Raw genomic sequence first — 72089 nt, forward strand, 5'->3', positions numbered from 1 at the left:
GGGGGTAGAAGTGGGTCCTGTTAGGAGCTGAAAGAGAAAGGGCAAAGAACCATGAAGACAAATGTCAGTGACACCATAGCCAGCACCCAATTTTGAGTGGAAGGAGTCATGGAAAGCTTCCAGAACTCATAGCTGGATTGCATTCTCAGATCCAGCTCCTCATCAGCAAGGAGATTTAGTGATCAGCCTCCTTTTTACCTCCAGTCAGCCCATATGACCTTGACTAATTCCCCAGGAAGTGTGAGCTGCAAAGTCTCTGGTTGCTGAAAAGCTCACACCCCCACGGAGGGAGATTGGATGATCTTAGCCTTTTGAAATTACCTGCTGCAGCTCTTGGCTCAATTCTGTTTCATTTGCACTATCTCTGGTGTCCTGACATTTCCCATTCACAGTTGCTCTCACCGGCCTCATTTCCTACCTCTTTGAAAAGGTCTTTATGATCACCTCCGAATCAAATATAAAAATGCCAAATTATACTTATCCTGATGTGGCTCAATCACCTGAAGGTTTGAATAGGTGGATTTTGGTGGTTTTTCTCACATTCAGTTTTCAGAAGAGAAATCATTTTGCTTTGTAGAATCATTTGAAACTGTTTTGCTCTGCATAGACCCACAAAGTCACAAAAATATGTCTTTGTCATCCCTTCCTACCTATGTCAGAATCATAACTGAGGTGCTTCCAGCTTCACTGATCTAGAACCTAAGTTTTCTAGAGCCAAATTTCCATGGCTACTAAATTTCTGAACTCACTGGTGATGTCTTTGACATTGGTATAGCTGGAATAGTTCTAACAGGGAGGTTCTCTGGTTGGGTAACTTGCTTCTGCTTGCTGTAGGAGTGACTTCTTTTCCCTGCCTTTCCTCTTAGCTTTTCTGCTCCAAATCTCTAAGTATGAGGCTTGGAATTTGTACCTGGCACAGATATTCTTAGCTGTGCCCAAGGGCCCAAGCCTAATAGGTTCTTCCCAACTTCAATGACTTCTTTCACTTTTGTGGATTCCTCTAACTTCTAATTGTTGTTCTCTTCTATATCTTAATGTGCCCTTCTTCTGCTGAAACTGCCTTCAGCCTGCTCCTGGAATTATCTATTCCCTTTTCAACTCTGTTCATAGGCAGGCTGCTAAGTGATTCCTCCCCATACCTAAGCTTGGCTGGGAGCTCCTTTGTAAATGCCACCCTCCCAAAGCCAAGGCTGAAGAATAGGATGTTCAAATATCCCCCAGGGGATTGCAGGAACAGAGGAAGCTCCAGTGCTTGATGGAGCCTACAGGGAAGGTTGAATGAAGTTCTGTTAGTCCCTAAAGGAAGGCAGGTTGTGGCACTGGGTGCTGGGTTGAGAAATAATTGTAGTGTCACCTTCTTGGTGTTTACATGCTTGCTAATAAGCTGGCAAGCTGGCATTATAGGCTCCACTCTGCCACACAGCTCCTGCTTCTAGAAGGTCTTCTAGCAGCCAAAGTTATCTGCAGCTTGCACTCCAGAAAGAATGCCCCCGTGCTGATGTCAGGCCACACAAACGTGCCTTTGTATGCATTAGCCATGATTTTTTTAAAGATAACATAAATTTGACTTTTGAGCAATTGAGGGATAGTGGAGCATACAGTAAAATAATCAGGCGGTAGAGTCAGACTTAACTGGGCTCAAACTCTGACTCAGACACTTACCAAATATATGTGTGACCTTGGACAAATTAATTTTCTAAAAATCCCAATTTCCTCATCAGTGAAATGTGAATTCAAATAGGAAGTTATTTAAAGAGTTGGGTGGATTAAAGGTTAACATTTAATTTTTTAAAAAACCCTTAAAACATGGTGACGTGCACCTGTAGTCCCAGCTACTCAGGAGGCTGAGGCAGAGGAATCACTTGAACCCGGGAGGCGGAGGTTGCAGCGAGCCAAGATGGTGCCACTGCACTCCAGCCTGGTGACAGAGCAAGACTAAAACAAAACAAACAAACAAACAAACAAAACCATAAAACAGAATTAATACCTTAAAAAAGCACTTATTTTATGCCAGGCTCTACTTTGGTTCTATACTTCCATTAACCCCAAGGAGTCATTGCTATTATAACCTCCATTCTACAGATGAGGAAAGAGACACACAGAGATTAAGGAATTGGTCCAACATCCAGAAACATCCTGAGACCCTGGCAAACTCAAGGGACTTGTGGGGGTGGGGTTGCTCTGCTCCATGCCTTAGGCCCTCCCATCCCTGAGGGGCAGTGGGACCCCTGGGGGCCTTGGTCTTCATGTGTCTCCAATACTCTATTTACCCCACTTCACTGGGGTGACCAGCTACCCAAGAAGCTTAAAGACGTGCACCTATGGGGTTGCCCCAGTGTCCTCAGTTGGGCCCAGACCCAAGAGGGTGTCCCATCAAGCAGATCATGCCTGCCGGCCGGCAGAGCATCCTTTCATGAGATTGAGTGAGGCACTAGAATGGTGCTGACACCATGATTTTAAGGTAACTCAAATTTCTGTGTAGAGATGAGACCCTGTAAAAATATTTTCCCAGGGCCACACACCCTAAGGCGGCCCCCACAAGGTCCCCCTGCCAAGAAACCATAAGCCGGGACTGGAACCGTGCTCTCCATATGCAGAACGGTCTCTCGGCAATCACACGAATGCGGTGAAGTTATTATTAGATTTTAAATGCCCTGGGGAGTTTGAGCTAAAAGAAATCCCATGGTAAAGCAAGTTTGCAAAACAAAATGTGACTTGGCCTCTGTTTTTAAGTCTCAACTCCAGTTTTGCAAAAGGAAGCCCATTTGTAACTGGTGAGGGATGAGAGCCGCTGGTTGAGGCTGATTGCTTCACAGCTCATCTGGCTTTGCAGAGAGGAGAAAGGCAGACGTTCTACAATAAAGAATGTGGCTGGTCTTTGACTAGGCTCCTGGGTGGGAATTTCTAAACCCTCGGAATGTTCTGAGTGATAGGACTGTCTTTGGTACTCATGGTGGGCCCCTAAGGCCAGGCCTGAGTTTATGCTGGTGAGGTGAGGTGACTATGCCCTTGACAGTTTCAGGATAGGGATTTTCCAGGCCAGAAACGCCAATCATATGCTTAGAGGGGTTGGGGGAGTGGGGAAGGCTGCAGATGAGATCAATCATGTGGCCTGTATTTCAATCATGTGTGGGTGGCCTGGAAACCCCAGGGCTTGTGGCTGGGGTCTGAAGGGTAGGGAGTTTTTTTGGGGCCTGTGCTTTCAACCAGGAAAGTCTGCACCAACTCTGGTAGTTGGTGTCAGAATTGCACTGTAGCAGGAAATGGGAAGCCCTGTCCTGTGAAGCTATGCCCCAGCAGGGAAGGGGTAAAAAGGGCAATGGAACAGCCTGGCATCACATTGTGTGTTTCAGGACCCTCTGTCTCCATCTGTACCTTCCCAAGCCTTGTCCTTTATCCTCCACCTAACACCTCTCCCCTGCCACAGCTGAGAGGCCATGTCTGAAACACACGCTGTCCTCTTAGAAACCTTCAAGTGTCTTCCTTACTTATATCCTGTTATTATCTGCTGACATGTGGAGAAGAGAAATTAGGCAGATTAACTTGATCACCATGATATATCCCATGCCTGAATATAGACTCTCTTCCAAGGACCTCAGATAGTTGACAAATGTGTCCTGAAGACATTTGAAGCACAATGAAGTCTTTTTCTCATGAGGTTGGATCAAGTAGGACTCTGTCTACTTGACTGTTTTGTCATTAGAGGCACAGGATGAAGTAGAAATAGTATCAAAGTGGAGATAAATGCCCTGAGTCTCGGTCATCTCAGGGACTGTGCTCTCCCAGGAAAATGGGGCAGGCAGGGCGGGATCAGGCTGGTTGTCAGTCCTCATCTAATTGCCCAGGGTGCAAAACAAACCTTCAAGCCCAGTGGGGAGATGAATAGAGTGTGAAGTTGGAATTGGAGGAGAAACCCCGTCAAATAGCTGAAGGAAGACTCCGATCTGACAGACACACCACCAAGGCCCCTCCTTGGTGCCCACGACAGCACATGATGTGAGATCTTACCATTCAGAGATTCTTGCATATGGCCCAACAGCACTCTCATTGTCTGGGAGGGCAGGGACAGGGTGGAGAGGGGCTTCAGCACATCCTACTGGGAGAGCCTGGGGGTGACCAAATCTCACAAGAAGGGCCTCATGCTGGACTCTGCAGCTCACAAGTCACTTTGTTAACTACTGCGCCATTTGCAATGCTAACAACCTGACACCTCAAACTTACCTGTTTCTTTAAATTTAAAAATTTTTTTTTTTAGAGATGAGGTCTTGCTCTGTCACCCAGGCTGGAGTGCAGTGGTGCGATCATGGCACATTGCAGCTTCAACCTCCTGGGCTCAAGTGATCATCCCACCTCAGCCTCCCAAGTAGCTAGCTAGCACCACAGGCACACACCACCATGCCAAGCTAGTTTTTTTTTTTTTTTTTTTTTTTTTTTTTTTTCACAGAGATGGAGTTTCACTGTGTTGCCCAAGCTGGTCTCAAAGTCCTGGCCTAAAGTGACCCTCCGGCATCTCCCTCCCAAAATGCTGAGATTAGAGGCATAAGCCACTGCACCTGGCCCCAAACTTACCTATTGATTTTAATCAGCTGAAGACATTTGGATGTCTGCAATGTAGGACAGCATACAGAAGTACATCTAAGGAACCAAGCCACAATGATGTCTCTTGCTCTGCATGGAGAAGGAGAGAAGTGATCAAGTGGGGAAACCTAGTATCTCCTTCACCTACCTCCTCCTCTGTCAACACCCTCCTTTCTTGGCTACTTACTGTTATAGCTTACTATTATAACTATTCTTTTCTCCACACTGTTTTCCAATAAACACGCACATCAGAGAGTTGCAGTCTTTGAATGCTCCACTCTGTACCTGTATTTCCCAACACAGATGGAGCCAATCAATGTTTAGTGACTCAGGTTTTGCTTTAGTCCTATCAATTAAGATTTACAACGAGCAAATTTCATTAAAATGTCACCACATCCCCAAATTTAGGCCAAATGGACACAATCCCAATGCTCTTATCCTACAAATCTAAGCCTTTTGTGGGAGCAAACATGTATGTCAGCAGAAATTAAGGAAAAGCAAGAGATGGATGGCAGCTGCTGGAGAGCACATGAATGTCATTTCCAAGTGCCCAGGATTGCCATTGGCCATATCGATTGGATAATGACAAGGAGAGCTGGTTCAATTCCAAAAAGAGAAACCATGCGAGGAGGCAAGAGGCAAAAGGAGTACTTAATTTTTATGAACCTGTTGGCGGGTGCTCCATATTAATATTTCATTTGTCAGTCTTGTCTTATTTTTTATTTTAAACTCAAAATGAAGAGCAATGCCTAGCTCCTGACTGTAATCTCAGTAGGAGTGTGTGGTGTGTCCACATCCTGCCCCATGCCCCAGACCATTGTAGTTAATGACCACACATACAGGAATTGTGGAACAGTCTTCTGGTTTTGTCAAACAGTTACAAGTTGAATTTTGGGAATATGTAATCATTTCAAGGATTTTTTTTTTAAATCATCCTACTGCTAAATAGCAGCCCTCTTATTCTCAGCCAACAGCATGTGGAGGGGGTCTAACTTAGGGGCCATAAATAAATCTGGATAATAACCCTGCGTAAAGCAATCTTATTCTTTCCCCCTCTAAGCTTCCACATCACCCCCAGCTTCTCTGCTGAGCTTATGATTTGGTTGCTAGGTCAGCCAGAAGGTAAATGGTTTCCTGCGTGGGTGAGATACAGTGGTTGCAAAATGCATATCTTGCCTCAACTCAGCAAATGGTGCCCCAGCTGTCAGGGGCACGCAGCATATTGGAGGCTGTGATTCAGGAAGGAGTACAAGGTGAATTGTATTGTCAAGCACAGTAGTAAATGGCTGAAGCTGCCCAGCAGCTCCTTCCCTAACCTGTTTTCTTTTTAAAATGAATCTATTCCATTGGCAGGCACTAAACTGAGGTGTCCTCACAAAATCATGGAGTCTTAAGTTGAAAGGAAGCATTTGGACCAGCCCCTACTCTTTAGAGATGAGGAGTTTGATGTCCAGAGTATGAACTGCAGTGGTTTTTGTTTTTGTTTTGGGGGTGGGGAACGAAGTGAAGAGGATCCTAATCTGGACAATGAAATAGTGCTAACACTTTCCAAGAAAATGGCTAACTGAATCATGAATGCAAAATAAAAACAGTTTTTATAGTGCATGAGGGGAAAAGATTTAAACCTGACAGTCCTAACCTCTGAGGAAATGCATGATATAGAAATAACTTGGACCAGTTCCCTGACAATGCCAATGATCCTACTCCAGTCATAAAGCAATGTGTGTGTCCGGGTTAGGGAAAGTGTTTGATGGCTCCCACTCTACCTAGAAGCTTTTACCCTTAGTTTATCTTGAATCATTAGTTCATGCAATCTTTAATTCATTCAATGAACATATTATAATAATTACCTACTGTGTGATATGATCTGGGAGGGAAATGGCAAGTAAAGCATTTTATCTACCTTCAGAATCTTTCAGACAGGCAAATAATATTTTTTTCAATATGAAGGACTCAAACAAATGTATTACAGCAAGGCAGTTTTACCTACAAGGCACTCTGTGCCTTCCACAGATAGCCCAGTTTCTACTTCCATGTTTGGTAAGAGCCAGCAGCCATCAAAGTCACATAAAATTATTATAATTGGTAGACATTTATTTTCAGACATTAAATGATAGGAAGTAGTAGTAAGGATTTGTCATGTAGCATTTTATGTCTGCAAAGTGCTTTATGGTCATATTTTACAGCTTATTCTACATAATAGTCATGTGTGAGATGGGCCGGAACAGGCTCTATTTTAGAGTGAGGAAGTGACAGCAGTCCTATGTATATCAGTGTCCTCTTTAAATACTATTTGCCTTGGGGTTTTAATAAAGATGATCACATTTTTTTTATTTCTTAGAATTTGCATTCTGCATGTTTATGTTTAGTTTATCCAGTCTTTTTATAAGGGTTCAGAGTCCAAACTCAGATTCTGAATAGTGCAGGCCATATCTGAGTGCAACTGCCAAGATGAGCCATGGCAGACATGACCCAACCCTTTTAGCCTCTGTCATTATCAATAGCTGTTACCACCATTCCACTGGAATTCCATTTCCCCACTTATCCTCCAAGGTCAGAGAAAGGATCCCTCTGGTTTCCACCTGCCTTTCCTTCCAAGAAAGTGATCTTTGTGGTGGCCCTTATTTGCCTCTCTCCACCCACCGTTTCTGTCCAAGTTTCTTGGGAATTGTAGCCATAATGGAACCACCATAGACTAGCTTCAGCAAAGAATGATCAACACTTCCTTACTTCTTTCTTCTGACAACCTACAGCTGCAGTGGAATTTGAGGGAGGCAGGAGTGAAGATATTGTAAAATCTCACTCTTTTGTTTCCTCTTTCCATTCCTTCAAGGGAGTATCCTGGGTCACTGTAGTCACCCTGGGAATAAATTTGTGGTCCAAAAGGACTGGCCTCTGTCCATGAGAAGCACAATCTCATAGGGAACCCAGAAAGGCCAATGGGCAATTGCCAGTCACAGCTTCTGGTGCTATGACAGTGCTAGGGTTTGTGGAGCAGAAGGGATAGACGCCTGCCTCAGGTCTGGGGGCTCAAGAAGGGCTTCCCAGAGGAAGTAGCCTCAGGACTTTGGACTTAGATTGGAAATGCTGGTGCATCTTTTGCTTCAGAGAGACTTTGAGTCTAGGAGCCAAGGAAGGCCAAGGGGGTGGCCCAGGGGAAATAGAATGGACAGTAGGCTGCTTGACATTGCCTTTAAGCTCTAGACAAGAAAGGAAGGGAGGGAGGGAAGAAGGCTTCCTTTTGCCTTGCCATAACTCAAGCATAAGTCTCCCTTCAAAAACCATTCTAGTTAATGACCACTCAGCATATTCAAGGACAAGAGGTGCCTTTGGGTCACTCCTGCATTATGACTCTTGACATACGACAAGCAGTTGGGCAAGGCTCAGACCCAGCCAAAACATCTTCTCTCACAAAGCCAAAAAGGACTGCATGAGCTTTTTTAAAAATCACTACTGACAAATCCCACAACCAGTCTCAGTGCTGAAAGGTGAATGAACTCAGGAATGGGAGACAGGAAACAGCTTTTGATTTAATGTAGTGTGTGGTCTTAGCCACTCATTTGACTGACTTGGGCCTTATTGCCTCATTTAATTTATAGGATTAATAATACCTGCCCTACTTACTCAACAAGTTTGTTGGGAGGATAAGATCACATAATAAATATGAAAGGTTTAAGGCATATAAAAATAAAGCCCATGACTGTGTCCAGTGTTGTTTCAATGTGTTCATGGGCTTCTGCTTTGGAGTTAGGTATTCCTCTCATCCACCACTGAATAACTGGGCTGTCTTGTCTTTTACCCTCAACTGTCGGGCATTGATCCCCCTGCCTGCATTCACCATCCCATAACACTTGGTCAAAATCTGCTAGTCATATGGCCATGGCTGAGTCATTCCAAGCACTGAATCATGTCATCACTTAGCATCTTCAAAGTATTCATATGGCCCTTTCACTTTAAGACCTATAAGCCCATATTCCCCAAGTCTATTCTGAGTCCAACACCAGTGGAGTGTGCCCCCTACAGTGGCTCAAAGAGGAAGCCTTTATCTCTGGACACCATAGTCCTGGGTTTGTCCACTGTGTCTAACAGCAGTCTCCCAACCTGAGCATGTCTTTCTTATTCCTGAAGATGATCTCCTGGTGCACCTACCACAAGTGCTTGGGGCTGCTTCAGCAAGAATGATGGAAGCATTACCCCACTTCTGCTACACTCTCTTGTCTGTCCTTGGGGAGGGTTATGCCAACTGGCTCATTAACATAATCAGTATAGTTTTGACTGAGCCCTGACCAGCTAGGCTCACTGCCTAGCTCATAGCAAGTACTCAGCAGGTGCTTGTCAAATAAACAATTAGATCTCATCATGGGCTGAGTTGTGTCCTCCCAACACAATGTTGAAGTCCTAACCTCCAGTACCTCAGAATATAGTTGTATTTGGAGATAAGGTCTTTGTATTAGTCCGTTCTCACATTGCTATAGAGAACTACCTGAGACTGGGTACTTACGAAACAAAGAGATTTAATTGAGTCACAGTTCAGCAGGCTGCACAGAAAGCATGGCTAGGGAGGCCTCAGGAAATGTAAAGTCATGGTAGAAGGCAAAGGGGAACTAGGCATATCTTCCCATGGCAGAGCAGGAGAAAGAGAAACAGAGAGAGAGAGAGAGAAAAGAGGGGAGGTGCTATACACTTTCAAACAATCATATCTCATGAGAATTCTATCACAAGATAGCACTAGGGGGATGGTGCTAAACCATTAGAAACCACCCCCATGATCCAATCACCTCCCACCAGGCCCCACCTCCAACACTGGGAATTACAATTCAATATGAGATTTGGGAGATGACACAAAACCAAACCATATCAGTCTTTAAAGAGTTAAGTTAAAATAAGCTCTTTAGAGTGGACCCTAATTTAATATGACTGGTGTTCTTATAAAAAGAGGAGATTTGGTCACAGACATGGTTGCATGCAGAATAAAGACCTTTCAAGGACACACTGAGAAGGCAGCCAGCCATCTGTAAGACAAGGAGAGAGTCCTCTGCAGAAACTAGTCTTGCAGACTCCTTGATCTTGGACTTCTAGCCACTGGAACTGTGAGTAAATACATTTTCTTTTGTTGAAGCCACCCAGTCTGTGGAATTTTGTTGTGCCAGCCATTGCAAATTAATACAGATCTGTTCAAGAACACATAAAAATACTAATCATCATCCAGGCACAGTGGCTCATGCCTGTAATCCCAGCACTTTGGGAGGCCGAGGTGGGTGGATCACCTGAGGTCACGAGTTGGAGACCAGCCTGGACAACATGGTGAAGCCCCATCTCTACTAAAAATACAAAAAGTTAGCTGAGCCTGGTGGCAGGTGCCTGCAATCCCAGCTACTTGGGAGGCTGAGGCAGGAGAATCACTTGAATCTGGGAGGTGGAGGTTGCAGTGAGCCAAGATCGCACCACTGCACTCCAGCCTAGGTGACAGAGTAAGACTCCATCTCAACAACAACAACAACAACAACAACAACTATATATATATATATATATATATAAAATCATGCCACAGACCAGCAGTCAGTTGCAATCTGGAAGTTGCAGTCTTAACCAGTAAGTAAATGTTGTGACCATCATAGTGGCGACTCTAGTGGAAAGCGTTTTTGGCTCCATCATCATTTCTTGGACAGCCAGAAGCCCTTGGAGATAGATGACCACCAGTGTAGAAAACATAAGCCTTCATAACAGGGAGGCAGCGACTGCTCTCTGGGTGTTTACGGGATCTCTCTGTGTTAGATTAGAAGATATTATTTCTCCATTTTATGGAAAGGTGATTTGGATTCTGCAATGAATCTGTAGTAAATTTAGAATTGAATCACAGCTGGCATATTTTCCAACCACAATGTGCCCTAGCTGACCTTTGCTTCCTCTCCTTCCTCATCTGTACTTGCTTTTCGACAGATGGCAAACCCTAAAGGACATACAGAAGTACAGTCTATAGATACTGGAAAGTGGGGGAAATTTTGAAGAGTAAATCAATATTTAACAATAGAAAAAACCTGCAAAAGCATCTTTACCTAGGTAGCCTTGGCAGCTGGGACAAAAACTAAAAGCTCAGCTCATTAATTATACCATGTCTCTCCTTACAGCTCTGAAGCTGAATTAAAGAGAAGTAAAACCATAATGAGCAGCCAAGAGGATGTCCCCAGGGGTCCGGATGACAGAATGAAGCACGCATATTGGGGAGATGATCAGAACAGGCACCTGGGCCCCTGTGGGGTCAAGGGCTCTGCTCTCCCCTACATGGGAGCTCTGCAGGCTGTTCTCCCCCCTGCACAGGGAGCTTGTGTTTGCAACCTGTCTCCCTCCTGGGCCTGCCCAACGCTGTCTTGACCAACAGTCTCCATCAGCAGGATCCTTTTTGTTCTCTCTTTCTTCTTCCATTTATCCACAAGCCTTGCTGAGAGCCCACATTATGCGCAGCTGCCAAGAGTCCAAACCCCATCCTCCAAGGTTGGTGGTGCAGGAGAATTACCGTGTGGGTAAAGGAGACTGGACTCCGTGGGTCCTGCTCTTGTCCCTGGAGACTCAGCTTCCCCAGTGGCTCCTCTCCCTGATTCTGATTGCCATCTCCAGCCTTGACGTCCCTATTTCTGGGGTCCTTCCATCTATGTTTACAGGCACTGCAGTCTGAAAACAGCTCCCAGAGTGACCCTAACTCAGATCATGGTGCCCTCTTGTCCAAAATCTTTTCAGTGTTTTCCCAAATCACTCAGGAGCTTACAAGACCCTACCAAGACTGGCTCCCCTGTTCTCGGCTGGTCTCATCTTCTCTGATTCTCTCTCTTCTATCTCGGGTACTAACACACTGGCAGCCTTTCTGAGCTGGATGCTGCCTTACATCCCTTGGATACTCCGAGCATGCCCTGACTTGGGCCTTCTGCACTTGCTATTCACTGCCTGCAATGTCATTGGCCAGTCAGCCACACGACCCACTCCCTCACTTCCTTTGGGTCTTTGCTCAAGCTCACATTCTCAGTGAGGCCTTTTCTGACCTCCAGTGTTTAAAATCTCACCCCTTATCACAGACAGCCCCAATCCGCTTCCCTACTTTATTTTCCCCATTATTCTCCTTACCATCTGACATACCACATATTTATTTCTTCTTTGCCTCCCCCTACTAGAAGGTAAGCTCCAAGAGGGTGGGAGTTTTTCTGCTTTGTTGCACTGTCACCAGCACCCAGAACAGCACCCAGAGCATCGTGTGTGCCATTTGTTGAATGAATATGCTCAAAGTACAGCTAGTGAATTGGAAAATGAACCCGTGATGAGGAGTAATTATGAAAAAAGATTGATGTGTTCTTTCCTAAGTGACTCATTTGTTCTTTAAAGATGGTCATGTGCTGCATAATGACATTTTGGTCAATAACAGACTGCAGATATGATGGTGGTTCCATAAGATTATAATGTGGTATTTTTACTGTATTTTTTCTATGTTTAGCTTCACAAATGCTTACCATTGTGTTACAATTGCCTACAGTATTCAGTACAGTCACAGGCTGTATGGGTTTGTAGTCTAGGAGCAATAAGCTATACCATAGAGCCTACGTGTGTCGTAGGCCATACCATCTAGGTTTGTGTAAGTGCACTCCATGATGTTTGCACAACATCACCTAATGATGCATTTCTCTGAGGCAATGCATGACTGTATCCAAAGCTGAAAACGAGTTTGCTGCCCTCCCCCTTCCAGGAATGGATAATTCCTACAGTACCTGTATTAGGCCCACCCTGTTCACCTCATTCTTCTTCCTCGGTTCTGATGACAAATGGTTTCCAACTCACAGCTGTGGACCTATGAAACACTTGCATGGCTTTCTGTAAGGCTGGGCAAGTCAGTGAAGGTGAAATGTAAAGCCCACTCCCTACAAAGGACTAGTATTCACTCACCTTTCTCACCCCCAGTTACTGATATAGTTTAACAAATAGCTATGATTATCTCTGCAGAAAAGGGTTTTTAGAAAATTACATTGTTTGTTTTTATTATTGTTGCAAAAAAAGAGATAAAATCTTGGCATCTTTGAATTTACACTGCTTAAGGTTACCAAACAGAATGGGCAGTAGAATCTTATTTTTACGGTGTTTATATGTATAAATGTACATGTATATATATGTATAAAGATTAAAGAATATAACAATAGGCTAATATTTGGGTATGATGAAAATAATATAATTTTTATTCAACTGTTTTTTCCATAATAAGTGTATGTTATGTATATGAGATGAAGAACACCAATCTTTCTTCTTTTTTTTAAAAAAAAAGAATGGCTGGGTGCAGTGGCTCATGCCTGTAATCCCAGCACTTTGGGAGGCCGAGGAGGGTGGATCACCTGAGGTCGGGAGTTCGAGACCAGCCTGACCAACATGGAGAAACCCTGTCTCTACCAAAAATGCAAAATTAGCTGGGTGTGGTGGCACATGTGCCTAATCCCAGCTACTCGGGAGGTTGAGACAGGACAATCGCTTGAACCCGGGAGGCAGAGATTGTGGTGAGCTGAGATTGCGCCATTGCACTCCAGCCTGGGCAACAAAAGCGAAACTCCATCTCAATAAATAAATAAATAAAAAGAAAAAAGAAAACGCCCTTGTTTCAATTGGGCACATACTAAAGGTCGGTTTTCTAGTATAGGAAAACAAGAAAATGATCCTTTTGAATGTGACTGTTATTTTTACTTTGTGATTTCAGCTTTTACATTGGACTCAATAAACTAAAAAAAGGCAAACTGAAATCGTAGTACGAGGCTCTCATGTTTCCACTTACAATGAACATGAGCCAAGGCCTGAGGGCTAAGTGGGCCTGATTGACTCATGATACCAGGTTGCTGCATCACTTCCTTGAGAAATTGTTCCTGGCTTCAAAACTAGCTGTGGAATCTTAGAAATCTTGTGATATTGGATCACATGCCTGGGCACAGCCACATTTTCTTCCATGGCTTCCTCTCCTTCCTCCTCTGGAGCAGATATCTATGTTTGCATCTGCCCTTCTTCCTGCTCCTTCTTCTAACATGACGCAGGATGCTCTTTAAGCCATATCCGCTTCTCCAAACCAGTGATTGAGCTCTTGAGTGCCAGGGCACAGCAGTCTCCTTCATCCATTGTATACTCTTTAGTGTTGTGACTTTTGTCTAAAAGGTCTTTGCTTTTCTTTGCCTTGCTCTCTGTGTTTGCGGCACTGGCTTAGGTGATTACTGATGGAGTTGACCATGGAGATCATAATGTGCAGGGACCAGCTCTTTGATAGGTGGGTGCCTCCCTGGTTCCCTGAGCTGACTGTCCTTAGCACTGGGAAGACAGATTCTTCTTTTTGGGGGTTGCCTCAATCCTTGTGGAACACATCTTTCAGCATATGAAATTTCTGCTTGTTGTAATTTTTTTTTTTTTTGAGACAGAGTCTCACTCTGTTGCCCAGGCTTGAATGCAGTGGCACGATATCTGCTCACTACAACCTCCGCCTCCAAGATTCAAGCAATTCTTCTGCCTCAGCCTCCTGAGTAGCTACGACTACAGGCGTGTGCCACCACGCCCAGCTAATTTTTGTATTTTTAGTAGAGATGGGTTTTCACCGTGTTGGCCAGGCTGGTCTTGAACTCCCGACCTCAGGTGATCCACCCACCTCAGCCTCCCAAAGTGCTGGGATTATAGGCATGAGCCACCATGCCTGGCCTGCTTGTTATGATTTACAGAACATAAACTCACTTTTTTTGGTGCCCAGGACCCATGACTATCTGGTCCCTACCTATCTTTCAAAACAAATCTACCATGAATACTCCATATGAGCAAGGTGCTTCTCATCATGACAAATACACCTTGTGCATTGTATCTCTGTGCTTGTGCCCAAGACTGGAACCTCCTCCAAAATCTACCCTCTCAATTTGAATCCCATTGATCCTTCAAGTCCTCACTCAGATGTAATTTATTCTGCGATTTCCTGTGACCATTCCAACTCATGGTGACCTTTCCCACTCAGGCAGAAATTCTCACATAATTTGCATATATCCAAAAATAAAAAAGTGATGATCTCACTCACACTGCCAGGTAAGAAGAGATAAACCCACATGTCTCACAGTCTGCTTTCTATGCCCCCCCAAAATATGACAAAATCAGGACTGTAATCTAGGCATAGATGTTATCTACATGACAGAACCATAGGGACTGTGTTATTGGCATCTGTACCAGACATTTGGTAGACAACAGAGCCAATCTGAAGAAAAACTGCTTCCCACCTTCCCCCACATTAGTCAGAGAGCAGCCTTGGAGGAGACATTAACAGAAACTCTTACTAGAAAAAGTAAGAGTTGATAATCATATAAATTTATATCAACCATCTCTTATAAGGAAGATATGAGAGGGGAATTCCAAGAGTAAGCCAATGGAGGGAATTCACCCACCCTGTTCATGGGGAAAACCAAACATATTTAGCCAAGGAAAGGATTCTGCAACTAAGAAGTAGAATATAACCCTCAAAAGAGACATCAAGATGATAACCTGTGGAAAAGATTCACTGCAGGAAAACAGAACTGAAATTTTAAAAAGATGTTTCTGAAACCCATATGACCACACTGGTTTTCCCAGACAATTGATGCAATTATATAAGAAGGAACCTCCCATTTTTCCTGGGCATGAATGTCTGGCCTTGGGCTCTTCTCCCTGTGGGTTTTTGGAAAGGACAGAGGAGTTATCTGTTCCACATACAGAATTTCAATGAATGCCCTGTTTTCAGCCCCACTGTTACTCCACCCTCTGAGACATCTGCCTTCTCCTAGTCTAGGGGTTCTCTGGGCCATCCCTGACACAAAGTGCAGGCTGCAGCTGCCTCCTCTTGTCCATCCTCCAGGGATTTGTTGCAATTTCACGTTCTTTGAATTCCCTTTCTGTTATCCGAATTGCTGTGGCCTCTAACTTTTCTAGTGCTTTACCATCAGCAATGCCCCAGTGAAGAGAACATCACAAATGAAAATAGATGTATGTCTTCTGTCTGTCAGTTTCTTCTGGAAGGCTCTCAAAGTTTTAAAGAGATCAATTTTTTCCAAGTTAATTTAAAATGTAATTAATGATGTTTCAATGCCATTACAAATGAGGTATTTTGTCTGGGTGCAGTAGCTCATACCTGTCATCCTGGCACTTTGGGAGGCAAAGGATGGTAGATCACTTGAGCCCAGGAGTTTGAGATTAGCCTGGGCAACATGGCAAAACCCTGTCTCTACAAAAAATACAAAAAAAAATTAGCCAGCCATGGTGGCATGCACCTGTGGTCCAAGCTACTAGGGAGGCTGAGGCAGGAGAATTGCTTGAACCTGGGAGGTCGAGGCTACAAGTGACCCATGATTGCACCACTGCACCCTAGCCTGGGCAGCAGAGCAAAATGTTGTCTCAAAAAAGGGGGGTGGATATTTTAACAAAATGATTTAAAAGTGTATTTAGAAGATCATACAGAAGACCAAACAAGAAATTCTGAAAGACAAGAATTGTGAGAGAATGGGCTCCTAAGGTCAGATATTAGAACACGTTATTTGGCTGCAAAAAATAAAACACAATGATTTTAGCAAACTGGCAGATGAGTGGAACAGAAAAGAAAAACAAAAACACATGCCTAAGTCTATGCAATAATTTAACATGTGATTAAGATGCTATTTCAAACTGGCTGGAGGAAAAATTAAGAATGATGACGGCAAACTGGGTGAATCACTTGGAATGAAGACAAAGCCAAATTTTACTCTATGTATCATACTCTAAATTGCAAATAGACTAAAGAGTTACATGTTTGAGAGAGAATGAGAAACAATAACAGAACAAGATATAAATGTAAATTCAAACAGCTAATCTTGCTGTGGCAAAGTTATTGCTAACATAAAAGGGGAGAGGAATCCCATAGAAAAAACTTGATAGTACTGATTACATAAAAATTTAAAAACATCTGTAAGCTTAAAAAATTTTAAAGATATAGACAAATCAGGTAAAATATTTGCAATACACATGACACACAAAGGACTATAGTATTAGTATATACAGACCTTTTAGAATTGTTAAGAAAACTGTGAAACTCCAGAAGAACACGGGGCTAAACACATGAAAACACAATTTACAAAAGAAGAAATAGAGATGATCCATAAACAAGAAAATAGTTCAACTTCTCTAGGAAGCAAAAAGACAAAAATTAAAATGAGATATTATTTTTAGCTACCAAATTGTCAAATGAAAATGTCCAAGGTTAAAGCAAGTGGGTGTCCTCATTCATCGTTGGTGTGTGTGTAAATTCCTACAGCATTTTGAACAGAATTTGGCCATGTGTATTTTTATTATTATTATTATTATTACTATTATTATTTTTTGAGATGGTGTCTCACTCTGTTGCACAGGCTGGAGTGCAGTGGCACCGTCATAGCCCTCTGAAGCCTGGAACTCCTGGCCTCAAGCAATTTTCCCAACTCCACCTCCCAAAGTGCTGGAATTATAGGCATGAGCCACTGCATCCAACTATTTTTTAAAACCCTATATTACATTTATATTTTTCAGACCATTAAATCAACATCTAGGAAATTCTCCTGGAGAAATACTTATTGATGTGCATAAAAATGTATTTACAAAGATACATACTTCAGTATTATTTGTAATAGCCAATGGTTTCAATCAACATAATTCCTAAAAAAGATTTGTTAAATTAATTATTGTGCATCCAAATGATGGAATACTTCCTATCCATAAGATAGATTTAAATAATATTTAGTGACTTTGGGAAATGTTACAACTATAGTAGGTGAAAAGGCACATTTAAATGTGTATAATATAATCTCAGCTTTGCAAAAAGAAATTTAAACACATACACATTTCTTTTAAAAGCTACACCAAATGTTAATGGTGATTATTGGTGGTGGGATATGGGTGATTTGAATTTTCTTTCTTACATTTTTATATATTTTCCAAATTTCTCACAACAAACATAAGTCATCTTTATAAACAGAAAACACATTTTTTTAAAAAATATGATTTTCTTGACTAGATTTTAAGTTTCTCAAGGGCATTTTATACAACTGAACACATCATCCACAGCTTTGCAACTTCCTTCCAGGGTTTGGGCCCAGCCTGTTTTATATGTAGTTTTTTTAAATGCCGTAGATAATACAGAAATATTTATCTGATTAACAAACTTCCTTTTTGGGTTTTTTGTTGTTGTTGTTTTTCCAAAAGCATATGTGAAATATTTTAAAATATTGAATCATCATCTAATACCTGTTTTTCATGTGGGCATCTGATAAATACTGCTGTCTGCCCTGGTGAGAGCAGAGAAGAAACCCACTACCTGAAAGGGTTAATTTGGGGCAGTTAAGGACACCTGTTCCAAGTCTGCCATGGGCCTTCATTTCCAGGCCTCCAGGCTCACCAGCTCAGCAGTGGATATATACACAAAGGCAGGGCCAATGCAAATAAGAAATTCCCGGTCCACAAATAAACATTTCTTGAGCAACCCAAACAATGAAATGGATGACAGCCTTTTCTACCCGAACTTTTCTCTAATTACGTTTTTATTGACTTTTCAGAGGAAGTGAAAAAGGCTAACATATAATTGACTAAAAGAAATAGAGGTAATAAACCAAGCCAGAAAAAGACTTGAGGAAATGTGTATCTAAGGTAAAATACCTCCAATATGAAAATCTGTGCCATGATGTTGAAGTTACAAAATTGCCTACACATGCTGCTTTGGTTGTGAGAGAGTTCGGTGCAGTGCTGTGACAGAGTGCTATGTTAAGGTCTAGCCTCTTTCCAAGTCTGAATATCCTCTGTATTTGAATTCTAAATTTCAAAAGCACTGAATTTCAAATGCTCTGAATTTCGACTTGTACATGAAAGAACTTTGGATCAGGAGCCGGGTGTGTATGTAGATCTTAACAAGGCATTTAACAAGTTGTCTCATGATAACCTACTAGCCAAAAAGATTAATTATGAATGATTATACATACACAAATAGAGACATATATATATACACATACATATATATACACATACTCTATATATATATATAGAGAGAGAGAGAGAGTATGTGTGTGTATATATATATATAGATATATATAGATAGATAGATAGATAGATATATATACACCATACACGCACACACACACACACACATATTTTTCAAATGGTGAGTAGATCATTTTTCAAATGATCAGGTAGAGGCCAACCTGGAGTGAAGTGATTCATAATGTACCATTGTATTTTCAACATAATTATTAGTATAGCATGAATCAGCTATTCTAAGAAGCTAATCAGAAAACTATGAGCACGAATCTGGGGAGGAAGGGAATGAGCTTCACTTTATGCATGCCTTGCAACCTAATATTTAGGTAGTCTTGCCTCTCGATCCTCTCACCCCAATGCCTTGAGTAATCAGCCAGTGTTATTGAAGGAAGAGTATCCTTCAGTTGCTAGGGAAGAAAAAGGTTAAGAATTGCTGACATTGACAAAAACAGAAAAGGCAAGCTCATCCAATCTATGAGCAAATTATAGCTACTATTTTGATGACAGAATCATGTTTTAAACTCCTCTTGACAGGTTGAAGTGAAAAGATGAATGTAACAAGAAGATATTTAATAGGAATACATGTTAGACCCTGCCCTTGGGCCCAAAGAGCAATTGCACAAACACAGCAGGAGGTGGACCTGGCTAAATGGTGGTTTTTGTGAAAAGTTCTGAGGGAGTTCAGGTACCACCATGGGTGCCAACCAGAAATTCGGTCCTAAGCTCTATTTACAGACTTACAGAATTTAGAATGAAGAGACTGTCTACTCTCTTAGCATAATGCCTTCCATGTTCGTCCAGGTTCTCACAAATGATAGAAGTTCCTTCTTTGTTAAGGCTGAATAGTTGTTCCATTTTGAATATATACCATACTTTCTTTATCCATTCATCTGCAGATGGACACTTAGGTTGATTTCATATCTTAGTTCTTGTGAACAGTGCCACAACGAGCCTGAGAGGGCAAATATTTCTTCAACACACTAATTTCAGTTCCTTTGGATATACACCTAGAATTGGGATTGTTGGATCATATAACAGTTCTATTTTTAGTTTTTTGAGGAACCTCCATACTCTTTTCCATACTAGCTGTACTAATCTACGTTCTCACCAGCAGTTTACAAAGGTTCTCTTTTCTCCACACCCTCACCAACGTTTGTTATTTTTCATATTTTTGAAAACAGCCACTCTAACAGGTGTAAGGTGACATCTCGTTGTGGTATTAACTTGCCTTTGCCTGATGATTTGTGATACTAAGCATTTTTTATATGTCTGTTGGCTATTTGTATGTCTTCATCTGAGGAATGTCTGCTCAGGTCCTTGGCTCATTTTTTAATCAGGTTATTTATTTTCTTGCTATTGAGTTTCTCACGTTTTGGGTAGCTGGCTCCTTATCTATGAATGGTTTGCAAATATTTCTCCCAATTTACGGTTCGTCTCTTCATTCTATTTTCTTTGCTGTATAGAAGCTTTTTAGTTCGATGCAATCCCATGTGTCTATTTTTACTTATGTTGCCTGTGTTTTTCGAGTCATAGCCAAGGAGTCAATGCACAGATCAATGTCGTGGACCATTTCCCCTGTTTTCTTCTTGTAGTTTTACAGTTTCAGGTCTTATGTTTATGTTTTCCATCAATTTTGAGTTCGTTGTTGTATATGCTATGATATGAAAGTCCAATTTTGTTCTTCTGCATGTGGATATTCAGTTGACCCAACAGCACTTACTGAAGAGACTATCCTTTCCCCATTGTGTGTTCCTGGCATCTTTGTCAAAAATCAATTGGCCATAAATGCATGAGTTTATTTCTGGGCTCTCTATTTTGTTACATAGGCCTATGTGTCTGTGCATATCAGTATCATGCTGTTTTGATTACTGTAACTTTGTAATATATTTTAAGATCAGGTAATGTGGTTCCTCCAGCTTTGTTCTTTTAGCTCAGAATGTCTTTGGCTATTCAGTCTTTTGTGGTTCCATACTAATTTTAAGATGTTTTGTTGCTGTTCTGTGAGAAATGTCATTGGAATTTTAAAAGGGATTGCATTAAATCTGTAAATTGCTTTGGGAAGTGTGGACATTTTGACAATATTAATTATTGCAGTCTATGAACCCAGAATATCTTTCCACTTATTTATGTCTTCAATTTCTTTCATCAATGTTTTATCATTTTCAATATACAGGTCTTTCAACTCCTTGGTTAAATTTACTCCTAAGTATTTTTTTGGTGCTATTGTAAAAGGAATTGTTTTCCTAATTTCTTCTTCAGATAGTTCATTGATAGGTTATAGAAATTAAACCGATTTTTGCTAAGGGACTTTAAGATTAGCTCCTGTATTCTGTGCCAGGGAGGCTTTGGGATTCACAAGGGGGACTGAAGCCTTATAAACATAGTAATGGATTAGTGCTTGCTGAAGGAAAAATTTCTAGATTAGCTGGAGGAGAGCATATAGGCTGGGAATCCAGGTGGGAAGAAAATTAATTGCTCAGTTCTCACACTGTAATGCTATCAGTTACCTTCTGAAGACATCTATTCTCTCTGCACAGACCTATCAAAAAATTCCATCACCCAATTCCTGAATGATCCAAATGCTTCTCAGCCAGCTCACAGACTGCTAACCCTCTCCTTCTCCATATCAAGGGGAAAAAGTACTATGTGAATGATCTGCTTCAGGCCCAGATGAACAGCAGAGATAAACCCAGACTCATTTTAAACAGGAGGCAGGAGCATTCACAGACAGATAGCAGCCAGACACAGGAGCAGTGTGTGCGTGTGCCTGTTTGCGTGTGCACGCATGGGTGCGTGTGTATACGAAAATGCCTTTGGCAGAGATCAAGACGGTTTAGGAGTTTCTAAAAGAATATGCCAAGCCATTTACTGTGATCTGTGCTGCTCTCCTAACAGCTGCTAGAACCAGGTAACCTCCCAACCTTGGGCTTCCTCACTACCCAGAACCATCTTTTCGTTGAGTGGCAGGGAATAATTACAGAGATAACAGGCAGCATGCTGTTCTAAGTCACTAAAAGAGGAAGACTGTGTCTACATTGATCTGTAGTGATGTCAACTATAAAAGGATCCATCTGATGAGAGCCAACCCCATCTCTCCCAGCACACACCTGGGGGCCCATGCATGTCTTGGAGGCAGCATGGTGGCCTGCAGAGACCTTGGGCTTAGTAGTTTAACAGACCCAGCTCTGTGACTGATGTAAAGTAGGCATTGTAACATCCATCTCAGAGGGCTGCTGTATACATGAGATAACATTTACACTGCCTACCACATAGTAGGCACTCCATTTTCCCTCCAGGGTGGGGACAGATGTCTAAGATCCTACAGGCCCACAGTATATTCCCATTTTTTAAAATAATTTCTCTTTAGGAAACATAGGCTTTGAACCTGGGAAAATTTAGTTTTCTGGCCATCTGAACTTCTCCCAAATTTAAGTGAATCACCTTTTGTCTCCTGGGATGTAATAATAGGAAGCAAATGAACTGATTGCCTTGTACGTGTTTGGTTGCTGGTATTATTTTATGCATTTTCATATGCATTATTTTATTTAGACTCATGGGTCCCAGAAATCCATATGGATTTTCCTCAACTATGCATTTTTCTTTCCTCATTGAAATCAGACTTCATTCTATGTTAATCTTGGGGGAAGAATTGTTGATGTATTTATTCGCTTACTTGCTCTAAAGATGCTCATTGAGCAAAAATGGCTAAGGTGCACCATATATTTATAGAATAATATACAAATAAAGGTTGTGCAGCCACCACATAATATCCACTTACAATGTGCCATGCACATATACGGGACCAGTTAGGTCCCACCACAAACCTGCAAACTAGCTCTTACTCTGCCTTCACCAATACACACATTTTACAGCTGACTTTCCCCCTGTCACCCAGATAGTTCTTTCACAGCCTCTCCATTGGAAGCAGGTGCATGCATTTGTGTTTGTGCTGTCTTTGAAATGCAGGTTTTTCTGCTTATGTAAGCTGATGCCAGAACACACAGCTTCAAGCAAAATACCATTGTGGTTCTGCTCAACAAGGCCAAGGTGAATTAAACAGCATTCAGTTTGCTCAGACAGAAGCAAAAAAAGATTAGAACAGGATTTTTGTATGCAGAGGAGAAAACGTGCAACTTCAATAATGAACCCCAATGAGCAAATTTGGGCCGACGATTAAACTCCCATTCAAAATAACACATTTCTCATGATAATAGAAAAGCATCTCCTCTTAGGTTTCCTGCAGAGCAAACCAGCTATGCAATGAGAACATCTGAGTTCTTTGAAAATATCAAGGGCAACTCTGAAATTAACAAAGTCAACTTCAAAATATTCACTTGCCTGAAAAGGTTGATGTCAGAAAGGTATTTATTTATTTATTTAGATATGGAAACTTAATTATGTTGCCTAGAATAGATTCAAGCTCCTGGGCTCAAGCAATCTTTCAGCCTCAGCCACTTGAGTAGCTGGGATTATATACATGGACCATTGTGCCCAGCGAGATAGATATTTTACCTGTACCTCTCATTGATATGGATGGAACAGGTGCAGGCATATTTATTCAGGAAAGAAATACAGGCTATAGAACTAAACAGGAATCCTGAGGCCTCTAAATGGATGATGAGTGCCTGTCTGCTCCATGGATGGCCAAGAATGTTGAAAATTTATGAGACCCAGAAGGTCGTACCTTAGGACTTGTCTGGAACATTTGACTCTTCAGTCATAACAAGGTGCAGAGGCTAACAGCCAAGACAGGGCACTGGGTATACCACCATGCAAGGCCCAGTACCAGGAAATGGGCCCAACTGACCATGAAGATCCAACAAGGCATGGCTACCAAGGGGCAGATAAAACTCAGCTACAGCTCAAAAGAACTCCCAGAACCAAGTGTTTCCAGAGGAAATTGTGGGTTTTATTAAGCAAAGCCAATAGATGGGCAATTGAGATGGTAACACTTTCATAACTCCATCGCACATGGGATGCTCCAACCCCACAAAAACTAAACACGTTTGTTTGAACACTATTCTGTGGACCATCAAAGCCATCTCAAGTATTTTAGAGCATTCCTAGGAGGGTCATGCTGTCAGGTAACCACTGCCTAGGGTCCTTCCCTCCATGGCATACTATTTTTTTATTGGCCCCCAGATCTGTGTCCCATCCTTCCCCACCCTGGTGCGTGTCCTAGGTGGTTAACAGGCACAAGCCTGCTTGCCTTTTGGTGTCCCTTTGGGTTTGACCAATGAGAACGACTAGCAGGAGATCAGAGAGGGAGGATGAGGTCAAGGCAGCCATCTTCCTTCCACCCCTAGGAGCCCTCTCTCAATGGCTGCCAGCCGACAGCTCCAGCAACCACTTTCTGGTTTTAGGAACTGTTCCCTCCCCTTTCCCCTTCACATCCACCAGGGAAACAGCTCCCCATTGCTGGCTCCAAGTACTTTGCCTTCCTGCATTTGTTCCCCCTAATTCTGTCCACCTCCATGAAAATATTCTCTTTGTTACGCTTTCTTCCATTTCCTAGTTCCAGTGGGTCATCTGAGAGGAAACCTCTCTGTTTTCTCCTAAAGAATACAAGCAGTGTTGTCTCCTTTTGTGTAACTCAGTCCTTTCTTGATTTTTGTTTTAAAAAAAAAGCACTCACACAAGGCAGTTACCCATGTAGTAAATGTTGTTGACTTGAGAAGGGACCTCACACATTGCACAGAAAGAACACAAAACCACTTGCCTGTGGGGCTCCTCATCCACATATACCTCTTCTTGGCAGGGCTCCTTTCTTCTCCCTCTCCCTGCACCTGTTCCCTGTACAGACTGGTTTGCCTACTTTATTTCAAGTGTCTTGAGATCCTGGTGACATTTTCGTCTCCCTCTGTCACCTTCTGCCTTCTGCTTCAAGTGATTTATCAAGGAATTTTCCTCAACAAAGACATTTCTCTCCCTAAGAGAAAACCCAGTACCACCTCTTAAAATAATAACACCCTTAATAGTGTGGAAACGTAGACAGAATACTTCTTAGCAGGTTGACTCACAGGTGACCTAGACTGGCCCAGGGGCAGGGCTTCAGGCCCCAGGGAAGAGCGCTGAGAGGAGCTCTTCACTTAGCTCTCAGACCAAAGCAGAAACCGAATCACATGCTTTGGTTTGAAAACCAAGGCACAAGAAAAGGCCAGTTTGAGGAAAATATTGCTGAGGGGGAATGGAAGGTACAACTGTCAAGCCAGCCTTCAGCATCAGAGCTTTGTTCAGGTCAGATAAACCTAGGGGAATTTGGCACTCGAGCCAGCCCCTGCTCCAGTAGCTGAAGGCAAGAGAGGGCTGAGAACTTGAGCCTGAAAAATGGGCCACCCATTGTGGGAGCTGGAGAAGCCAAGATGGAAAAAGTGAAGTTAGGGCTAACCCACAGTACTCTTCCATTAATACATGAAATTGTTTATGTTCCTATTATCAAAGAAATGAAACTATATAATCCAAGACTAAAGTAAAAGTCAATCATGACCAAAATATCTTTAACACAAACAGGCAGGGAGTGTTGAAAAATAAGAAAGCTTTGATATTAACAAACCACTACAAATTTCCTAAGTTTCCCATAGTAACATTACCATTAAATACAAAAGAAACAAAAGAGAGGTAAAGGCATTTGTTGCTTTGAAAACTGTAATTGAAGGAAAACTTCCTGTGGATGTTAACAATATGGAGAATGACAAAATAAATATTTGTGTAGTACCTTACTTTTCTAAAATTCTTTCAAATATATGACATTATTTCAAATATATTACGAGGCAAAATCAAGGACTGGCCAGGTTGTGTAACTCACTTAAAGCACAGAAATAAAAATTGGTGTCGTGAAGACAAACATCCCAGTCTCTGACACCAGAGCTATGATTTGAACACTGCATCACACGCTCCCCTGTCTGGGAGTAAAAGCCTGAGCTCTCGTTGAAGTTTATTTTGTCAGTCAGGACAGAACTAAGGTGGAACTGCCCCCAAATCCCCACTTCCTACCATCCAATCCTCCTCAGCCTTTCTCAGTAGAACCATCCACAATGATGAGGGAGACTCTCTCCAAATGATAAGGGATTAAAATTGAAAATATATCACACATGATTAACCTACTGGCTGATCACTTATCAAACTTGCCATGAGGGGAAAAAAGACTTGTATAAATGGTGTAATTATTTGCTAGCAAATATCAGCCTTCAAACTTAACGAAACCAAATGAATTGTTGTAGTCATGCATCTAGGTAATGTCCTACTCTATTCAACCTTTCCAAATTTAAATTAAACCAATGAGAGATTCTTGGTTGACCACAGGGAATAAATATGCATTTATTAATTTCTAACTTGATCACAGACAATTAAAGAAAATAATATTATGCAATTTAAAAACAATCTTTTACATTGGTCAGCTCTCTATACATAATGGCTGGCAAATATTCAGATAATGAACATGCTTAGGTTGCCATAATTTTTATTTCTCTATCATTAATAAACTCCATATTAATTAATGGCAAACAAGCAAAGATATTTGAGTAAGTGAACAGCAAAGTAGCAGAATGATGTGGATATTTTGTCTGTGCACAAATAAAAAGGAATGAAGAGCTGAGACTCAATATAATACCTCTTTTGAGCTATATTCCTTTATTACAACATTTTGCCTGAACAAGTCCTGAGCTTCAGCTTGGTAGGGAGTTGGTGATTTATAGCTTCTGACCCACAGGGGCGTTGGTATAAGCAGCTTAGAATATGCTGAGAAGTGATTAGACAGTTGTTTGGGGGAGCAGAGTGGACACGTGTGAGAAGAAGTCTGAGAACCCAAACTCTTTCTTTCAGGATTCAAAATTACTAAGGCTGTTAGACATAGTAGGGTAACTGTCGGCAAGGTAGAAATTAGGGAAACGCTGTGTGAAGTTGCTTAGATGGTGTGCTGGTTTGAATTTTGGAGATTCACTCCTCACTGCCTCTCGGGTGAAATTTCGTAAGATGCTTCCCCTTGCCATTGCTCTTGGGCTTGGCCATGTGATTTGCAGTGTTGACGCAATGTTAGCAAAAGCTGGAACGTGTTCTCCCACCTGCACTTCTGCATGAGAAGCCTGTGCTCCAGGTGGTTTGCCAACTCCAAAGGGATGAGAGACATGTGGAGCAGACCTAAAAGCAACCTGCACCCAGGCCCCACTGTGCCACGCCTAGATCAATCAAACCACAGTTGGCTTGTAGACTTATGAGCAATAAATAAACATCAGGATTATATGTCACCAAGATTTTCTGGTTGTTGACTACACATCAATGTGTTTCTGAAAAATAAATAATTCACCATATGGAGAAAGAGACAGTACCTGTGAACAATAAGGACCGAGCATTAAGAGGGAATGGTGGTTCCAGGATTTAAGGCCCCCTCAGCAGCTGATTCTGTCCCCAGTGGTGATCCATCATGGAAACAGACTTGCACCCTAAGGAAATGGCTGAGTGAGTGAAAGAAAAGAAGAACTGCAACCCCAAAGAGTTGTAACGCTGCAAATCCACACCCTCACGAGGCTCCCCTTGACCAAGCATTACATAGGACATTATAAATCTGCAGGCAGCACTGAAAGCAGTCAGGATGGCTGCCAGAGGGAGAGGGCAAAACAAACCATATCGCCTCCAGGAGCAGGGCAGCAGCACCTTCAAAGGTGAAACAGAGTTCTGGCACCAACCAAGAAATGAGAATAATTAGAACTAATCTTTTGACATGGCACACAACCCAAAAATTGTAGAATATGCCATTGGAGGAAGTTCGAAGGATGGGGTGGAGTAAGATGTGTCTCCTGCTAATCTGTGAGGTCTAGACCTCTCATTGTTTTGCTTTGAGATGCTACTTTGGAATGATGTTTATGCTCCAAGTTGGTGGTATAGGGCTTAACAGTAATCTTGCTCCAAAGGGATAGACAGCCTGAGCTCTAATGGAAGCCCTGATAGACCACACACCCATACCACATCACCAACTCTGGGCCCTTCCCCTTCCCCTCCTGGAATCCCCATCCTAGAATCCTCTCACCCGCAGATGCTCCATCACTACTTCTTTCTCTTTCTATTGTGGAAGGACTATTTAGGAAAATGTGGCACATATACACCATGGAATACTATGCAGCCATAAAAAAGGATGAGTTCATATCCTTTGTAGGGACATGGATGAAACTGGAAAACATCATTCTCAGTAAACTATCGCAAGGACAAAAAACCAAACACCGCATGTTCTCACTCATAGGTGGGAATTGAACAATGAGAACTCATGGACACAGGAAGGGGAACATCACACTCCGGGGACTGTTGTGGGGTTGGGGGAGGGGGGAGGGACAGCATTAGGAGATATACCTAATGCTAAATGGCGAGTTAATGGGTGCAGGAAATCAACGTGGCACATGGATACATATGTAACAAACCTGCACATTGTGCACATGTACCCTAAAACCTAAAGTATAATAATAAATAAATAAATAAATAAATAAATAAATAAATAAATAAATAAATAAAAAAGAGTTCATATACTCAACACATTGACTCTGAGACCCTGTATATATACATAGTCCTCAAACACTGGGAGACAGGGTTTCCTTTTAAAAATCCACTTCACTGTGATTTGGAGCTTTGGGTTTTAGCTAATCACTAGAAATCTTGTTTCGATGAAGTAGTTCTACTCTGCATGTTGTCACCATGGAGAACAGGGCTCCTTGCAAATTTTCCCTTAAATATTATGCTCGATTTTTGAGGGAATACATTTCTTGAAAAGTGAAAATACATTTTTCACAAAGAATGTGCTACTCCAAATTTGCTGAAATGATTTGAATTTTCTTCATTTCCTTTGGCAACTACCAGTGTGAAAATAACTTTCAGTGTCATCAATAATATATGGACTATTGGACCCAACATGGTATGCATATTGCAAGGAATAATACCCATAGAACCAACAGAATGTGTGTGTGTATGTGTCTATATATATATATATATATATATATATATATATATATAGAGAGAGAGAGAGAGAGAGAGAGAGAGAGAGAGAGAGAGAGAGAGAGAGAGAGAGAGAGAGAGAGAGAGAGGGATTTAAGGAATTGGCTCACATAGTTATAGGGGCTGGCAAGTCCAAAGTCTACAGAACAAACAGCCAGGCTGAAGACCCAGGAAAGAGTTGGTGTTGCAGCTCAAGTCTGAAGGCAGACTGGATCAGAATCTCTTCATCCTTGGGGTACCTCAGTCTTTTACTTCTTAAAATCTTCAATTGACTGGATGAGGCCCACTCATGTAATGAAAAATAATCTGCCTTCTCAAAGTCTACTGATTCAAAAGTTCATCACATCTAAAAAGTACCTTTACAGCAATATCTAGACTAGTATTTAACCAAAAGCTTGAAGCCACGGTCTAGCCAAGTTGGCACATAAAATTCACCATCACAGAAGCAAATAAATTTTTTAAATAGTAAAATTGAAAAAAGCTGCAAAATTGGTGTAAAATATAAGATATATTGTAACCAATACATTTCCTATATAATGTACATATTTTGTGGGTGAAATTTTTTTAAATAAAAAGCATTTAGCTTTTGGTTGAAATAATCTGACAACCCTAAAAAGTGTTTTGTTTCTCACAAAGTGAATGTACATACATTTTCACATATGCAAGTTTGTTTATAACAGTCAATCCATCAATCTCCCACACTACAAAATCTTGACTTAAAGAAGTCAAGGCAATGCAAAAATAAGACATACACTTTGATAATATCAGGAAAAACACTTCTTACAGGAACACTAAATCCTTGGGGAAACAACCAAACCTTTTAATGGATATTCCTGTGACAGAAATGGTTCTAATCTGATTCAATATACTTTTAAATTTGCAGGGGGTGAAAATTATTACTTTATCAAAAGGTGAAAAAATGGTACATTGATTAAAGAAGAGGCTATTAGAAACTCTGGCAGGCAAAGGACACCTTTTGATTTAGGCACAACCTAAAATTTCTCCCTCACTTCGAGGAGTTATTCTGCCCAGGTTCTGGAATCTGGCCAGATGTGATACAGAATCCCAACCCCACTACTCACCTGCTCTGTGACCTTGAGCAGTGATTTAGCATTTTCTTCATCTCATTTTCCTCTTCAGCGAAATGGAGACCATAATGCCTACTTCACAGGGTTTGTGAAGAATTAAATGATCTACTTTATGAAAATGACTAACAGTTCCAGGTACATAATGAGTATTTGATAAATGCTAGCTATCATTGGATTCATTTTGTTCTCATAAGATATTAATTATTTGGACATATTGACAAGCAGGAGAGGAAAATCATTGTTCATTTACCCACCACTCTGATAGTGCAAAGTCAAACAACACTGATCCTGTTCACTGGAGATGAGTCATATAGCCAGAATCTGTTAGCAACTGGTAATACCTTCTCCAGAACTTTGCCTGCATTTGGGACATGCCAGCATTATACAAGCAACAATGCCTTGCTGATGTCTGTGTGGCTTTCCTAATCGTTTTGGTATAGTTAAGAGTAGAAAATAATCACATGCTTTTCTATCCTATTATCCTTTTACAAACAAAATTGAGATATTTAAACATGAGATCTTAAAAATAGTGGGATTAATAGTTTCACCGAAGAATATATTGAAACAATACAAGTAGAATAATGGTTTAAAGAAATATGCACAGGCCGGGCTCAGTGGCTCAAGCTTGTAATCCCAGCACTTCAGGAGGCCGAGGGGGGTGGATCATGAGGTCAGGAGTTTGAGACCAGCCTGACCAACGTGGTGAAACCCCGTCTCTACTAAAAATACAAAAAAATTGCTGGGCGTGGTGGCACACACTTATAATCCCAGCTACTCAGGAGGCTGAGGCAGGAGAATCACTTGAACCCGGGAGGTGGAGGTTGCAGTGAGCTGAGATTGTGCCACTGCACTCCAGCCTGGTGACAGAGCAAAACTCCATCTCAAAAGAGAAGGAAGGAAGGAAGGAAGGAAGGAAGGAAGGAAGGGAGGAGGAGGAGGAGGAGGAGGAAGGAAGGAAGGAAGGAAGGAAGGAAGGAAAAAAAAAAAAAAGAAAGAAAGAAAGAAAGAAAGAAAGAAAGAAAGAAAGAAAGAAAGAAAGAAGCACACAGGAACAATTGTAGAGCTTTCTTATTGCTACGGCTTAAATGTTTGTCCCCTCTGAAACTCATGTTGAAATTTAATCCCAATTATAATAGTATTAAGAAGTAGGGCCTTTAAGAGGTGATTTGGTCATGAAGGCTCTTCCCTCATCAATGGATTAATCTATTAATTGACTAATGGATTAGTGAGTTAATTAATTAATGGATTATCACAGGAGTGGGTTAGTTATTTGAGAGTGGGTCTCTAGTAAAAGCCAGTTTGGTGTGCTCAAGCTCCCCCACCATGTGATGCCCTGCAATGCTTCAGGATTCTGCAGAGTCTCCACCAGCAAGAAGGCCCTCACTAGATGTGGCTCTTTGACCTTGGACTTCAGCCTCCAGAAATGTAAAAAATAAATTTCTTTTCTTCAGAAATTACCTAGTCTATGGTAGTCTGTTATACAAACAGAAAATGATGAAGACACTTAACAACCCTTGCACTTAGTTAAACCTCTTTAACCTTAATTTTTCCCCTGACCTAATTAGAATGCCCTTTCTATCTCACCCAAATACTTCTGGCATCCAAGGCTTCCAAGGATGACTCTGGGATTTCAGGCCAGCTGTCCCCACCTCTTGAAAATGTGGCTCATGTATGCTTTGATGGCTCTATGTCCTATCAGTTGATAAGCTAATTAAAAGAGAGTCTTATTCTGTTTAACCTTCTGGGTCTCCATCCCTCTTCATCACAAAATAGAAGCAGAGATAATGATAAAGCTATACAACAACATAACCCTAAATTTGGTGATTATTTTTCTTTTACTCATAAAGGAAGCATTTTCCAAGTTCTAAAGGAGTCAGGAAACCTCCCCAAACAAGAAGAATCTACTCATCGTCTTCTCTGTAGTTTTTTATTTCATACGTACTCAAGAGTTTTTCTGTAGTTTGACTGAGAACTTGGTCCACAGGGATAGGTCAGCCGTGGTTTTATTTCCACAGTCTAAAGAACCACCGAGGCTGGTAAGCTACCGCTGTCCCTCAAACCCTGGGGCAAGGGACGAAACAGGAGGACACTTCACTTGCAGGCACCAAGAGTCAGTGAGTGTAAGCTTGGTCCTAGGGCACTGGCTGTGGGTCTGAAGAAGGAGCAATGAAGAGGGAGCAGAACCTGGTGTCAGCCACGTCCTCGTTGGGCCATCCACCCAGACGTTCTGCCACAAACCTCAGCAGAGGGAAGGCAGGAGGAGAGGAAGACTGGGGAAAGTGGACAGAAAGAGCCCTGAGGAAAGAGCACTTCCTCCATGGGCATTAAGTTCTATGGCTTAGAGCTGGAGCGTAATCAGGGAAGGAGAAGGCATTTCTCCCTCCTCCACTCAGCGCTGCGTCTATTGAAGAAGCCACAAAGGCAGCTACAACCTCGCCAACAGAAAGCAACAGGAAGACCACCCCCAGCCAGGAGAGCCAGGGGAGTGGGACCAACCCACCTACACCCCCATGGCAGAAAAAGGGGTTGCAGGAAGTGATGCCTTCTGGTGACCCACAGAAACCTCCAGGAGAACTGCCGCTGGGGGCCATGAGAGACAGAGAACACCACGGAGACATCTCCAAGGAGAAAGGAGGGATGCATGTGCCTGAGGCTGGAATGCCAAGATTTTGCTGTTGGGAGCAAAGCCTGACACTGATGCTCAGTTTCCCTTCCTTTGACTCAGATTCCTTGCCTGCTACCCCAGGGCAATGGAGCTTAAGAAAGCACTCGTAGACCAAGGAGACCATGACCAGCAAGAAGCCCAGACTTTGGGAGGATTTCAGGGGACGGAGTGTTGGGCAGAGCAAATGTTTCATCTGAACACTCCCCTGTTCCAGGTGACTGCCCCTTCAAGGAAATGTTGAAGATGAGGAACTCTGGGGGCCTTGAGTATTGTGTGCAGGATCAACATATCCACATAACCTGGGAAATTCCTGATAGGATTGTGGTGAGAAAAATAAACACCCACGCCATTGCCAGGCTGGGCACTAGGCTTCCTGTTTGAGATTTTTCCTTATCCCATTCCTTGTCCTGTTTCTTGCACCCCTATTTCCTGCTTCAGCAGACAGGGAAGTCCATTTCTTCAACTGAAAGGAGGAGAGACAGTTGATGAGACTTGTAGTCTGATTACTGTTACTGCAGGGTCCTCTTGCCACTCCCCCACCACCCACCCTGCCAAATGCTCACAGAGGCCAACGTCAGGTGGTGCAAAGTGCACGAGAGCAGGCAGCTGGGACAGCTGTGCTCTGGGCTCTCAGCCGGCCCCATCCATCTGTTCCTCCGTTTGTCTTGCAAAATGGAAGAGAGGCTTCTGTGGGCCACTCCACAGCGGGCAGCCGCAGAGCAGGTGGTCAGATACATGGGGCCATCCATGTGGCCCCGGGAAGATGGGACCTGGGGCAGAGAGAGGGAGTGGGAGCCAGGGTCTCAGCACTAGAGGAGAGGGGCTCCCAGCTGAACCCACCCCACCCATATCACAGTGGGTAGAGCTGCACCCTGGCTCACTCCTCACATCACCCCTGGGCCTTCAGGGGTTTCAAGGGGTGGAGTTCAGTGACTTTTGCTTGAGAGGAAGGAGAGTGAGTGGGCAGTCAAAAAGCCACAAGCAAAGAAGGTCCTGCAACATCCATCTCTTAAATTCACTTTCTGTGATCTATGCTCACTTTTTATGCCTACCTACCTACACTTCATCTCTAAAGTCCCCTCCCCAACCAAACCGTGCACTATCTAGAAGGTTGAGAAATACCTTGTGGTCTGGCCTCAGCCCCATGAAACTTTCCTTGGTCTCAGTGTTGAGGAAGCTGCCAGATGGTGGTGATGTTAACTGCACCCCTTGGTTTTTTGTTATATTGAAGCTGAAGATCCCCTCCCTCCCCGGATGCCCACAGGCCCCACTCAGCTGCCTCACCCTGGTGCTAAGCCCAGACATTTGCTTTCTCTTGAGCTGTTTATTTTGCCAGCAGGCAGTGTCACCTGTCCAATTGCCTGCTAATGAACTGTACAGTCTTAACTGCCAACCCACTCCCGCCTGAGAGGAGAGGGAAAGGAATGTGAGTGGCTCAGGCTGCACTGCCAGGATTGGGTTAGCTGGGCAGGAGTAGGGGCCATGGTACAGCTGGAAGCAAAGACAAAAAATTTTAAAACCTTTCTTATCCATTAGTAATGCACAAAGCTCTGTGGTGGATGGTTTGTGCAGATTATCCCCATTCAACAGATGAAGAAAGTGAGCCCAGATTATCCCCATTTAACAGATGAAGAAACTGAGCCCAGAGACTGTGATGAGGGTGATGGCTCTCCAGGTTACACAGCTGCTGAGGAGGATGAGCCACAGAACAGAGATTTGAACTCTGGTTCATCTGACACCAATGCCAGGGGCTCTGGAAGCTGCTTAGTCATTCGCAGGATGCCCCTGAGGTGGGAGCCATGTGCACAGGTGTTCTGGTATCTTAGCAGAGATTTGTGCTCTCCTGGCATTGGGACTATGTGGGGTCAGTGCCCGAGGGCCCTGGGATTAGCTTGGCATAAAGGGAACTTGAAGAAACCATTCCTAAGAGCAGAGCAGAGGGCTGGGGCCAGAGCTGTGGGCAGGAAGCCAGTGAAAATGGGAGCAGAGGTGAGTCCCTTCCAATGGGAGAAGAAACATGACTTCATCTTCCACATTCTATGTCCTTCCAACCACCAGGACCTACTGACGCCACAAGTATACAACTGACTATGAAATTGAAACTTATTCACTATTTTTGAGCCACTTACAATGAAACATCCTGTGCACAAAAAACACAATTCTGCAAATTCATTAGTTTCTATCACTAAAAATAGACATGTGTTGACTTCAACAATAAGCTGTGCTCATCAATGCTGTCATCTTTGTTCAGGGGATACATGGCACAATCATCAACTTAACAATGATTAAAAAATTAGAAGCACATGTTGGAATGAGGTGAACAGGAGAGCGGGGTCCAGAGTGAACAAGACAACAGAACCTGAGGCAGCCAGATGGCACTGGCAGAGACACTCAAGATGGGAAAGTCAAAGGGGAAGGAAAATGAGGGGCCAGAGGGGTAGGCTTTTATGAAGTTTCACAGGAAAGAGAGAAAGAGAGTGCATGAATGTAAAGAAGAATCTCCTGCCACACTACATGGGAAGAAATGCTGTTCTTGGACTTTCACTAACCTTTAATGGGCCTCTTTGGAAAAAGGGGAAGGTGGGTTGTTGGGTGCATAGATGTGAAGGATGACTCAGGTGGGGCTGTCTAAGGGCAGTTAGAATGCCATCTAAGGAAACAGAGACTCTACTGTTAAGACTGAGGATACATGCAGAAATTGGAAACAGAACACAAAACTCCATATGGCCCTCTGTATGTTCTGCCATCATGTGTCCCTGATCAGAGTGCATGCCTGTGCAGGAAGAACCCATAGAGTACTGCTGCTGCCATCGCGGGTCATTCATCCCCATTCCCAGCCAGCCCAGTTGTGTCCTGAACATTTAGGTGTCCTGTGGGCAAGCCAGGGTCTCAGCCTCCCTCTGCTCCCTTCCTTTGTCCTCCAGCCCCAGGGAATGTGCCAGCCACTTCCTCTAAAAACCCCTGGAACCCACTCACCCCCAGTGGAGGACATCAACTCATCCATGAGGGATCCACCCCCATGACACAAACATCTCCCATTAGGTCCCACCTTCCAACACAGCCACACTAGGGATCAAATCCAACATGAGATTTGGTGGGGGAAACAAACCATATCCCAACCAAAGCAGGCGCCTTTCATAGAACACTTCTCTGATCTCTTCTGTCACTACTCACTCAGCCCCCAAATTCTTGTTAATTGTTTTTCTGCCTAGAGAGGGTGATGAGGGTGTTGGCTCTCCAAGTTATACAGCTGGTGAGGAGGATGACCCACAGAACAGACATTTGAACCCTGGTTCATCTGGCACCAACACCAGGGGCTCTGGAAACTGCTTAATCATTTGCAGGCCACCCCTGAGGTGGGAGCCACATGCACAGCTGTTCCGGCACCTTAGCAGAGATTTTTACTAAGTAGTCAGGGGTATGTGCAGCCTGGGAGTTCATCTACATCTTTCTAGGATCCCTTCCTTGAGCTCCCTCTTCTCTGGCATCTCCCTGACACTTTCCAGCTTGCAGGTGGTCCCCTTCCGGGTACACAGGCTAGAAATCCAGGGCTTTAATTTCTCTGTTCTGTTGTGCTCTTTCTTCCTGCAACTACATCTGCTACCCATTCTGCAGTACTTGGAGTTCTTCCCCAATCTGTCTGTTATTGTTTTACTTTTCTGTGTCTGCTGGTAGCTGCTCCCTGCATTTTCTCCAGGGATTTTCACTGCATTCAGTGGGAGAGACGAAGTGGTATGTGCTTCATGCATTTTGACCAGAACCAGAACCCACTGAAGGTTTTTAAACAGTCAAAAGGCATGTAGCTCTCTATTCCAGAAGGCTCTCTTTGGCTGGAGCAGGGAGAATGGGTTGAGAATGATGTTAGAGGCACAGAATATAGCAACCTAAGAAGCAGATGCCACCGGCCGGTTTTAAGGCAATGGCAGTCAAAGGGGAAAGGAAAGAGTCCCAGAGCTCCTCAGAGGTGAATTCTGCAGGATATGATGTCCAATTCAATGTGGAGGTGGAGGCATATGAAGTCTCCAGAATAATTCCCTAAGACGGAAACACGAAGATGAAAAATTTGCTCCCTGAATGTCAACCTTGAGCAAATTAGCAGGCAAATATTCCTCCCCTAGACCAGAATGAGCAAATTTAAAATCTCTTTCGATTTTCCTTCTCTACACTACTGGATCATTTGCCTTTGTGTTATCAGCCATGCTAAGATATTCTCCATTCTAACAAGATGTATTTGAGCCCATTTGAAGCACCAAAAAGTTTACTATTGACCTCTGTGTCATTTTTCATACGGCAAATTCAAAATAGGTTTTATTTGCATAACAAACCACCACCTTAAATTGTGAAGTAGTCAGAGGTAGAGCTTTTATAGTGTATGTGTTGCATCATGGTTTTAATTTTTTATCTGTGTTTAAAAATTTTGCCATTTGATTCTATGATTTGTTGGCAAAATACCATTATATGGTATTTCAAATATATCAAACATTTTTAAAGGAATTAAGAAAAACTGAGCTTGCCTGGGTTGTTTGTTAAAGCAGCTAATAGTGGTGCTGTAGTGATGCTAGTGTAGCAGTAGACAGCATATTTTCTTGATTTATTTTTGCAGAAGTAGATACGTCTTTCTATGTTTTACATAAACCCCACACACAGACACACCATGGGTATATGTTCATACTCACAGGCCCACACCTCACCTGCTAATACATTATTCAGTCTTTCAGTTCCTTGCAAATGCTGCATTCCTCTCTCCATTATCTTTCACATTTAAGTTAAACAATGATCAGTCATTTTGACTGTGGATAATTTGCCTCTTAGTATAAATATATTTTCCTCTGCCAAGTATGCTTACAAAGCACAGGGCCCAGAACCCATGTGGCTTGATCACAATACCAAGATGGTGGTCTATTTCCTACCACTAGTACAATCTTCCTCACAGTGCAAGCCATGTGCTTAACTTTGGGTAGAAAAAAAAAAAAAAAACCTAAAACTGGAAAGAAATTCCCAAGATAAACAGAATAATGGACTGAGAATGAAAGCCCTTATATTTGAGACAGAATTGGATTATTTCTTAGAATGGCTTTTGAGAAAGGAATCTGTGGGCAGAAGAAAGAAGTTCCTTTTGTGTGGCTTGCTGCAAGTCGACAAAAGAAATAAAAGGAGAGGAAGGGCTTGGGAATCAGCTGCTAACAAGGTCCTTAATTTGGGCTAAATCTTCTAGGGCTTAGGAGTTTCAGATTGCATTCTTGTTATATAAAGAGCGTTACTACAAGGCACCACTCTTTCCCTGTTTCCCGGGTGGGTAACTGTTTCTCTTTTCCTAGACATGGGACAATGCTGAGTCAGAATGCTTAGTTTGATCAATTAGAAAAGAAAAGTGAGTGGAGGTATGAGCTCCAGGTTTTTTTTCATGCTTAAGCATAAGGAAGTCAGAACATTGCCATTGTGTTGTTTGACAAGAGATATCCCTTATCTGCACAGAAGGACAGAGCTTTGGGTAAAAAATTCTACATTGCCCAGACACTGGGCAATGCTCCTAATTGTGTACATTTCTGTTGTCTTTCTCCGACTGAAATTTTTCTGAGAGCCCACTTTCTGGCATCAACGGCATTTTATTTCTGTGGCTCACTCAATAATAGGGACCTGTTGCTGTCTGTGGGATCTGGCAATCCTCAGCTGGGCACATTCTTTGGTCAAAGTTTTGCAAAAGGTGTGGTAGCACAGCTTGGGCTGGAGATTATGCTGGAAAAGGAGGCTGAGATAGGAAGTCAGCTGGATTTAAGTGCTTTGCAAAGCACATGCAAGGATTTGTTAATACACTACAGTTGGTCAATTGAAAACATTTTTCAAGTACCCCAGGGTGCTGGGTAAGAGCTAAGTATAGGAATAAATTCCACATGTGAAAGAACTCAAAATAGCACTGAACAACAGACTCAGAAATATTTGGAGTAGGCCCTGTCTGCAAATCTCATCAAAAGACAAGCAAAAAATATCTCCAGGAGACCTTGGATTAGTTTTAAGACTCAGACACCTTGGTCAATTGCTGCAATGAATGTGTTCATTGCAAGATATTTTGGATTTGCTTCATCTATTCGTGAATACTCAATGGCTAGTTCTTCATTCAAATTGCTGCCAAAACACTTTTCCATGAAAAGACATTAGGCAGCTATAGAAAAGGTGGGTGATGAGGCTTAGGAGGAGGAATTCAGATTTCCTGTGTCAGATAACCAAGGACAAGGTGAGCTGGAAAGGGCCCTAAAATCTAGAGATGCACCTCAGGGCCAGAAGTGTGCAATGGTAGTTGCTTCTTGGCCTCTTGGCTAAGACCAAGTGCGGAAGTGTGCAATTCAGCCAGAGGGAGAACCAGAGCCACACAGGTGGGCCAGCCACTGGTTAAGACAGAATCACTACAGCAGTAGGAATAATAATGATGAATTAGCAAAGATTTATTGAACACTTACTAAATTTAACTTGTTCATGGCCTCACTGCTGGGAAGTGGCAGAGCTGCGATTCAAACTCTAAGTCTCTGACACATAGCCCTGGTTCTTGATGATTATTCCACCAGTCAGGCCAGTCAGGCTCCTGGGTTTCCTTGGCCACAGTGCAAACTCTTGGGAAAACTTTGCGTTTAGAGTTCTGGTACCAAGTGGGCCATTTTTCATGGGTGTGCAGGTGTGTGTTACACAATTCCAGAGGCCATTGACTTCGTAGTTAATGTGGCTGCCACCCTCACCCTGAAACTGCACAGTAGACCAACTGATGACTATCACTATGGCCCCACCATTTCTATTCTTCAGCTTTTACAAGTGAGATACCTGCCCTGCTGAGAGGCAAATGACTCTGCCCCAAGGCCACTAGCTGCACAGAAAAGTCAGGAGTGGCCTGCAAAGGGTATCTCTTCCCTCTGGTGATTCATTACTGCCTAGGGTCCTGCAATGTGGGATCCACTCATGGCTGATAAATAAATCAAACATGATACAGGAATTTGTGAAGAGATAGGTATAGGTAAGGAAGCTTGATTTTTTTGCTTTTTTTTTTTTTTTTTAAATCTGATCTACCCCAGAGAAGCCAAAGAATGGGATTGCCATCCATGTGGATGAAACTCCTGAACTGTGGGCTTTCCCAGAAGCAAAGAAAAAGGGAAATGTTTGGAAGCAAGAGATGCTCTAGTGGCAACTGATTAGTGCTGTGGGAAGACTAGAAATGCTGTTGTTAGAAAAATGAAATCACTGCATGTTTGGATTTGTGTGTCACAAAGGAGCCGTAAATGCTACTCTTTGCTGGCAGGGCCTGGCTGTGAGCAGGGAGAATGGCTATGTGTTTCTGTCCCAAGGATGTACACGAGGGCTGGAGAAAGATTTCTCTGCTGCTACAGGGGCACTGTGAGAATTGCCTTCAGCTCCTCTCCGGAGTAGAGGAACCACGCCAGGGACCAAAGCCTCTGACACCTGGCTTCTCCTGGCAGCTCTGTGGGCTAGGTAGACTATGTTGTCTGTCCTTGAGGAAGGCAGTGACTCTCTGGGCTCTTCGGAAATATGCAAAGAAGGCCTGGCCACTGGTAGGCTTTTCAAGTGGATTATCATTTCCCGAATATCCTCACATCTGGTTTCCAGGCCCGAGGAAGGAGCTGTTGTAAGCAGCTGTTTCAGGCAGCAGCAGATTAGCAACAGAGTCTTTATTAGCCTCATGTCTGCCACTGGATTGTAGGATCACTTGCGTTAGTCCTTTTGATCTCACAGAGTCTCAGTTCCCCATCTGTAAAATGAAGGTGGGGAAGGTCCGACCAAGTGTGTCTTTTCAATTCCAGCTCTAAAGTCTACAGTCGATTTGAGAGGATTGCTGAATTGCCGAAAAACTCTTTTCATTATCATTTATTTTAGTGAAGCCAGGTTTCTAGAATAAGGCCAAGCTAGCTATTGGAAGCTCAAGTGAAGTCAATAAACAGGCCACCCTCATCCATCTAAAGAGTCTGAGAAACCAAACAAAAGAGAGGCAGATGGAAGGCCCAGAACAAAGCATGAGGTTTTAGATCTAAGAAACAGATAATTCTCTCTCATCCTAAACCCCGTTCCAAATTCCCATTTCAGTTTGTACTTGACTTCTGAGTGTTCATGTGGACACAGCCCAGTGTAATGGAAAAGCACAGGAAAAGGAGTCCAAGAGCTCGTTCCAGTTCTGTCACTTAGTAGACAGGGTAGCCAATTTCCCTGTCCTTCTCAGAACCCCTGCTCTGTAGTCCCTGTGGGAGGGTCAGGGGTTTGGGAAGCAGAGGTGGAGAGGAAGCCCTGACCCTGGATGGGCCAGTCAGATCTACACTTCCCCAAAGCTGTCACTGGAACGTGGTCAGGGGTGTTCCAGCCTAGGGCCACCATTTATCTCTGCTGGGGCACCATCTGGGAGAGCACACGGGGAACACAGTTGGCTCATGAAGAGGCTGGGCTATTGAGAAAAACGAGATGGAAAGAGATGAGCAGAGAAACAAATACGAGAGACCATACGGAAAAGAGAGAGAAGGAGAATAAGAAACCTTAGTTTCCAAAGGTTTTAACCTCCTGGTTCCATTCCTTTTGGCACTTCTTGCCCTGAGGTCTTGGGCTTACCTTGACCCTCACCTTGTTCAACTGGGTTTCTCTTACACACAACCAATCTTTGAGAACCCTTATCTCACCATGATTTTGTATAAGTAGCTTTATCTCTGGGTGCCTCCATTTCCTCTTCTGTAAAATGTAGCAGCCGGCATATGTATTTCTGTTTCTTTTCTAGCCCTCTGATTATATGAAAGACTTCTGCAAAGCAAAGTAGGATAAAGTCATAGCGACTCCCTTCCTTTCCCCCAGTTAACCAGATGCAGACCAACACCAAGCCCCATTGTTCCATGTAAACAGCCCCACTAGCTGTTTTCTTGGTAGAGGTCACTGTCCCTTGGAGAAACCAGGCATGCAGAATAGAAGTGTGGACCCAGATTCTCATGGAACAAGTACAACATGCCAGCACTCCATACTGCCAAAGATGAGCCCGGGAGCTGGCCCACACCCACGCAGCTCCTGTCTACCTGTGCCATCCCTGTGGCTCATGCGTGTATTTGTAACTCTAGTGTACCTGTTGGAAAATGAGGCTGAGGCTGCAACAGTACTCTGGCTTCAGAGCTTTTTCTTAGACTCTGTCTTCAGCCCCCTTGAATAGGTAGAATGTTAGTGACTATGTACAATTTCAATTGGAGTTTCCATTGCACAGGGTCCTCAGACCGTCTATGTTGCATTTCACCAGTCCATTGTCTGCCACAAAGGAATGCTGTATGGGTGGCCGGGCACTGTCTCTTTATAGCAGCTGAACTGCAAGGAAAAACAGAATACAGAATATATTGCAGCTGTAAGGAATTAGATTAGACACACACACACACATACACACGAAAAAAAAAGAAAAAGAGAGAGAGAGAGAGAGAGAGAAAAAACGTTCCCTAGGGTGGTAAGACAGTGGTGTATATTAAAAGGGACAATGTGTTAACGAAATCTCAAGATATTTTCAGAAAGAGCAGACAGCTTCCCCTCAGGTACGGCTGGAAGTGCTGCCCTGCATTTCCAGGAATAGATATGATGACCTCTTGACATCTCAGTGTCCCCTCCCTGCCTAAACTGATGATGACAGGGTCTCTGTCAGATGATCCCTCTTCCCCCGTTGCACCAAATTTCCATCAATTTCATCATTACTCTCCACTCTCCTATAATTGCCTGAAAAGGTCCATACTTTAGGCAACTATACCTTTACTCTTTCCAATTTAGTGCTCATCACCAACCTACTTCACCACCAATCCATGCCTCACGTAGGAGGGGAGACCTAACGGCAAGAATCTGGATATGATGAACAAGTGGGCAATCTCCTCCTGCAGCTGAGCTGGCTGCCTTCTGCATAACTGAGAATATATAGCCCTCTGTTCCTCATTCACTTTGTCCGTATCACCTACCCTCCCTAAAGGGGCCCTTCACGGGACAGCACAAAAGGCTTCCAGAGATGCAATCCCTCTTGTCTGACCCCCACTCCCTGCCACCACCAACCCACAAGTGCTGATTACCTGATCCAGCTGACCAGTAGATAACTCAACCTCAGGGCTCTGAATCCTAGGGAAACTCAGCCCACGAGGCTCCACACTCAGGTTTGTCCTGGCCCCATTCATAAAATGTCAGTGTATCCTATTGGTCTCTTGTTGGATATCTGGATTTTTAGGAGCTTCTGGTGAGAGAAGAGGACATGGGACCCAGTTATTTAGTAACCCTCATCCCCACCATGGGGTGTTTAACAGTCAGACCACTCAGCATCCCCAAAAGATACTGCATCATTTATTCAATACTTGTTCATCAAGGATTTATAGCTTCCCTCATTCAGGGAAAAGAAACAAAATGGCCCTAATATTTCTTAGTGTTCGGCCCTGTGTTTTGTGTGCTACATGTATATTGTCTTGTAAGTTCCTGCTAGATTTCTGAAGCAACTTTCTTTTGTTTTTCTCTCACTCTGTTGCTCAGGCTAGAGTGCAGTGGTGTGATCTCAGCTCACTGCAACCTCCACCCACCAGATTCAAGTGACTCTCCTGCCTCAGCCTCCCAAGTAGCTGGGATTACAGGCACCAGCCACCACAGCCAATTAACTTTTATATTTTTAGTAGAGGCAGGGTTTCACCATATTGGCCAGGTTGGCCTCAAACTCCTCACCTCAAGTGATCTGCTCACCTCGGCCTCCCAAAGTGCTGGGATCACAGGTGTGAGCTCTGAAGCAACTTTCTAAATGTACTTCCAGCCTCCATATGCAACTTTCTTCATCCATACCACACACAGACGCCAGAGGATCCTTCTAACATGTGTTTTTCTCTTGCAAATCTTGACAGTTCCTCGCTGTCTTCTGGATAACACTGAAGAGGTACAGCCCTTAGTGCTTGCTCTGGCCTCAGCATCTTCTCCAATTGCCGCCTACAAAGGTCCCATAAAGGAACTTTGTCACTCACTCTTACTCAGAATATATTTCCATGCACCATGGACTTTGCCCACACTAGACCACTTGTTTAAATTGTCTCCCCACCTGTCTCATTTGGCAAACTCTTCTCTGTTTATCAAGCTTAAATATCATCTCATCTTTCTATCCTTCTCTAACTTTCCCAGGTAGAATTAATCAGGCCTTTTTCTCTTCTTATAACACTTTATATAGGCTTTGCTTATAGCACTGCTCACATTGTATTATAGATCTGTGATGTGTTACTCAGGGTAAACCACCTGCTATGTCAAACAACTCAAAAATTTTCATGGCTTGACACCACAAAGGTCTATTTCTTGCTCAGGCAGCAGTCTAATGGGAACGTTCCTCCTGGAGGCTCACCACCAAGTGGTGACTCAGGGATCCAGGCTGATTCCATCTTATCACTCTGTTGTATCTTAAGACCCTGAAGTCCTTCACTCTCAGATACATAAACAGCAAAAGAATATGGAGGATAGAACAGGAGATTTTAAGGGTCCAAGCCTGGCCCAATCTCCAGCCATTTCTCTAAGACAACAAATCTTCACTCATATCCCCTGCCTGTACTTCTCACAGGACTCTCAGTCTACCATACCACTGATTTGGGGCCTATAAATACTTCAAGAGAACAAAAAACAAATATCAATTAACTAGCCAATGATAACTTTATTTTCCAACACACCTGCTCCTCCAAGAAAGCCCATAGTAAGGTTTTGGGTATCAGCAGGGCTTTTCACATTAGGGAGCCATTGGTATGAGACAACTGGCATGTGTCCACAGCTTCCATTTTCATCTGTTAATATTCAATTACTCACCATTGTGGCAGTCTGGGAAATTAAGTTAATAGAGAAATCTAAAGGGCTTATCATTTTTACCATTAAACATATGGAATCAGTCACATTGTGAGAGCTTCTAAGACTCTAAGGGACTCCTGATCACCTCCTTCAACTCTGTGGCATATTTGTTGAAGGATAATCCTCTCTAGTGTACCTAGTGATCATTTAGAAAACAAACAAAAAAACAGGTTTTTCTCCTCTTTCACATCAGCCTTAGGATTATACAAACAATATAGGTCTTAAGGGTAAATAAATACGTTACTAGCCAATACATACATAGGAGATTTGATATTGTCTCCTAAACCAAGATCACAAGAGAACATAGATAAGGACTTTCTATTGTTGACCAGATTTGGAAAAGGGTAATATCCCTTCTAATACAAACAAAAATAAACCAAAAATCTTCCTGAGGTGTGAGAGAGGACACATCTTTAACAGGAAAATAGTTTTAAAAATAATTGGCATTTGGAGCTTAGTGAATTTAAGGAATAATTTAAGCTTGGATTTCCAAAGCTCTTCTATCCCTCATGAGCCCTGGTTATAGTCCATAGAATTGATTAAGGAAACTGAGGCAGGGAAGGGTTAGGTGATTTAGCAATGGTCATACTGCAAATCGCAGGTTTTTCTGGGACCCATTCTTGCACACAGCCTGGGGCACATTTCATGAGCTGATGCACAAAGGAAGACCATAGGTACCACTCTAATGCCATTTGCTCTCCTCCTGTTCATTCCTCATCTAACTCCCAGTAAACTTCCCCTCGCAGCTATCCACTGATGTAGCTAAGCCTCTTCAATGATCTTCACACCATTAAGTCCAATGTACCTTTTCTAGTCCTCACCTTACAGAATCTCTAAGCAGGATTTGACTTAGAAGACCACTGCTTTCTTCTTCAACACAATCTTCTTCCCTTGGTCACCATCACCTCATGGTTTCTACTCTCTGGCTGCCCCTTCTCTGTGTCCTTCACCTACTCATCCTCTCAGTTTAGGCCATCAAGACTCATAATACCAAAGACTCCATACTGGTCCCTCTTATCTTCTCTCTCTGTACTTTCTGTCCATCTTATCCATGTTCATGGCTTCAATAGCCACTCATTCCCACATTCCAAATTTATATCTCCAGCTAACACCACCTTCTGGGTTCCAGTCCTGTACTGTATGTTCCATTTCTACTTACAGATGCCTCAAATTTGCAGTCTAAGCCCAAGCATTCTCTCCCTACATTACAGCCACTCCCCTTCCAATGTCTATCCCAGTGAATGGCACTGCCGTCAATTCAATAGTGCAGTTTAAGAGACCTGGAGCCATTCTTGGTGCTTTCCTCTCCCTCCCCTTCCAGATTTTATGCATTACCAAATCCAGTCCACTTAACCTCTAAATACCTCTCAAATATATCCATTTCTCTTCTTCCATATTCCCATATCACAAAGTCAAACCACAATTGTGTCCTGCCTAGGCTACTTCAACAAGCACTTAACAGATCTCCCTGCACCTGTTCTTGCCATCTTCCAGCCTATTATCCTGCAGTCAAAAAAAAAATATTTTCAAAGGATTAATATGATAACGGCTCCCACCACATCTTCTCTGTCCCCCATCCAAGTCATTTAATGGTTTCTCAGTGCTCTTTGGAGAAAGATCAAATACTTATCCTCCATAAAATATCCTGCGCCCTGCAGCTCCTACCCATCCTACATCCTCTATTCACGTCATGCTCTCCCACTGTTCTCTGAATTCCAACTGCACTGGTCTTCTTTCAGCTCCTTGGCTATTTCAAGTTCCATCTGACTACAGGAAAGACTGAATCACAAATCCAGGGACCTCTCTTCTGTTAAATTCCCTCACAGCACCACATACTTCTTCATCATAAAACATATTAAAGCATTAATGTTACATGTATTTATGTGTTTATCTGTTTGATGCCTATCTTTGCCACTGACTATATGCTTCATGAAGATGGAACCATGTTCATTTTTGCTTATCATTATATTCACAGTACTAATCACTGTGCCTAGCACATACTAATATGCAATAAGAATGTGTCCAATGAATGATAACAATAATTGTATCAATTAGGCAATCAATAAATTACGTTTTCTTAGATTTCTTCCTGTTTTAATATTCATATATATATAGCATATTAGATGACTGATATAGTTTAGATATTTGTTCCTGCCCAAATCTCATGTTGAATTATAATCCCCAGTGCTGGAGCTGGGGCTTGGTGGGAAGTGTTTGGATCATGGGCGCAGATCCCTCATGGCTTGGTGCTGTCTTTCTTTTGGTGGGTTATTGTGAGATCTGGTTGTTTAAAGGTGTGTGACATCTCCCTTCCAACTCTCTCTCGCTTGTTCTTGCTTTTGTTATGTGATGTGCCTGTTCCTGCTTTGCCTTCCACCAGGATTAAAAACTCCCTGAGGCTTCACTAGAAGCTGAACAGATGCTGGCATCATACTTCCAATAAAGCCTGCAGAACCATGAGCCAATTAAACCTCTTCTTTTTTAATAAATGACCCAGTCTCAGGTGTACAGCGATGCAGGAATGGCCTAATACAGTGACCTGTTGTCTGAAGCAGTTTTTCCTTCTTTTTGCACTCAGTTTACTCCATCCAAGATTCAAATTGTTTCCTTTTATGAAAAAAATTTCAGGACAATTTGGTGAACAAGTCTATGTTTGTATTTTTTATTCAAGATGATTGAGGCTTCATCCTGATATCTAAAAAAATAACAGCACATGTGCGAAAATGAGGATGCTAGAGAAGGTAGCTGTGAAACAGGAATGCTCCCTAGCAAGTTTTGTTAGCTGAAAGTAGGAGGGCAGGGTGCCAGTGCCTGATCTGTCTTTATTCAGCAGCTTGACCACAAGGAAATCACTTCCTTCCCTGGTCCTTGGTTTGTTCATCTGGGAAATTAAAGCACTGTTCTAAATGAGGAGGCTTCTGCCTTCACCACGTGACATGATTTATGAGAATGGCCATGCTACTGCCTGCCATTTCCATGTGAAACCAGAATTCTCACTGTGGGGAGAAGGTCTTTCAGAGCAAAGCTTTTCCTTCTCCATGGCTATATTTTTTTCTGGTAGTTCTTAACTTGCTACTTACAATGGGAATGTACCAAGAAAAATTGCACTTAGTCTCTGTAGAGTTCACCTTTATCATTCTGCCTAATACTCACCCTTCCATGATAAGGAGGGAGAAGACGGTGTCTCATCTGCCAATAACCCATTTCTAGAAATGATGTAAGTCAGCATAGCAGGTGCTGTATTCTGGAGTGCACTGTAAAAGGAAAGCTTCAGGGTCAGGAGCTAGGACACGTGTCCCAGGTCCTCCACTTCCTGGCTATGAGTTTTGGACACGGCACTGAACTTCTGTGAGTCTCAGGTCTTTAACTAATAAAATATATATCTAACTGGGTTACTTCACAGAGAGCTTATGAGAACCACATAGGACAGCATTTAAGAAAAAATCTGCAAACATTAGGATGCAGTAAACATGGGCTTTCAAATGCCCGAAAGATGTCTCAAGGAAAAAAGGCATATAGAGTCACAATAATGCCAATATCATATAAATTACACTTCCAGCAGTCATTTGGTGCCAACTCCTAGGTGCCTCCTCCACAGACCAAGGTCACAGCATTCCAAAAGCCCTACCACCCTCTAAGTTATCCTCTGAGAATTTCAGGACTATTTAGTGAAGAAATCACTGTTCACCTTGCAGGATGAGAAAGGATTGAAACTCACATATTTAGAAAAACGACAGGATCATCAACAAGTAAATATCAATAACAAATGGATAAAAGCAAGTTCAAGATATTCTAATTCAAAGTATTATGTAGACTGAAAAAAAAATAGTATTTACCCAAGAAAATGTACTTGTTGCTGTGGTTCAGTAATAACTTTTTTTTAGCACTATCTTAGACCAATTTCTCTGAACTAACTTGTGGTCAGTAGAATGAAAACCCTTACATATAATGTCGGTTGATTTTCAGTAACTGTGCCAAGACCATCAATGGGGAATGGACACTATCTTCAATGAATGGTGCTGAGAAAACTGGATACCTACATGCTAAAGAACCAACTGGGCCCTTACCTTATCTTACCTTACCTTACCTTATACTATATGTAAAAATCAACTCAAAATGGAATAAATAGATAAAACTATAAAGCTCCTAGAAGAAAACATAGAGCAAGAGCTTTATAACATTGCATTTGTCAATGATTTCTTGGATATGACACCAAAAGCACAAGCAATAAAAGAAAAAATAGATAAACTGAACTTCACCGAAATTGAAAACTTTGTGCCCTAAAGGACCCTTGCAAGACAGTGAAAAGGCAACCCAAAGAATGGGAGAAAGTATTTGCAAATCACTTTATCTGGTACGGAATTAATATCTAGAACATATAAAGAGGTCCTATAATTTAAAAAAAATGAGCAGCCCAGTTCAAACCTGGTCAAAGGCTCTGAATAGATATTTCTCCAAAGAAGATATACAAATGGCTAATAAGTACCAAAAGATGTGCAATGTCACTAGCCACTAGGGACATGCAAATCAAAACCACAACAAGATACGATTTCACACTTCTTAGGATTGCCATTATCAAAAAACAAAAAATTTAAAAAAAATGTTGGTAAGGATGTAAAGACATTGGAAGCTTTGTACATTTCTGATGGGAAGGTAAAATGGTGCAGTCACTGTGAAAACACTTTGGTAGTTCCTCAAAAAATTAAACAGAATTACTATATGATCCAGCAATTTCACTTGTAGGTATATATCCAAAAGAACTGAAGAGAGAGAATCAAACAGACACCAATATTCACAGCAGTATTATTCACCATAGCCAAGATGTGGAAACAACTCAGATGTCCACCAACAGATGACTGGATAAACAGAATATGGTATATACATAGAATGGAATATTATTCAAGCCTAAAAAGGAATAAAGTTCCTACACATGCTACAACATGAATGAACCATAAACATTATGCTAAGTGAAATAAGCCAGACATAAAAGGACAAATATTATATGAATCTGCTTACATGAGGTACCTAGAACGGGCAAATCCATATAGACAGAGGGTAGAATAGAGGTTACCAGGGGCTGGAGGGAGGAAGGAATGGGGGTTAATGTTCAATAGGTGCAGAGTTTCTGTTTGGGATGATTAAAAGTTCTGGAGATGGATGACTATGATGTTTTACACAAAAATGTACATGTACTCAATGTCATTGAATTGTACACTTAAAAGTGTTTAAAATGGTAAATGTTATATATATATTTTTTACCACAATAAATAAACTATAGACTAGAGGTCCTCACGTCATGGGAAATTGTTTTTCTGTCACTTGATATGTAAAGCGGATGTGTTCTATTTACTGAAGAGTCTTCAAGCTCAGGGAGGAAAGGCAGAATTCACAGAAAAGAGACAGCACCTGAATTTCCCAGTGCCCCCTGCAGCCCTTACTCATGCTCATCAGTCTAAGGTTTTCTGCAATCAATTTTCTTCTTTCCCCCTTTCAAATGCTTTTCATGATGGCAAATAAGGATGTCAAGCTTCAGCACCCTTGCATCTCCGGATAAATGAAATGTCACCCCAGCTGCCGTCCTTGTTCAGATCTGTGTAATAAAGAGCAAAGCATAAAACCAAGTCAAGGCTTTGAGTAAGTCTGGGGAAATAAAAGACACTAGTCCTTAGGGGCTGGAGGAGGGGAAATAGCTGAGAGAGAGGGGTGAGGGGGGAAGCAAGAAGTCGTCCAGATGATGAAAGCGTTTTATAACGATGTGAAATGTCCAGATGGTGGTAGTTACATGTATGCTTACTTTAGGATTATTTATGATAACATACACTTGTATGTAATATTTTGAATGTGTCCTAGAGCTTGCCAAAAAATCGCCTTTAAAATGCATAATTAACAAGATTGTTGACAAACTGAGTGTAATAAATGAGGAAGACAAAGTCATTGAAGAAGTTCCCAATCTTCCTGTCTGGATGACTTTTCTGTCTCTCAAAACTGCTGCCTGTGAACTCGCTCTTAGCAATTAGTTTTTCACAATGGAAATGACATCAGTTCAAAGTGTTAGTCTTTACCTTTCACTCGGTCTAACTTATCTCAATGCAGTCCCTAGGGAAAGATGAACCCTAAACTAAGAGCCAAAATATTACTGAAGTGATAGACTTAAATTTCCTACTGTCATGACTGATGGAGCAGAAGATTTCACAATACTTTGTAATAAAAGCAAAAAGCGTAAATCTTCAAAAAAAAAAAAGTACTCCAATAGTGGCCTTTCCCCTCTGCCTTGCAGGGGAGTGACCTACAAAATGCACAATGTGAAACAATGCAAATGTGAAAGGTGCAAAATCCCCATCAAAGAGCTGGATGCTGACAGATGCGCCAGCGATAATTCCCGTCTTCCAACACAGGAGCACAGCTTCCATTTTCCATAACAGAACAACAGCCAGAGCAGCTAGAAGGCAGGGCTGCCTCCCAGACTTCCACCAACAATAGGATGAGACTTGACATCTGGAATCACAATCACAACAGATCTAAGAGACCCACCAGCTTGATGACAAGCTTCTTCTTTCAAAGAAAGGTATCAGTCTGGGGGACCTAGTACTGCAAACTATGACAAATTAAGTGTGACATCCCTCACTTGCCTAATGGAACTCAGTGATATTTTTTAATTAACAAGAGTTATTTTTATGTAAGCTTCTCTCATTCCTCCACTGTGTGTCCTCAGGGGCTGGTGGTGAGGAAAAAGAAAACAGCTGTGCGGGAAGCATCAAGAAAAGGCAGGGCATGCAGTCTTAGAGATCAGTGATATGTAAGAAAAACAGCGAGGAGAAAAATATTCCTACTAAAGTTTTCCATTTGTTTACCTTCCTTGTCACATAGACTTCCAAGAGTTAGAAGTCTAGAATTTGATCTCCAAATCTTCCTGGCAGATTACTCATCTTCATTTCATTCATATAGTCCAGGGGTTTGTACAAAGGAAGATGCCAGTTCTTCCCCAATCACAACTAAGATATTGAGATATTCTTTTGAAATGTAACAAAGCCAATCTAAAGTTCATCTGAAAATAATAAATGAGTAAGTATATTGACAAATATTTTGGCAAAATAAAAGTAATGAGGAGATACTAGCATTAGCCTCATCAGGCATTAAATATATTATAAAGTTATAATATGTAAAACAGCATGGGTCTGGCACTGAAACTTACAGTTCAACTGAAGAGAATAGACAAGCTAGAAGTAAGTCTTGATGTATGTAAGAATTTAATAAATTTGAAAGATGGTAAGGAAAGATAGGATTGCTCAGAAAATGGCTTTGGTGCAATTGATTAACTTTTCATAAACTGGGTCAGCTCTTATTAGATATTTCTCTGAGACCCTCACCCACCCCGAGTGTCCCCCAGCTCTCTGAGCTTCCCAGCTATACGACATCAGAGCTCAGGAGGCTCTAGTCCTCTCCATCCTGGTCTCCCACCATTGTCTCTGCAGCCCCCAATCTTCCTGAGATCACAGCTCCCATGGGCACCATTACCCTCTACTGCCAGCACCACTCTTGGGCAAGGAAAACTCCACCCTCCCACAAGCTTCTTAGGTCAAAGTGTGGTCACAGGCCTCCATAACTCCCATAGAACACCTGAGATCAGGAAATCTGCGAGTATCTGGGATGTCTTTATTATAGTCAGTGGTTGCCAGAGGTTAGTGGGGAGGGAGGGATGAATAAGCAGAGCATAGAGGAATTTTAGGGCAGTGAAACTACCCTGTATGATACTATAATGGTGGCTATATGACATTTTATATAGTCCAAACCCATAGAGTATATTGTTAAAGAAGAAATTGTTCTGACACTTGTTAAAACAATAATGAAGAGTTTATTCAGGACTATTATGATAGGTATCGAGACTCACTACAACAGGCGAGAGAATTCAGGCTCAATTCCAATACAACAAAGACAGCTGAGGACTCATAGCCCATGAATAGAATGAGGGAATCAGTGGGTGGAAAATTCCTAAGAGGAGAAATCAAGAGCAGAGGGATTCTTGTTAAACCAACTTAGGGTTCTTGCTAAAGACAAGCCAGGGTGACCAGATATCAAGAGTTGGGGAAGTAGAATTTGATCATACATCCAGGGGATCAGATTTCAAAGGTGCAGGGATTCTCACTAAACTGACCTAGCAAGATTCTTTTTTTTTTTTAAGACAGAGTCTCCCTCTGTCACCCAGGTGGGAGTGCCGTGGTGTGATCTCAGCTCACTGCAACCTCTGCTTCCCAGGTTCAAGCGACTATCCTTCCTCAGCCTCCGAATAGTTGGGATTACAGGCATGCACCACCGCGCCTGGCTAATTTTTTTGTATTTTAGTAGAGACGGGGTTTCACCATGTGGCCCAGGGTGGTTGCAAACTCCTGAGCTCAGGCAATCCTCCCACCTCGGCCTCCCAAAATGCTGGGATTACAGGCTTGAGCCACCGCGCCCAGCCACAAGATTCTTACTGAGTGATGCAAGCCCAGCAAGGACAGGCCGGAGGCCCAGGTCGAGGCCTAGTCAAGAAGAGGACTTGGAGGAGCATAACTACAGCTTCGTCAAGGATCAGGAGTCTTTGTCAGTGTAACACTGAGAGTGAGCCGTAATGTAAACTATGGATTTTGGGTGAGAATGACATGTCAATGTAGGGTTATCAATTGTAACAAATGTCCCACTCTGGTGCAGAATGTCAATAGTGGAGGAGGCTCTGCGTGTGTGCGGTCAAGATAACAGAACAGAACTCTGTATTTTCTGCTCAATTCTGCTATGGATCTAAAACTTCTCTAAAAATTAAAGTCCATTAAAATTTTTTTAAATTAAATTGGTTTTAAAAAAGGAAATGAAACTGGATCATTCCTGACTATGGCACAGGTAGCAAGACCAGCCCTATGCCCTTCACTAGGCAAGAAGTTTCAAGCCAGATCACTAGCTCTGGTGCCAATCGGTCCCCAGGGATTTGATAATCTTTGCCATGCCCAATAGTAGGAGTGCTGGTTGTTTCATGCATGGCCCCTCTGTTCTATCATCTCTCTCTACTTATCCTCTGTTATGTTGAAAACACTTTGGATTGGCTACCCAAGAGCTACTCATAAGCCCTTCCCGCTTGCTTTAATAAGGGCTATAGGGAAGGGATTTGGGGAATGTTTTTAAAGGCCACAGACTGAACTGGTAGACCCCCTTTAGCCTGTTGCCCTTTCTCTGTTCATCTTGCCTAGAATGTGGTTGTAATGTCTATCTTGTGACTCTGAGGAGGAAAGCCACAAGCCAAGGATAGCAGAGTGCAAAGAGAGAAAGAGGCTGGGATATGGATGACATTGTGAACTCTGGACTGCCTATTTAGATATGTTTTGCCTGAGACAAATGGATACTTTATTTGTTTAAGCCCTTTATAGTTGAGATTTTGTTACTTTCAGCCAAACATAATGCCAATTGTTATACTTTTCTACTCCCCAAATGGGCAGAAGGGGCAAATCAGCAAACCTACTGCATAAATATCCAAGTGGGATGCTGGGATCCCTAATTTTTTAATGTGGTTTTTAGTGGGAAAGCATTATTTATCTCCACAGCACAGCACTTCCTGCTAGGTGAAAACTTGTGCTTGCAATGATTCTCTCTTCCTGCTTCCAGGGTTCTGCTTTTATAGATAGGGAGTAGTGGGAGAGGATATTAATTGTGATAAGACTTACGCTATTTCTACCTCATTAACAATTTTTAAAATATTTAAGAAGAATGTGGGATATTGAATCTGAAAAAGACTATCGACTAAACATGGTTTAGACTAGTGATGGTCTGTGGGTCTAGAAGTAATATTTTAAACATAAAAATCAGTTCACTTCTCTACTCCTCTACCTTCTGTGGTAGATTGTATTACCTCTTTGCCTCATGGATATTGGGCTTGGTCAAAGGACTTGCTTAGACCAACGGATGTGAGCAGAGGTTTTCAGCATGCTTGCTGGTTGGCGGCTTTCCCTCTTGTCTTTTTGCTATCTGCCATTAGCAGAGCATGCTCTGGCAGCTTCCATCTCAGAATGCAGAGGCAGTTGAAGCCATCAGGAACCCAATCTTCAGCTTGAAGCAGAGCCTCCACAATTGACCCACAGAACCATAAGTGAAAAATAAAGTTGGTTCTTGTAAACCATTGAAAATTGGGATTGCTTGTTATGCAGCATTAGGCAGTAATAGTTGACTAATACACTTCCAATGTCTTTCAGCTCATTCTGAGTAGAAAGTCAAAGTTTTCAGAGTGATTCAAAAGAATCCTCATATTCTGGCTTCATTTACCTCTCTGACTTCATCTTCAACTACTTTTTTCCCTTCTTACTCTGCTCCAAATACACCATCCTCGTTGTTCCTCCTCTAACACGCCAGATGTGTTTCTGCCTTGGGACTTTGCACTTGCTGTTTCTCCTGCATAGAACACTTCCTCCAAATTCCTGCATGGCTTATTTGTTAATTTCCCTGTGATTTCCCTTTCTTTAAGAAAGTCATCTCAGTGAAAAGTTATCTAACCATCTGACTGTAAACTGCATTTCCCAGTACTCAGTAGCCCCTTCTTTGATTTACTTTTCTATTTAGCACCAATCATCATTTATCCATTCTCTTCCCACCATCCCACTACAGGACAGGGACTTTATTTTATTCACAGCAGTATTCCCAGGGTCTAGTCAGAGCAGTGTCTGGCACATGGTAGGCACCTGCTGATTATTCATAAATGAACAAAGGGATAGAGGAAGAAATTAAAAATCTCAACATAAAATTTATAAATAATTCCTAAATTATTTAATAAAATATTACATTTTTCTTTAATAAAAACAATATAGAAATGACATTTCATTAAAAATCAATGGTTAGAATAAGAAATATAGATGCTCTTGTTTGTAATCAAAGGATCAGGAATTAATGTTACAGAGATGTATTACACCTCCTTTCAAATTGGCAAATGTTTTAAAGAATTATAATATTCATGATGGCAGTAATTCTCTTTGTCTGTCACGGGTAATCTCATAGACTGTGGGTGGAGATATGTAGAGATTCATCCTCTTGGGAAAGCAATCAAATGCCTTTACATCTTTATACCTTTACATCATTGGTCCACTAATTTCCCTTCTAGGAATCCTTCCCAAAGAAGAAATCATTGTTGGAGGCAAAAAATTACCTATGAAAAAGTTTCTTACAATGTTATTCATAATAACACAAATTTAGAAAAAAATCTCATCAGTCAATAATAGGAGGATCATGACATGAATCATGGTGTATTTTTAGAAATTTTTTATGTTTTTAACTTTTTTGATCAATACATAATACTTTTACATATTTATGAGGTACAAAGTATCACATGTACCCCATCAATATGTAAAAGTATTATGTATCAATTATGCATAGAATGTGTCATGATCAAGTCAGGGTATCTGCGTGTCCATCAGTATTTACCGCTTCTATGTGGGAACATTTCAAGTCCTCTCTTCTATTTTGAAATATACAATACATTGCACATGTACCCCTGAATTTAAAATAGAAGTTTTACAAAAAACGAGAACAAAAATGCAGAGATGCCAGAGGCTTACATGAGGTCACTTTGCAGCACCAAAGCCCATTGTGATCCACTCCTGTTAACAGAGGTGGGTGGGGAGTGTAAATGATAAAGCTGGGGCATAAGAGTGGGGAAACATAGGACACCCCCAAATAGCCATCTCATTTTTTCTATTTCCCTCCGTGCCAAAAAAGCACATTTTTACCTAGTAAAGGAAGGTGGTATGGAGCAAGCGAATGTGACTGTCAGTCAAGCAAGCTTGATGCATCATTCCCTGCTTCCACACCTCCATGCCCCGACACAATCTCCGACCTTCCTCTGCCCACTGGGGCATCCCACCTGGACTGTGTGTGCCACAGTTCCCTTCATTAGCTCCCCCCACACATTAGCTTTCACATAGACACTCCCTGAGCAAGTAGCCCTGAGCTGAGCCCAGCCCTCTTCCTCCCCGTTTCCGGTAAGTTTTAGGCGGTCATAACCATGGGATGCTGGACCAGGATGGCAAGCATCAGGAAACAGAATCTGGAGAATGCGCAGCTGCTCCCACAGGAAGCAGCAGGGAAGAAGAAGAAGAGGTGTGAAGTCTGCCTTCTGCTCTGCTGGGATCCCTTTCACATCTCCTTTGCCTCCAGGCAGTTTTGGTTCCTGGCCATTTCCAGGTGTGACTCACTCAGGATGGTAAGCATCTTCTCTCCTACCCAGAGTAGAGGATGAAGACCTCATCTCAGAGGTTAAAGGGAGCTCCAGAGAGAGGTCTCAAACTTCCAGCATTAACTGCTAAAGAAGCTTCATGAGCTGCTGGAGAACCTGGGAAATGACCAATGATAGGGACAGAGCTCAAATACTCTGGGACACTTTAGTAGCTGAGAAAGTTCCAACTCCAGGGTGACAGAGGACTGCCTGGCAAGCCATCATCAAAGCAGAAGACCTGATACAAACATCACAGGCCATGGTTTATTACTGAAGATCAGTGCTTACACCCTGCCAGAGGTTCAGAAGCAAATTTATCATCGTTCTCCCTGGAAATGTTGGCCCACATTCTGAAAAGTGTGGTCAGTAGTAGCAACAGAAATCTGTTCTTGCCAAGCACAATGTCACCATCCCCAGCCCTTCCCCCAACACGACCCAATAGGTGCTTCCTGGCTGCAAACTTGAGAAAGTCACTTGACCTGTCTGAGATTCCACTTCCTAATCTGGCCTGGTGAAGATAATAAAAACAGTTTATTTAAAGTGTCTAGCAAAGTGCTTGGACCAAAATAGGACCTCTGGAATGGTTATGGTTGTGTTGTTAAGGTGATGTTTTAAGTGCTGATGAGTACAAAGATGGATAAGATATTTCCTTCTGTTAAAATCTACAATCTAATGAGAGAGAACAAGATGAATGCACAATAACTATCATTCAGAACAGGATTATGAGAAGGTGTGAATTTCTGTGAAAAATCAGAACAGGGAGGAATATGATCCCAGGTGATTGGCAGGGGGTGGGGGTCTGGATTCAATTGGAGAGGGAGCTAGCAGGGAAGGCTTCCTAGAGGATGAGAGTTCAACAAGGGGCAGGTGTAGGATGTGGGTGGCCAAGTGACTGGGCAGAAGGAGCTGCAGAAGTAAGACCCCAAGTCAGGAAGACAAGGGCCTGCTGAGAAACACGAGCTATAAAGTGCAAGTGCAGGAAGAGTTGGGATGAGATTAGAAGGGGGTCTGGGGCCAGACTGTGGAAGGCCCAAATGCCGGGCTAAGGAGTTTGTACTTAATTCAGTGGTCAACGGGGAGTCATTGGAGGCTGTTGAGCAAGAGAGTTGCTTTCTTTACAGCTGTGCCAGACTAAATTAAACCTAAACAGTACTTTATAGCTGGAAAGGGAAGGCCCCAGGAATAGCTCTTGACTCAGAAACAGGCATTGGGGAAGGTAATGAGAAACAGCCCTGACTGATCAAAGCAGAGAGGTTAATTAAATTTGTAATTACTGTGAAAGGCCATTAAAAACCCTAGTTCACTAGAGATAACTGCTCTAGTGGGGCTTCAAAGACGAATGCTTCTTTTACCCTTGAATAGGGGGATGTTTGCTTCTCTGTGGAGGAGATATGATTAAGATACTTAATAAATGGTAGATAAACATGCACACGTGTGTGTTCTCTGTAAACCCACTCTCCGTCCCTGCACATATCTGTGTAGCTATGTAGGGTGCTCCACAAGAGGGGTCCCCAGCCCCCAGGCCATAGACCGTTATGGGTCCATGACCTGTTAGGAACCAGGCCGCACAGCAGGAGTTGAGCAGAGGGCAAGCAAGCAAAGCTTCATCTGTATTTACAGTCGCTTCCCATTGCTCACATTGCAGACTGAGCTACCCCTCCTGTCAGATCATCACCAAAGTGTATTTATTGGCACTTATAAATTACGTGGTATAATTTTTGGTCCATCTCCTAAAGCCTAGCTGGTAAGAGAAGATGAATTAGGAAGCAATAAAGTGAAAAGATTTTAAGACGAATAAGGAAGCAATAAAGTGAAAATGAATACACACCAGACTTTATGGTCATGGTAGAGAGTTTCAAGAAGGGAAGAGCCAGGAAGGCTTCCTGGAGGAGACGTGAAATTCTGCTGCTGTAGCAGAAACCCAAATTCTAAAAAGCTTAAACACATCAGAAGTGATTAGTCCCACGTGTCTAAGTGTAAGCACCTAGGGATGATACAGTGTGGACCTTCTAGGGCAGCTCCGTGCTGTTGGAGACTCCATCCCTTCCTGTGGTTCTCTGCCTTCCTAGCATACAGATGTGCATCCACATAGTTCGGTGAGTCCACACCCTGTCCACATTCCCATCCCAGAAAGGGGCAAGGAAAGAGGATGCCCCTCCCTTTAAGAATACGATCCAGAAGTTGCACAAACTTGCTCATGAATGATCTTGTTTTGTTACCAGAGAAACTGGGACTTGTGGTCTTTGTTCTGGCCAATCATATTCCCAGCTAAAATTCTACCACCGTGGAAGAAGAAAGAATGAATATTGGAGAATAACCAGCAATCTTGGCCATATACATGAGGCTCAGCTGAGCCTTGAGCAATGAGTGGGAGTGGGGGTAGTGGCACAGGGCCAGTGATTTGGGGGTCAGGAGGGGAACAGAGGGCATCCCAAGCAGGCTGGACTACATGATAAAGAACTGGGAGGTCCATTCTAGGCACAGTGAATAAATGAACATATCAGAAATGGAAGCTGAAGTAAGGAATAAAACCAGAGGTGTTCATTGGAGTCAGACAGATAATGAGCCTTGATGGTCCATCAAGATGGTTCTCAGGGAAATTGTGTCTAAGGAAAATGTGTTGGTCAGGACAGCAGAGGATGAATTAGATGGGTTAGTGATGGGAGTCAGGAAGAACCATTCGGAACCTCTTTCAACAATCTGCCTATAAATTGGTAACAACTCTGCCCAGGACAGAAGCCCCGGATTGAGAGAATGGCTGGCGTGAGAGTGTTTCATGGAAGAATAACAGGGCTTCATTTCTGATGGGCTATCAGAATGAAGGTGCCTGGGAGGCTGCCTCCCTGACATGCATTCTCTAGGGCTCCCCAAGTACCCAGGCATCCTTCCTGCCTGTGTTCACAGCACATGATACCAGCACCATATTCAACAACAAATATTTGTTCAACATAAGCTTCATGTGGGCACAAAGTTTGGCACATAGTAGATACTCAGCCAGTATTTGTTGAATAAATGGCTGAATGAATAAGTAACTAAAATGCAGGCACAGAACACACTGGGTACTGCACCCAGCAGAGGCCATTAAAATATTCTGGGGAAAGCCAGCTATCACATCTTTAGGATTTTACTCAGAAAAGAGACTTACACAAAGTGTTTTCTGCAAACTGTCATAACAACAGCAGCCATTTGTGACATCATGGAGTGATGTGGGATATTATTCTCTGAGCCAAACAATGTCTTCAAATCAAACCCACAGAAGAAAAATGCAGATACCAGGTAAGCCTGGTTGTGTATATTCTCATCTTATTTTCTCCTTTTAAGTGCCCAGATTTCCTGAACTGGCTAGATGTGGGTAGTTCCACTGTGACCGTTATTCCTGGGGCTTTCTTACATACTCCAACTTCCATTCTGTGAATGAATCCAAACAAGGTTGCCTTGGCAACCATTCACCTCTCTCTCGTCAAGCACCCTGAACAGCCTCAAGTGCTTCATTGAGATAAAAGCACCCAGACTCAGGACCTCTGATGACGCACAGCAGCTGAGAGGCTAACCTGGGATGTGCTGCTGTAGATAAAAGTCCTGAAACACTTCCTTTCCATCACCTTTCCTGTCAGCTACCGCAGCCATTCCCACTGACAGGTGAGCACTAGATGCAATTCTGCCGAAGAGAAGCCACATTAAGAGGCTCTTTGCCAGTGGGCCCATGAACTGTTTGTTCCAGATAACTATGACATTGTGCGATTAGGTAACAGACTCATCAAATCCTTTCTATGCCACTTAAACCTGGACAGTATCTTGTTCCAGCAGCGAGAGGTCTGTTATTTCACAAGTCCCTGGATGTTCTTTTCTGGGCTTCAGTAGAAGGGTAGGAGTCCCATGACAGCCTTTGAATCCAAGATTTTAATATCTAAAGCACCAGAATAAAAAGCCTCAAACCCAGCCCCAATTTTACATTTGCATAATATGAACCCAAGCAAAATCTATAGATTTATTAAAACAATTAAGCCAGAATAAAACTGGACCAAAATATATTCTCTGAACCAAACCAACATTTTGTTCTATTCAAATATTCTAAAGAGCTGAAAGACGGAGTCATATGGTAAACACTGTCAAAATTTCCTAGAATGGGGATATTGCTTTTAAGCAGCATTGAATTTGGAGGTGAATGTTTTAAGATATTATTATGAAGCCATTTATTCTGCAATTAGTATATAGCAAGCCCTGTACCAGGTACTTATCATGCATAACTTTGTTGAATTCTCATAGTTGACAGTTTGTCTTATTAGCCCCATATTATAGATGAAGAAATGCATAACAAGCCTGTGTAGACTTCTCAAAGTCATACAGCCAACCAACCACAGATTTTAGCCCAAGAGTATGATTTTACTCTCACATCCATGCCTTCGTAGGTGAAAGAGAGAAAGAAGAAGAAGGAGGAGGAGGAGGAGGAGGAGGAGAGGAAGAAGAAGAAAAGAAAAAAGGAGGGAAGGAGGGAAGGAGAGAAGGAGGGAAGGAGGGAAGGGAGGGCAGGAGGGGAGGCAGAGGAAGCAGAGGAGGCAGAGGAGGCGGAAATGGGGAAAGAGAAAGGAAGAAGGAAAGGAAAGAGGGAGGGAAAAATTGGGGTAGGGTGAAAGTAAAGCCAGAATCCAGTCTTGAAATCTAAATTGCTTGTCTTAGTGAGACAATGATCTGGCTAATTTGAAAGTAAGAAGTACATATCTGGCCCCCTATCGGCCTGGCTGGTTTGAGAATAAAGAGAAGGACCTGGATGTCAAAGACAGACAGCCTTTGACTGGAGGCTGTCAAAACCTGTATTTGAAGGAATACAGTTTTCTTGTATTCCTTCTTGTATTCTCTCTGGCCAGGGTTCTAGCCTTTAGGATGCCATTGGGTTAAGTCTCACCCAGAATGCTGCTCTGCCTCCTGATATCCTAATCCAAAGTGCATTTAATCCTTACCTTTGAGAGGATTGTGGGAAAGGTACTAAATCCTGTGGTTCCAAGGGTGATCTTATACATTTTAGATAGCATTTAAGGTAGAGCACAAGCCATTTTACATTCTAGACTCAAACTCCATGCCAGAATGTCAGTCCTTGACAGTGGTAGCAAGTACCTCAAATGTGATATGTATATTAAAGATTTTACGTTCTTTTAAAAAATTATTTTATTTTTATTGAGACAGGGGCCTTACTATGTTCCCCAGTCTGGTCTCAACCTCCTGGGCTCAAGTGATCTTCCCACCTTGGCCTCCCAAAATGCTAGGATTCCAGGCATGAGCCACTATGCCCAGCCAGATTTGAATTTTCAATTTAGTTCCGACTTATTTAGACTGAAAAGACACAGTATATGTGGGCTGATAGGAGGATGAAGTGGGCAGCATACATATGCTTTTATACTTATAGCTTGTAAGACAAGTGTTTTTGCAGCTAGGTCTTACAGTAGAAAGTTCTAGTAGGTGTTAGAGGCATGTGGACGAAAAAAATTTCAACATTAAACAGAATAATATGTGAAAGTAGACTAACTCTCATTCAGAATTACAGGTCTGGGGACCTTACAAATTGATTTGTCCTCGTGGGACGCTTAGATAAAAGCTAGAATTGTTCTTATTCCCCACCTTACAAAATGAAACCAAGAAAGGAGATTGAATACTTTTTAATGGTGAAATTTACCGGAATACCTAATTGCTTGAAAAATATTGAGAGATTTGCAACTGGAGGAGAGTCTGAAGTGAACTTAGTGATAAATCAGAGAGTAGGAAGTGCAAACACACAAGCACAGATGAAAAACCCAAGGTAATAATTAACTGAAGAGAAATAGAGAAATTATGCAGCAAAAGAAAGTAATCATAGTTTACTACATGTCAGTTGTATAGAATGTCTACACATCCGTAAAATGCAAACAATGACTATTGTATCCAAAATTACAATATAACCATATTGCAATAATGGGAGGTCCAGAAAGTGTGTGGGTGTGTATGTATGTTTGGTGTGTGTGTAGTGTGTTTGGGGTGTGTGTGGGGGCTGTGTGTGTTTTCATGGTGTGTGCTGGGGGGTGTGTTCATGGGGTACATTTGTGGAGTTTGTGAGGAGTGTGTTGTGTGTGTGTATGTCTGTGTCTTGGTGGCAAAGAAGTAAAAGGGAACTAGATCCTCACTTTACAGAGCAAGAAATCCTAATAGCAAGACAAGCACATTATATAAAGATATGAAGGTTAATGCCAAAAAAATGCACTAACAGAGTTAAAAATGGCTGCCTCTGGGGAACAGAAAATTTGAGGAAAGTGGGGACTGGTGTTTTTACTATCGATTTTTTAAATTATGTGCATGTGTAACTTTGATAGAAGAAAAATCTTTTTTAAAATTATGCACCTATGATGATGCTATACACAACTTAGAGGTCAATAAACATGAGCTATTCTTATTAACCGTGGAATGTTACCATCTTTAAAATGGGCCAGTGACAACAGACTCCATGCCTCTCCATGTGACAACCCCATGACGGAGCTTCGTAGAGCCCAGATCCTCAGAGACCACCTCCTCTCTGCCACACTGCATGCTAGGCCCTGAGATGCAGCAGTGAACATTCAGACCCAGCTTTGCCTGTCCCCAGGTTCATTCTAGTGGGGATGACACAAGCGTCACCTGCATTTAGGACAGGCGCTGGAGGTGTTGGGTTTTTTTTTTTAATGCAATTTGGGAGGTGAGCACTTGGTTCAGTGTATTCAGATTTTTGGCACCAAATTCGGTTTTTGAGCCCTGACTCTCAACTCCTATTGGCTGCTGCTGACAAGGCAACTAGCTTGGCTTGGTTTCGTAAGTTCTTGGCGACGGTAATCGGGACAGGTGCTGTGCTCTTAAACCAGCTGTGGTTAATCAAAGAGAAGTCCAATCAGGGTGCACAAAATGCTGGAGTGTATAGGCCCACTGTGGCCAGGTCATCCAGTGCTCATGTTTAAAGAGGAGACCAGACTAGGGATAGGAATCTGACCTGCAGCTCACCCAAGGTGGCACCGATAAACATTTCAGAGCGGAAACTCCGACCTTCTCATTGCTTTACACCTCACTGAGCTGTTTAGAAGGCCCTTCACATTTTGGGTGAATGAAGCGGATTTGAGAAATCACACTTCAAAGTTGCTTTTTCCATCTAGCCCCTGGAACTGACATTCCAGAGACCAAAGCAAAATGTTGAAAAGCTGCTCCCCCAGTCTCTCGGAACCTCTCCGCATCCCCTGAGCTGTGTCAAGCCTCAGACTGTGACAGAGCATCTCCCAGAGCCCCATGCAGTGATTCACAGAAGCGGTGGGTGGCTAGAGAAGCCAGCAGGAATTTAAAAAGACCTAAGGTACTCACATAGGAATAAGCCTATAAATTCCTCCCCCATCACCGTTGCCAAGGCAACGCAGGTGGGCCCGGAGCCGGCACTCAGGCAGGAAAATCCCCACCTCCTCCCTCTACACACATTTGCCCTGGCTACATGTGGCTTTTTATGACAGCTTTGCTTCAGCTACTCCTCCTGCAGAAGGCGGCATATTTTATCCAGATGCCAGCTAGGTTGCAATATTCCGAGGAGCATGGAAGAGCCCACAGTATGATTTTCTCTGAGCTTTCTCTGAGATAAGCCCACCTCAAGCCCCTGTTCTCCGAAACTCAGAGATATCCAGCACTTCAACACTTGCATTGCAGCCTCCCCTCTGCTCCCCTGCCTTCCTTCATAGCCACGTGTTCAGACCTTCCCGATTCATCGACCATATTACAGCCTGAGGACCTCCTCATGGCAACCTGCCCTCCAATCTATGTCACCAAAGCTGACGTGCAAACCACAGGTGTTGGGGTCTATACCTGTTTTTGGAAGAGCAGTGTGGCCACAATCGTAAGGGAAAGACAAAGCCAGCTGTGTTTTCACCTCAAGGACTCTGTTTCTGCTCCCAGCAGGGCCAAGGGTGAGAAAGAAAAGGGTCAGCCACATTTTGACTCCATTTCTGTTTCTTTTCCCCAGAGGATTTGTGATGTCTTTCGAATTCCTCTCCCCTGTGCTGCTGCACACACAGACACCTTTTTATTCCTAGCCCAGCTGCTGCTATTCGTAATGACAGCCTTGCCATATGGCACCACTCACTCAGCTCCATCAAGCAGCATCAAGCTCATCTTAATAGTATTTACCCCACACTTCTCTGGCAGTCAAACTTAGCTGCACCCAGAGCTGTCCTATGGGTGTTCCCATCCACTGTACTCCATTGAGAATACTTACACGTGTGTATGGATGAAGCTAGATGTGTTACAGCTTCGTCTGGGGTTGGTGCTTTTTTTTTTTAAATTGCTGTTTGTTTGTTTTGAGACAGTCTCGCCCTGTTGCCCAGGCTGGAGTGCAGTGGCATGATATCAGCTCACTGCAGCCTCCGCCTCCCAGGTTCAAGCGATTCTCTTGCCTCAGCCTCCCAAGTAGCTGGGATTACAGGCACGTGCCACCATGCCCGGCTAATTTTTGTATTTTAGTAGAGACAGGGTTTCACCATGTTGGCCAGGCTGGTCTCAAACCCCTGACCTCAGGTGATCTACCTGCCTCAGCCTCCCAAAGTGCTGAAATTACAGGCCTGAGCCACCACGCCCAGCCTCGGCTTGGTGCTTGCTAAGATGAACCAAAACAGGCAATTAAGGACCAAAACAGGACAGGAGAAAGGTCCATTCTAAATGTTAACCCACTGTTGTCATTCACCAGACTGTTGATGCCTAATTAATCGCCGATTGCATCAACTGATGGCAGCTGAGAGTCAAGGATGTCATTTGATCTAGAGATAATCTACTTATGCGCTGGAGAGTGGGTAGGGGTAAGCCCAAGTGAATGGGCACATGCACCAGATAGAGAGGCAGATAGAGCCCAAGCATCTGAGACAGTCATAAGTTTGGGGAGGGAACCTGAAGATGAGCACATGTGCCACCTTATCCATCCTCTCTAGCATGGTAGTTTTGTCCCAAAAGAGCCTGGGCATTCTACTGCCATCCCCTCTCCCCTTCCCTGAATGCCACCATCTAGGTAAACCCAGGGAAGTGTTTTGTTCTTAAGCCTATCCTCTGAGGAAGTAGGGACAGGTTTGTGTGACCTGAAATCAATAGGGCCTATGGTGACCCTGTTTCCACCCAACTGTGGAAGCTCCCTGCCACATTAAGAAATGGAGTGTGCTAGAAGTCACAGAAAGATCTAGAAAGCTAAAGACCATGAATACACTTTCAAAGCTTGTTTGAGCATTTCTTTTTTTTCTTTTTCAGTATTTGAAGGATGAGGCTTATAAACTACAGAAATAAAATGTCATTGTCTAAGATATAGCAATTGACATATGTAAGTCGGCATATACAAATGAAATAGATCACTATGAATACTACATTAAATGCTTTGCATTTTAGGCCACATGGGGTTTTCAGGGGTGTGTTGAGGCAGACTCTAACCTCTGTCTCTAACCTCTGCAAGATGTGGGAACCCTTTCTGGAGCTGTCTCAACTGTGGTGTCTTCAGTCAGGAAGTGGGGATGACATCACCACATCTTAAATGTGGGCAGATGAAATAAGATGATGGGTATGAAGCCTAGCACATCACAGGTGCTCAGTGCATGTTGGTTCTCTCCTCCTTACCTCCTTTTTCCTCCAAGTCATAGACTTGATGTGTCGGTATCAGCACAGCCCTAGAACAATGAAAAAAATACAAAGAACAAAAAGAACCTATTCAGTGTTTTTCACCTTGAATGATGTGAGTGGAAGACAAGGGAGACTGACATGTTAGTGAGAGAAATAAGATGGATGGACACTAAATGACACCTGTTTGAACTGACAGTAGCCCATTCACACATTTCTCCAAAAAGGACTGATTATATCAGATGCACAACTCTTCCTTCTATCCCCTTTTCAAAAGAAAAAAAAAAAAGAAAGGCTTAACAATTCTAGATGGAGGCTATCAAAATCTGCCTTTACTGCTCATTTTGATGATTTCATGCATATTCCTCATCGTCCAGTGAATATTATTTTATACAGATATGAACGTCTGGCTCCAACTATCAAAACAAGCCTGCTACCACTTGGGGGTTAAAACATGCAGGCTCTGGACTCTCTGCAGAAAGGACTTTTTAAAAATTGTCAGATGCTTCCATGAGGCAGGGCTGTGCGTGCCTGTGTGGTCTGAGCAGGCTGGCGATGGGAGGGCTCCCCTTCACAGAAACCCCCAGAGCGCAATCTTGGGGAATACATCGGGAGGCAGCCAGGCATGGGGATTTTCCAGTCTGCCCTTCCCCGCCCTGCCTGTGACAACTCAGCTCATGCATCAGGCAACGAATCCCATTCACGAAGCTGTCAGTGACTCCTGAATTCATTGAGAGACTCGGAACCCATCTCGCGGAGGTTCAACTGTGGGTTAATCCCAGCTAACCTAAATCATTGTTCCCTGAACACAAAGGAATGTGGAATTCTGTGCTGGGGCTGTGTGTCAGCACAGCTTCCTTGCTAGGTAGAAATATATTCAGCCTCAAGCGAGAGAGAATATATGAATATGTGAGTAGCTGGGGAGCTACGCTTCTCCCTCCAGCCGGAGGCTTCCATTTACTGCCGCTCCCAGGGCATCCAGAGGCATGGTTTGGACCACAAAAACCTGTTCTGTAAACAACTGTATCTCAAAGGGTCAGTTTTATTTTTTTCATGCTCCACTTCCAAAATCTACAACTGTAGGATGTTTGCTGTCTTCCCTTCTACCGTGAAGACAGCCACCAATAGGGGAGGGTATGTGTAGGGGAGACATTGCTGTTTTGGGGCCATCCATTTAGAAAGAATATGAAGTTACAGTGTCCCTTCATGAGGCACAACTCTGCAAGGACCAGTTCCATAGCATAGTGAGATTAATATGCATATTAGAATCTGTACATAATCTTCACACGCAGTAATTGCAGTCATAGGCTCCAGACATAAAGAAACATGCATTTTATAATAGTACTGAATCAATAAAAAAAAAGCCAGGAGTTAACATTTAGCTCACAAATTGGAGAAAATATTAAATTCATTGAGAAATAGGCAAACCATAAGGCTGTAAAATGGTCCATTATAGTCAGAAAACTCATCTGCCATGTGAGAGTGCTGAGTACAAGACCTCACCATAAATCTACAAAAGAAAGGCTACTCTTCCAGACTCAGAAGGAGAGACGGGAATAAAAATCACATTAGCAATGTATATTGCTCCCAGATTACAAAATTAGGGTTTATAGGGAAAAATTCAGCCTGCAGTAATGGTCAGTAAAAATGACCGATTTTTATAGAACAGGAACTTGTAAAGATAAAGGAGAAAAGGCAGCAGGAAAAACATTAAAAAGACTCCCACAGAAACCTGTCCAGAAATAGAAATTCAGAGGACTTCCTGCCCTTTAATAAAATAAGCTCAATTGAGATGAAGTAGAATTATGGATGAAGCAAGGCAAATTATGTGATCAAACTAAGAAATTTTTTTTAATAGTCATTCAGGAAAGAGCAAAAACCACTACAGTTATCTACCATGGATAGAGGTTGTTCAGAGCTGGTAAAGTAATTAAATCTGTCACCAGTCACCAGGCATGGTGGCTCATGTCTGTAATGCCAGCATTTTAGGAGGCTGAGGTGGGCAGATCACCTGAGGTCAGGAATTTGAGACCAGCCTCGCCAGCATGGTGAAACTCCATCTCTACAAAAATAGAAAAATTAGCTGAGCTTGTTGGTGCATGCCTATAGTCCCAGCTACTCTGGAGGCTAAGGCATAAGAATCATTTGAACTCAGGAGGCGAAAGTTACAGTTTCACCTTGATTGTATCAGCCTGGGTGATACAGCGAGACTCCATCTCAAAAAACAAACAAACAAACAAACAAAAACTGTTGCCAGAAGCTCACCAACTTGCATGCTGTGGTTTGTACCAATGGGTAGGTGCAGCTATGTAGCTAAGCTACACTTCAAGACTTCAACTTCAAATGTATGATAATAAATGGATTAAGCCAATAAAGTTTTATAAGTGCAAACCTAAGAATATATTCTTTAATGGCTGCTATGAAATATGCTGGAATAGGGCCAGAATATTAACACACATTCTGGCCAACACATCAGATGTTTGGTTATTTAAGAGAAGTGATAGAGGCAGGGAGTTCCCCATCCGAGCTGTCTTCACTGCATTCACAACCACAGTCGTGAATGAAGGATCACTGTGAACCCAGCATGGCATCTAATGCTCCAGACACAAAGGTGGGAAGTTTCTTAAGATGCTCACAGTTAACTAGCACACAAAAATTTTTTTAAAAAAAATCAATGCACGATGTGTAATAGGACGCTGTGAGGAAAAGCAGGCTTGGGAATGACTTCTGTAAGAGGCTGCATCAAAGATAGCCATGTAGCCAAGCTATCGCCCTTAAGACAAAATCAGAAATTTAGTTTTGTTTTAGGGGGTCTGGGATTGGGGGCTTCTTTGAAAGTTTTTTGTGATTTAAAAGGAATGACTTAACTGCTGCAAACCCTCCCCGCAGTCACTCTTTTTTTTTTTTTTTTTTCTATCTTTTCTCTTTTTGGCTTACATAGAGATGTGAGCAGGCACCATAGCAGCTGTCTTGCAAACATGAGTAAAAGGCTAAGGAAATTGCAGAAATAACCCTGGCATCAGAATGTCTGCATTCTAATGTCACAGTAACCCTGACTGCTAAGCCAACAACCAGTACCTGCCACCTCCTGATGTCTTGTTATAGACAAGAAAAAAATCTGCCCAGGTGTGTTTAGACCACAGTGGTTGGTGCAGCCAAATGCATTCCTAACTGACACATTTTCTAAGGAGTCTATCTCATGCTGTAACTCCACTAGTCAAATGTTGACACTGATGCCTTACGGCTGATGAAGTCCAAATCTGTTTGCCTTTATTGTTAGTCTGACTTCTCCCTTCCTTTCAGCATTACCACCCTTGTTCCCAACATGAGACTCTCCAGTGGAGCCAGGATGGCCTCTTCCCTCTTGTTCCAGCTAGCAAATTAAATTTTCCTGCTGGAAACTCCTGTAGCCCTTGAAGAGTTGCACAATGATACACTTCTCTGTTTCCACCTTGTCCCCAATGCTGAGTACCTTCTGAGGGCCAAAACTAGAGCACATGTTTACTTTTCCGTGTCTCCCATGATAACTGGCATGCTACTGGGCACATCTGGGGAGACAGTAGCGGAATGTCTGGCAGAAGCAAAGCTTAGCTAGATCTGCTCCAACCCCCTCCTTTTGATTGGACAGCCAAGACCCAAAAAGGTGAAGGGAACTCACTCAGGGTTACACAATGGAGTATTAATAGGCCCAGAACCACAACATCAGGCTGCTGTCTCTTCGATGAGCATATTTTCCACTATACCTCACTGTCTAAAAGAAAAGTGCCAATTAGAGGCACACAAAGTAACAAAGCTGGTGATGACTATAATAGATGATTACGTCTTTTCAGAGGGCATGAAAAAGAGAGCTGAGTAGAGGCTGATGTGAAGGAGCTTCTTCAGTGTATAATTAACTGCTGGCTTCTTTGTATTGTTCCAGTAATGAACTCAGCAATGAGCTGCAGAACACCCTTGCCTGAAGGGGCAAGGATAGCAATGCCAGTCTCGTCGGAAGACTGCTTATGGGCTGGGGTCTTTGGCGAGCTCTGAGTCACTGGGTCCATTTCCCATTCACATGCATTTATGATGGAGCCTGACGTGTACCTCAATGCCTCTCCTCTTTCTAACAGGCTGGGAACTGTGCTGTAAGCTGTTTTGTTGTTTGTTTTGAGACGGAGTTTTGCTCTTGTTTTCCAGGCTGGAGTGCAATGGCACCATCTCGGTTCACTGCAACCTCCACCTCCCAGGGTTCAAGTGATTCTCCTGCCTCAGTCTCCCAAGTAGCTGGGATTACAAGCGCCCACCACCACCCAGCTGATTTTTTGTATTTGTAGTAGAGATGGGGTTTCACCATGGTGGCCAGGCTGGGCTTGAACTCCTGACCTCAGGTGATCCACCCACCTCACCCTTCCAAAGTGCTGGGATTATAGGCGTGAGCCACCATGCCAGGCCCACTCTGAGTTCTTTTGATAAATGAAGCTTCAGAGATTATGAAAGACTGTGATCCCCAGAATGACTTGACTGGAGGCCCCTGAGAAGATGGAAGTTGTTGATTCGCAGTCATAAAATCTTAGATTTTGGAGCTAGATGAAACCCTGGAGATGACCTAGTCCAATCTCTTTATTTTAAGATGGAAAAACTGAAGCCCAGAGACAGAAAGTGACTAGCCTGCAGTCACACAGCCAGGAGTGACAGAACTGTTAGATGCTGTGTTCCTCTGCTGCTTCCTGGATACACACACTGCTGGCCACACCTCCCAGGCCCTTGGCTCTCTGACGCCAGAGTGTCAAAGGTCTTCCAGAGCCCCCTGAAGTGTCATGCTGCTTACTGGAAAGATATGTGGATTGCTACTTAACAAGAAGTGAGGCAAAGCCATTTTTTTCCTCTCCAGTTAATAAATAACTGGACACAGGGGCCTCCCTTTCTTAAAACATGATCTAAAATACAACATAGGGTGAGTGAGGGATTTGGCAAGACCGCCAGCCCCTTTTGTTTAAACACAGAAGCCAGACAGATCAATGGACAGGGTGAACTACCCTGTGTGATGTCGTTTGTCTTAATATCCACTATGAGGCTTTAAAACTAAGTTTGCAGAATCACAAATAATAAGAACTAACAGAGAAGAGGAAGCCAAGGAGCAGAGTCTGTCCAGAGTCAGATACCTCAACAGTGACAGAATCAGTATTAATAGTGAACGAAAACTCTGGGCAAGATAACACACCAAGTTATTAAAAGGCCGTGGAGCAGTTGTAAAAGGCACGTATAAATAGAAATGTTGAGTTACAAATGCAAACCCCTGTGACCTGCCTGGTGTTCCAGCCCAGTGGTTTTCCAATATCTATGCCAGAGCCACTGAGGCTGCACCTCAAATCAAGGCTGGCTGAGGTCACAAATCAGTGCAGGTGTCCAGATCTCCCAGCTTGGCAAGGGATGCTCCTAAGATCACCATCCTGAAATTCTTAATTTTATCTTTGAATTCCTATTTTCGACGGGAAAGTGAAGAATGCACTAGGATATGGGAGCCTTGTTTCACACTCAGGCCCCACCACCACAATCTCCCTGTTCCCTGGGAAGGGTTCTTCATTGCCTCCTGGTCCTGGTGCCCTGCCCTTGCCCCGCCTCCCCCACCCCACCCCGCAATGGATCCTGCCCACTGCCTGGGGCATCAGTGAGATCACTTAGGCTGGGGATGGGGCGGGGTGCAAGCTGTCATTCTCTCATCACTCTCTGCCTCCAGTGAGAACCTGTGCACAGACAAGGATGCTGGAAGGTTCAGGGGTGTCTCAGGGCAGGGCATAGTGGTCGCTGTCCCCATCCTTGGCTGGCAGCTGTCCTCATCTCCAGCTGGCAGTACCACAGCTGTTCAGTACACATCCAGGCAGGTGTGAGCCTCTGCCTACCCAACCCACGTCCCAACCACTTCTCAGTGTTGAGGTTGCGATCCCTTGAGAGTCTCCAGTCTTCTGTGAGTTAGGGCTGACTCCCATGACCTGGCTGGGCAGAGAACACCAATCTGGGGGCTGACAGAGAATGTCCTGTCCAGGAAGCCAGTGGGTAACACTGCAAA

The 72089-nt window shown here is 42.9% G+C and overlaps 1 long non-coding RNA gene across 2 annotated transcripts; it reads left to right on the plus strand.

The window, feature by feature from the left end:
- Positions 1-9393: 9393 nt before the first annotated feature.
- On the plus strand, positions 9394-57851 carry LOC116461624 (uncharacterized). 2 transcript variants are annotated; one of them, XR_009211656.1, is made up of 4 exons: positions 9394-9668; positions 49718-49833; positions 50477-51261; positions 56195-57851. It is a non-coding gene; the product is annotated as an uncharacterized LOC116461624 (long non-coding RNA). The 2 variants fall into 2 exon arrangements; XR_009211655.1 differs by having other exon boundaries at positions 50477-50764.
- The last annotated feature ends 14238 nt before the right edge of the window (positions 57852-72089 follow it).

The sequence above is a fragment of the Hylobates moloch genome, unplaced genomic scaffold (genome assembly GCF_009828535.3).
Source record: "Hylobates moloch isolate HMO894 unplaced genomic scaffold, HMol_V3 SCAFFOLD_22, whole genome shotgun sequence".
Taxonomy (NCBI): domain Eukaryota; kingdom Metazoa; phylum Chordata; class Mammalia; order Primates; family Hylobatidae; genus Hylobates; species Hylobates moloch.